The following is a 71,318-nucleotide window of genomic DNA, read 5'->3' as shown; positions in this document are numbered from 1 at the left end:
CATAAATCCTCATTTTTCATCCATAAACTGGTATTTCTATTACTGAACATCAGCTAATAGCAGTTTCAGAAAGCAGATGGTTCAGAGCTGCGTTGTGCTGCAGTAGAAGAAGATGGGACAGTTTTATTAGTGAGACATTATTCAGTTGATGTTTCTAGATTTGGATCATCAGCTGTCCTCATCGGGTCAACACGAGGACAAGAAGCTGGACATTGTTGACATGTTGACTCTCATGTTTAGGAACTCTTTATGTTCACTCACAGCTGAATATGAATCAACGTTTGAAGGGTTTTCTTTTAGTTATTGTCAGTAAAGTTTTGGGGCGGCTGTGGCTCAGTGGTAGAGCGGTTGCCTGCCTGCCAATTGGAAGGTTGGTGGTTCAATCCCTGGCCCTCCAGTCCCATGTCAAAGTGTCCTTGGGCAAGACACTGAACCTCGAGTTGCCCCGGTGCTGCGCATTGGAGTGTGAATGTGAGTGTATATCTGATGAGGCTTGTACGGCAGCCTCGGCCACAGTGTGTGAATGGTGATTGTCTCTTGTAGATGTAAAAGCGCTTTGAGTAGTCGTTAAGACTAGAAAAGTGCTATATAAATACAGCACATTTACATTTAAAGTTATTAAATGATCAGATGATAACCTGCAGCTGTATTGTGTCTTGTTCTCTCCATCAGATATCTGTGAACTGGAACTGGACACAAACACAGTACACAAAGAACTCAAACTGTCTGACAACAACAGGAAGGTGACAGATGTGGAGGAGGATCAGTCATATCCTGATCATCCAGACAGATTTAACTACTGGCGTCAGCTGCTGTGTAGAGATGGTCTGACTGGTCGCTGTTACTGGGAGGTCGAGAGGAGAGGAGAGGTTGAGATATCAGTGAGTTACAGAGGAATCAGAAGGAAAGGAGACAGTGATGACTGTTTGTTTGGATGTAATGATCATTCCTGGAGACTGTTCTGCTCTGATGAACGTGGTTACTCTATCTTGCACAATAACAGAGAAACAGCCCTCACTTCCTGCTCTGTCTCTAACAGAGTAGCAGTGTATGTGGACGTTCCTGCTGGCTCTCTGTCCTTCTACACAGTCTCCTCTGACTCACTGATCCACCTCATCACCTTCAACACCACATTCACTCAGCCTCTCTATCCTGGGTTTGGGTTCTGGCCTGGTTCCTCAGTGTCTCTGTGTCCTCTGCAGGACTGAGAGTCTCTCCTGTGGACAGAAACACTGACTGAAGACCAGCTGCTGAAATCAAAGTTCAGTCTGTTCACCATCACACACACTCTGCACTGTGAAGCAGATCTGAGACTCAAACACAAAAACATTCATCTGATTTCATCTCTGGGTATCAACATTTGAATTGTTTGACTAAAACACTTCATGATATGTCACATCTAAAAAATAATCAACTGGTATTGGTCACTGTTATGTCATTTATATTTTAAATCATATTGCAGTATATTTAAAATGTGGAAAACAAACGTTTCTATAAACAATCATCATATAGTCTAATGTTTCAAATGCTTTTAAAAAATGCTTTTATAAAATCTATATGTTTTCATCATTTGTTCATTTGATCATATCATGATTTCATTCATCAGTTGTCTCTCTTTTCATGTTATTTTGCCTCACAAAGTCATAATTAAAGCCAGAAAGGCAAAGGTATAACTACGGGGGGGGGGGGGGGGGGGGGGGGCAGTAGCTCAGTCCGTAGGGAGTTGGGTTGGGTGAATTATTCATCTGACTTGTAGAATAACGTCAATGATCGACTTGTTTAAATGTCGGGGAATGTGTTTCCACTTAATGCAAAATGAGTTCAATAAAACAAACTACATGCTGATTATTTGGTGGGTGTATTCTTCCTGTTGTGTCTGTGTTTACACTCTAATTAAAAGGTAAAGTTTCCGTCCACTAAAGGTTCTGTTGTTGTCTCTGACAGACTCAGATTATTATTCTAAGAGTCTGACAACATTAGGATGGATCCCTACAGAGATAGACCTTTAGTTAAAGAGTAAATCCTTTAGTTTAACATGAAACAGCATCATAATCACCATCACCAAACCCACCAGACTCCATGTAAATAATCACTACTTTTAGCATGTATAGAGCAGCATATCTCCACCAGACTCCATGTAAATAATCACTACTTTTAGCGTGTATAGAGCAGCATATCTCCACATTTATTTCAGCTTGAATGTGTGATACACCCTTAAGGGATAACATAATAACCAGCGTAGCGTTAGTATGAATTTCAAATTTCATTGGTAGGCAATATTAACGTAGCGGGGAAAACAAAGAAAGCGGAACCAATGTGCGGGTATCGGTACACCACGGTGCCCAGGTGACGGACACTTTCCTCCTCTTTGGAGACGAGGATGGCGGTTTGTTTTCTCTCCCTGATGCCGTAATTCTGCTTTCCAGTTGGTACTCGGTAAAAATGACAACAGACGGTTTCCTTCTGCCGTGTGTATGGTGGACTGAAGCTGTGGGGGGTTAGTTATGGAGTTTATGATGTGTAAAGGCGAGCTAAAGAGCCGCGTTTGTAACCGGAAACGGGTTTCGTAAACAATAGAGCTCGCGGCTAGCTAACAGGTGTGTGGGATCATTGACAGTTAAAGGAATGGACCAACAGGTCCCGTTGGACAGTGGACGGAGACCAGTGAAGTCTATTAGAAGCTCTTTCCCGGTGATGCTGAGCGTTACTGCGCAGCCTCCAACTGAGCTTGAAGACGTAGATGTGACGTGAGAAACCTGTCTGAAAGCTGTAAGTTTCTGGTAGCTGTGCAAGACAAATCTCAATCATTCCCAATCAGCAGAGACGGAGAGGTAGGTATATGTTAGTAGATAACATAGGCACAGGCTAATTACTGCTTACTAACATGCTAGTTACAAATTAACATAGACACAGGCTAATTAACATTCTAGTTAACATTAACATTAACATAGACACAGGCCAATTACTGCTGACTAACATGCTAGCTAACATTAACATAGACACAGGGTAATTACTGCTAACTAACATGCTAGTTAACATTAACATAGACACAGGCTAATTACTGCTGACTAACATGCTAGCTAACATTAACATAGGCACAGGCTAATTACTGCTAACTAACATGCCAGTTAACATAAACATAGACACAGGCTAATTACTGCTAACTAACATGCTAGTTAACATTAGTATAGGCACAGGCTAATTACTGCTTACTAACATGCTAGTTAACATAGGTTTGTGTGTGTGATTCTGGGTGGTGGTGCTTCCATTCCCTGGTAATTCCCTGGTAATAGTTATTTGTGGTTTTTAACGTATCCAGACAGGATTGTAATGTTAAAATGTTGTTTAACTCTTAAAGGGGAGTCCTCCTAAAAGTTCTACAGAGTATTAGAAAAATATGTATTATAAGTTGAACTATTATCCCCAGGTGTATGATGGTTCATATTTTGACTCTGAAGTTGTTTGAATATTATTTACAGCCAAAGAGGGTTTATGATTTCCATGATGACATTAGTATAATGGAGACGTTTTGGAGGTAGAAAAAACAGATATATATATTATTGAAACTGTACAGTAAGGGTGATATTTATTTGGTTAGGACGAGACTATTTCTGGGAATTTGAGTGTGGAAGATTTTACCCACTGAAAAATGGGGAGTAAAGAAAATTGTGTTGGTTCTTAAATTGAAGTGAAACATGTTTCCACGAGGGGAATGTTGTTGTTGAGGACTGTTTTATGCTTTTGTGTTTGGGAGAATTTGTAAGAAACAGAGATTTGGAGACGAGGACGGCGGTTCGTTCTCTCACTCACTGACTCCGTGATTCTGCTTTCCAGGGTTTCTCCTATGAGAGTTAAGTAGTGAACCCCAATCAAGAAAAATCATTTGTTACCCCGGTTACTCGATTTGAAACCACCCCCTTGGGGCAAACGTTAAGCTGGCAACCGGAGCAGGAAAGGTGGAGGAAGAGGAGGAGCTTGCAGCAGTGAAGGAGGAAGAGGAGGAGGAGGAGGAGGAGCAGCCTGCAGCAGTGAAGGAGGAAGAGGAGGAGTATGTGGTGGAGAAGGTTTTGGACCGCAGAGTGGTGAAGGGAAGAGTAGAGTTTCTGCTGAAATGGAAGGGGTTCTCAGAGTAAGTATGAGTCTAGAATATTAATAATTGGTGATCTTGGTCCTGAGATACATATTACATATTGTAAGTAAGTGTCAGCATGGTATCATCCCCTCAGAGTTGAAGGTTTGGTATTTTGACACTATGTTGCAGACCCACAAATAACCTTACAAGATGGAAATAGAAAAAATGAATAATAGGAATGCTAATTAGCGTGAGAATGGATTGTCTAAAAACAAAGTGTGAGGAGATGTTCTTCTTTCTGCACTCACCTTTCCAGTGAGGAGAACACATGGGAGCCACAAGACAACCTGGACCTGGACCTTATCACCAAGTACCTGCAGAAACACGAGGAGACGGAGGAGAAGAAGAAGGAGGGCAAGAGGACAGGTGTCAGGGAGGAGGAGGTGAGTGAAGGAAAGAGGTAGGGCTGCACAATTAATCAAATTTTAATCGCAATCACGAGTTTGGCTTCCCACGAGTGATTTTTTTTTTTCTTTTTTCTTTTAAAGCGTCATTTCATAGAACGCTCCAGGATTTTTTTTTGCAAAGCCCATCTACCGCTACTACATGATCAGTTGTTCCCTGCACCCTGTGCAGCTTAGTTTCTAGATGGAGACAGTCACAGAGGACAGAGTAGCGTGAGGTTGTAAAACATGTTCTCGCGTTGTGAACAAGGGTTTGAAATTAAGGCTGAATCCCATTTCTCTGTCTAACCTCTACCCCTTGGCCCTTACCCCTACCCCTCACCCCTTGAAACCAAGGGGTAAGTGGTAGGGGTGAAAACATACCCCTATGAAATGGGACACCACTTGGTTACATCACCATACAGTATTGATCACAATCTTCCAAGATGCCGTCTCTTTCTGTTGACTGTGTGGGTTTGGACAACAGTGTCATATGTATTTATATATTTTATAGTTATTTTATGTAGGTCTGTTTGCGTTACATATGTGTATACACATGTATCATGTATACATACATATACACCATGTATACATGGTGTGTTGTAGATCTTTTTCAGTTATCACCGTTTTGAATGTCATTGATGTTCACAAAAACATTTTAACAAAAATCTGTCTTTATTGTCGATAAATGAAAGATAACAGGCAAAAACATTACATAAAATTATGTTACAGAACCATTTTCAACTATTAGAACCATAACTAACGTCACACACTTAAAAAGGCACTCATATATCTAATATAAGTGCCCCACCTCCCCCCTCCTATTTCATCAGTGTCCCGTATCAAAACCAACAACAATATACAACTGCATGAACAGGAATTAATTAAAAATTATTACAATAATACAGTACCAATGCAATAATGAATGGGTACAACATGAACATATTATTTAGGAAACGTCTGCGTTTTCAGCCCTAAAGTGGACCAGCTGCTGTGTCCTCCTGTGCGATACAGGACGGTATATGTAAAGCACGTAACAATGTATCATAGACCGTTAATATTTTTTTTTTATATATATATATATATATAGAAATGTGGGACTGTTGTGCTAATCAACGTTAGCGTTAGCATTGCAAGCTAGCGATTTTTAAAAGGTTTCCGTTAAGAACATGGTTGCAAGTATATATGTACAGGACTGCATAGACCACAAAACAAGACTGTTGTAATTTTTAAATCAATTATTTAAGACTAAAATACTTATTTTATGCGTCTCTCTGGTCGATGCGGCAGCCATTGTTTCCTGTTGCACCATGTCTATCCTACCCCCTCGGTTTGAAGTATGCTCGCGTTCTCCCTAGATTTTTTTCTTTAACTGTCTAGGGCCATGCACCCCTTAGCCCTCGATCACAAAACGTATTGGGACACCACTAGGTCCAGCGTGAACGCGCAAAAATGAGGGGAAGGGGTAAGGGTAAGACAGAGAAATGAGATTCAGCCTAACCCTTGTATCATTATCCCCCCCCCCCCCCGGGTCTACCAAAGGAGTCCTCAGCAGACGTCAAGCTGGCGACTGGAGCAGTGAAGGAGGAAGAGGAGGAGCCTGCAGCAGTGAAGGAGGAAGAGGAGGAGTATGTGGTGGAGAAGGTTTTGGACCGCAGAGTGGTGAAGGGAAGAGTAGAGTTTCTGCTGAAATGGAAGGGGTTCTCAGAGTAAGTATGAGTCTAGAATATTAAAAATTGGTGTTTTTAGTCCTGAATACACACACACACACACACACACACATTCTACAGCATAATTTTTCGGTATTGTACCATACCCTCAAAGTTGAAGGTTTGGTATTTTGACACTAAGGTGCAGACCTGCAAATAAGTTTACAACATGGCAACAGATAAAAGGAATAATCCAAATTAGCAGCTAGGGTGAGATGTATTTCCTAAAAAACAAAAGTGTGAGGAGATGTTCTTCTGTCTGCACTCACCTTTCCAGTGAGGAGAACACATGGGAGCCACAAGACAACCTGGACCTGGACCTTATCACCGAGTACATGCAGAAACACAAGGAGACGGAGGAGAAGAAGAAGGAGGAGGAGGGCAAGAGGAAAGGTGTCAGGGAGGAGGTGAGTGAAGGAAAGAGGGTACTCCAGACTGAAGAGTCCCAGAAATCTAATCTCAATATTAATGAATGCACACACAGGGTTTCACAAATGTCTTTTAGGATTTATATATTATACCGTAATTCCTCAAAGAAAAACTGGTAGTCAATTAAACTGCGGCCCTCTGATAGTGGTCGGGGGGGCAACAAGGATAAATAAATCAGTGTGGATAATCTTCTCGGTGCCTTTCATATAATGTGCAGTCAGGTTTATCGTAATGTACATTTCTACCAATTTAACTCCACAGATCCAACAATATATTCATGCTTTGTTTTTCTGGATTATGGTTCTCATGTAAAGTATTTTTTGTGACCAAATTTAGATTTTTGATCTAATTAAGAAACAAAGAGTGCCAACCAATCCCTTGAGTCGGAGAGGCTGATGACCCCTACAGATACTAGATCAAGTTCAACTGGGAGTCAAAGACTCCCACAAAGAACTGTAACCATGGTAATGCAGCAGTGGAACTTGGACACAGACATGCTGTGAACGATGCTTCTGGTTTTACTTAGCTCGCTCCACCATGGCACCTTACTAACTCACTCGCTCACTCTGTTGATCTACAAACGGAGATCAATGGACATGATGTATTGTTGGGGGGGTGTATGAGGCCACCCCCATTTCCACCAATCATTACACCGTTGAATGCAAAACCTTTACATACAGTTGTGTTCAGAATAACAGCTGTGTTTTTAAAGAAGTGAATAATGCTCAAAATCCTTAGAATAGCTTTTAATTCCACACTGCCTACAAGACCAACATTGATCAAGTCTGTGTCCTACCTTTACAGGAAGTGAAGAACTAGGAATATTAGCAGTATTTGCATTTTTCTTTTCAAACTCAAATGTTTACTGTATAAACTGAAAAATGTGTCAGGATTTGAATCCCAGCACTGATATTTAGTTGCATAACCATTATTTCTGAGAACTGCTTCATATCTGTGTTGCATGGAGTGACCTGTGAACAGGTTTTCCAGCCCAGGACCATTGAACTACATCCCATAATTCCTCTGCATTACTGGGTTTGGACTCAGAAACCGCATTCATGATGTCACCCTACAAGTGTTCTCTGGGATTGAGGTCCGGGGATCGGGCTGGCCGCTCCATAAAATCCATCTGGTTAATCTGGAACCAAGACTTTGCTCCTTCCGGGTGTGTTTGGGTCCTTGTCTTGTTGAAAGACCCGTTTCAAAGGCATTTCCTCTTCAGCATAAGGCAACATGACCTCTTCAAGTATTCTGATGTATTGGAACTGATCCATGATCCCTGGTATGTGATAAACAGGCCCAACCCCACAGTATGAGAAACATCCCATAACCACCATGCTTTACTGTCTTCACAGTGGACTGGGGCTTGATTTCAGTGCGGGGGGGTCGGAGGACAAACTGTCTGCGGCTCCTAGACCCAAAAAGAACAGTTTCCCTCTCATCAGTCCCCACAATGTTGCTCCATTTCTCTGTTGGCCAGTCAATGTGTCCTTAGGTTGTTTCCCACGTCGGTCAGGCTTTGGATGCCATATCAAGACATTTGAAATCATTTTGGCAGAACAGCTTATAATTTTCTGCACTTCTTTATATGTTTTCCCCTCTTATATCAACTTTTTAATCAAAGTCCTCCGTTCCTCAGAGCAGTGTCTGGAACGAGCCATTTTGCTGAGTATTTCAGTGTGAAATGCACTTTAACCAGCATACACAACATGTTCTTCCTTCCTTCCTTAAATATGTACAGTGGTGTGAAAAAGTGTTTGCCCCCCTTCCTCATTTCCTGTTCATTTGCATGTTTGTCACACTTATGTGTTTCGGAACATCAAACCAATTTAAACAATAGTCAAGGACAACACAAGTAAACACAAAATGCAATTTGTAAATGAAGGTGTTTATTATTAAAAGGTGAAAAAAAATCCAAACCATCATGGCCCTGTGTGAAAAAGTGATTGCCCCCCTTGTTAAAACATACTATAACTGTGGTTGTCCACACCTGAGTTCAATTTCTCTAGCCACACCCAGGCCTTAGTTTAGTTCATGTTTATTGTCCCCATAGGGAAATTAGGTTGCAGATCACATCACATGGTATTCAACATTAACACAGATAAGGCAAGGAGGAAAAACAAAACATATGTACACCACCACTCGTACCATAAACCAGAATAATATGAAGGGGGGGGGGGGGGTAGAGTTCCAGACCAGCTGGGAGAAAGAAGAGAATAAAATAGATACACAAAATATATATATCATTGGACGGGACCTTCATTATTAAGGAGTTTAATGGCCTGTGGAACAAAGGAGAGCTTGGATCTGTTTTTTTTAAACAAAGGAGCACAGTATCGTCGTCCTGAGGGCAGCAGTTCAAATGAGGAGGAAAGTGGGTGCTTCTGGTTGCCCACAATGCTATTTGCCTTTCTCCGTATCCTGTTTTTGTATAAACTTTCCATACTTGGAAATGGAATACCCGAAAGTTTGCTGGAAGTTATTATTATTTTCCTAATGTACTTTTTTTGTGCTTCAGTGGCGTTGCCAAACCAACAGATGATACCAAATGAAAGAACACTTTCAATGAAAGCACAGTAGAATATCTGAAGTACGTTGCTGCTGACATTAAAAGACAACAGTTTCCTTAAGAAGAACATTCTTTGTTGGGACTTAGTATTTAATCTGTCAGACCAACTGTCCCATTTAAGTTTGTGGTCAAGCACCATGCCAAGGTATTTATACTCTGTGACTGTTTCTAAAGGAATTCCATTTATACAGGTGGGTTTAAGGGACTGTGCTTTCCTAAAATCAATTAGCATCTCCTTTGTTTTAGAGGTATTCAAGATAAGGTTTGACTTCTCACACCAATCAGTAAAAAAGTTAAGAACTGGCCCATGCTCCTCTTCCTGGTCGTATAGGAGACTAACCAGGGCGGTATCATCCGCATACTTGATAAAATGCCTGTTAGGGAAAGTGCTGGTGCAGGAGTTTGTATACAGGATGAACAACAGGGAAGATAAAACACATCCCTGAGGGGAGCCTGTGCAGGTTGTCATATTGTCAGAGAATGACGTACCAACTCTGACTCGCTGTACTCTACAGCTAAGAAAATCAACAATCCATGAGACCACATCATCTTCAATAAAAAATTCATCTGTTAAAATATTTGCTAAAATACTCGACTTAATAGTGTTGAAAGCAGAAGAAAAATCAGCAAAAATGATTTTGGCATGGGCCTTTGGCTTCTCTAAATGAACGTGCAGAAGATGCAATAGAGTTGCAACAGCATCTTCAACTCCTCTGGATGCTTGATACGCAAATTGCATAGAATCTAGAAGGTGCTGCGTTTTGGAGATGATGTAGCTCTTAACTAGGCGCTCAAAGCACTTCATTACCAGTGAAGTTAATGCTATGGGCCTGAAGTCGTTAGGCTCTTTAGGCCTGGGGATTTTTGGCACTGGTACAATTGTGGAAGTTTTCCATAGAGTGGGGACTTTTTTCAGGTTGAGAGAGGACTTAAAAATCCCTGTAAATACAGGTGTGAGCTGCTCCGCACAGTATTTAAGAACATCTCCTCCAATATTGTCAGGGCCAGGGCTTTTTCTAATATTACAGCCTTTAAATAATTGGAGTACTTCTGTCTCTTCTATGCTTATGCTGGAGGGAAGTGCAGTCATGGTAAAGGCCTCAGCACTTGTGCTGCTCTCAAAACGGCAGAAGAATGAATTCAATTGGTTTGCCATTTCCTTTCCATCAGAACCACCATTCAGGGTACAGGAGGGCTTACCCCTGCCCTTGTGTGGGATGGATGTCATGTTTTTAATTCCTTTCCAAGCCTCTCTGGAATTGCCAGAGCCCAGAGAGGCTTCTAACTTCTGTTTATAGCTGAACTTATCCAGCTGTATTTGCCTTTTTATTTCTCTCTGTATGTCCCTCCTTGCAGACTCATCCTGATTTTGATAAGCTTTTTTTTTTTTTAATGAGTTTTTTTAAGTTGCCAGATACCCAGGGCTTATCATTTGAATATACTTTGTATGTCTTTGTGGGTATTACAGAGTCTACGCAGAAGCAGATATAATCAGACACAGCCACAACCTGTTCATTAATGTCTTGAGCATCAAATACCTCCCATTGTGTGCACTCAAAACATCCTTGCAAGGCCAAAATGCTATCACTACTCCACAACTTAACAGTCCTTACTTGAGGATTTTCCCTCTCATAAAGTCTCTTATAAACTGGACGGAGATATACCACATTGTGGTCAGATGCTCCCAGTGGAGGAAGCAGGGAGGCAGTATATGCATCCTTAACAGTTCCATAGCACATATCTAGAGTCTGATTCTTCCTTGTGTGACAGTCAACATACTGGTAAAAGGTGCGTAGGGACTTTTTCATAGAGCACCTGTTAAAATCTCCAAGAATACATTTTGGAGCATCTGGAGATAGAGACTCAAGTTTCTGTGATATATTAAATATAATTTCAGTAGCTTTTTTTAAAATCAGCTTTGGGATGTATATAGACCACGGTGAAAAAGATTTGAGGAAACTCCCTCGGGAGATGGTAGGGTCGGAGAGAAAGACACAACATCTCTATGTCAGGGGTGCACAGCTGCTCCCTCACCGTCACTGCCCCACACCACTCGTCTCTGATCAGAAGGCAGACTCCGCCCCCCCGACTCTTCGCTGTGATGTCCGGGTCTCGGTCGGTTCTAAACGCAGAGAAACTCGTGGGCTCCATTGCACTTGACTCAATATTCTTGTCCAGCCAGGTCTCAGTGATCGCTAAGACACAGGCGCTCCTGTACTCGTGCAGGTATCGGGCGTTGGCTGACAGCTCGTCTGTCTTTGCTCTCAGGGACTGGGCGTTGATTAGCAGGACCGAAGGCAGAGGAAGTTTATTCTTCAGCTTCTTCAGCCGGTGACGAACGCCGCCTTTGGATCCACGTTTCCGCTTTTTCCGTACAGAATCCCTGCTAGAGTTCTTCTTAAGATAGTCAGGTATTAACTCATCAACATTTGAGAAATCCGTTGGTAGGTGATTCCGCAGTAGCAGCAGAGTTTCTCTGCTATAGTGAAACTCACGAGCAACGCCGCCAGCAGCGTTGTGGTTGAGTCCATAGCTCCAATAGCTGTTTAAGATCACAACAAACAGGCTGATTCTGTACCACAGGACGAGATCCATGATTACTACTTCAATGCAGTGATAAAACAGTCACAATCACTCAGACGTAAAGGAAACAAAACAGCAACAAACAAATACCAACGTGATGACACCGCAGGGCAGCCACTGTGCAGCGCCCCTAATCCGAGTGCACTCCAGCAGCCTCACACTCCCTCCCAAGGCCCAGTAAGTGGCTCTTAGTCTCATTATTGCCACACCTGTTCACAATCAAGGCATCACTTAAATAGGAGCTGCTTGACACAGTAAGGTCCACCAGAAGATCCTTAAAAGCTACACATCATGCCGAGACCTAAAGAAATTCAGGAACAATTGAGAAAGAATGTAATTGAGATCTATCAGTCTGGAAAGGGTTATAAAGCCATTTCCAAAGCTTTGGGAATCCAACGAACCACAGTGAGAGCCATTATCCACAAATAGCGAAGACATGGAACAGTGGTGAACCTTCCCAGGAGTGGCCGGCCGCCCAAAATTACCCCAAGAGCGCAGCGACGACTCATCCAAGAGGTCACAAAAGACCCCACAACAACGTCCAAAGAACTGCAGGCCTCACTTGCCTCAGTTAAGGTCAGCGTTCATGCCTCCACCATCAGGAAAAGACTGGGCAAAAATGGCCTGCATGGCAGAGTCCAAGGAGAAAACCACTGCTGAGCAAAAAGAACATCAAAGCTCGTCTCAATTTATCCACAACACATCTTGATGATCCCCAAGACTTTTGGGACAACATTCTGTGGACCGATGAGACAAAAGTGGAACTCTTTGGAAGGTGTGTGTCCAAATATCTGGCGTAGAAGGAACAGTGCATTTCATAAAAAGAAGATTATACCAACAGTAAAATATGGTGGTGGTAGTGTGATGGTCTGGGGCTGTTTTGCTGCTTCAGGACCTGGAAGACTTGCCGTGATAAAAGGAACTATGAATTCTGCTGTCTACCAAGAGATCCTGAAGGAGAATGTCCGACCATCTGTTCGTGTACTCAAGCTGAAACGAACTTGGGTTCTGCAGCAGGACAATGATCCTAAACACACCAGCAAGTCCACCACCGAATGGCTGAAGAAAAACAAAATGAAGACTTTGGAGTGGCCTAGCCAAAGTCCCGACCTGAATCCTATTGAGATGTTGTGGTATGACCTTAAAAAGGCCGTTCATGCTCGAAAACCCTCTAATGTAACTGAATTAGGACAATTCTGCAAAGATGAGTGGGCCAAAATTCCTCCAGGACGCTGTAAAAGCCTCATTGCACGTTATCGCAAACGCTTGGTTGCAGTTGTTGCTGCTAAGGGTGGCCCAACCAGTTATTAGGTTTAGGGGGGCAATCACTTTTTCACACAGGGCCATGATGGTTTGGATTTTTTTTCACCTTTTAATAATGAACACCTTCATTTACAAATTGCATTTTGTGTTTACTTGTGTTGTCCTTGACTATTGTTTAAATTGGTTTGATGGTCCGAAACACTTAAGTGTGACTAACATGCAAAGGAACAGGAAATGAGGAAGGGGGCAAACACTTTTTCACACCACTGTATATATACAGTATATAGATTGATTTTGGGCCATAACTGACACCTGTTTCTACACAGAATCAATCAGCTCACTAATTGAACACAACACTGCTATTAATTTGAACATCCATCCATCCATTTTCATCCGCTTATCCAGTATCGGGTTGCGGGCCACATCAACCAGCTCCGACTGGGGGATCCCGAGGCGTTCCCAGGCCAGGTTGGAGATATAATCTCTCCACCAAGTCCTGGGTCTTCCCCGAGGCCTCCTCCCAGCTGGACGTGCCTGGAACACCTCCCTAGGGAGGCGCCCTGGAGGCATCCTTACCAGATGCCCGAACCACCTCAACTGGCTCCTTTCGACGCGAAGGAGCAGCGGCTCTACTCCGAGCTCCTCTCGGATGACTGAGCTTCTCACCCTATCTCTAAGGGAGACGCCAGCCACCCTCCTGAGGAAACCCATTTTGGCCGCTTGTACCCTGGATCTCGTTCTTTCGGTCATGACCCAGCCTTCATGACCATAGGTGAGGGTAGGAACGAAAATTGCCCGGTAGATTGAGAGCTTTGCCTTCTGGCTCAGCTCTCTTTTCGTCACAACGGTGCGATAAACGGAATGTAATACCGCACCCGCTGCTCCGATTCTCCGACCAATCTCACGCTCCATAGTCCCCTCACTCGCGAACAAAACCCCAAGGTACTTAAACTCTTTCACTTGGGGTAAGGACTCACTCCCTACCTGAAGAAAGCACTCCATCGGTTTCCTGCTGAGAACCATGGCCTCAGATTTAGAGGTGCTGATCCTCATCCCAGCCGCTTCGCACTCGGCTGCGAACCGATCCAGTGAGTGCTGAAGGTCACAGACCGATGACGCCATCAGGACCACATCATCTGCAAAAAGCAGCGATGAGATCCTGAGCCCACCGAACTGCAACCCCTCCCCGCCCCGACTACGCCTCGATATCCTGTCCATAAATATTATAAACAGGATTGGTGACAAAGCGCAGCCCTGGCGGAGGCCAACCCTCACCTGGAACGAGTCCGACTTACTGCAGAGAACCCGGACACAGCTCTGGCTTTGGTCATACAGAGATTGGATGGCCCTGAGAAGGGACCCCCTCACCCCATACTCCCGCAGCACCTCCCACAATTTCTCCCGGGGGACCCGGTCATACGCCTTCTCCAGATCCACAAAACACATGTAGACTGGTTGGGCATACTCCCAGGCCCCCTCCAAGATCCTTGCGAGAGTGAAGATCTGGTCCGTTGTTCCACGGCCAGGACGGAATCCGCATTGTTCCTCTTCAATCCGAGGTTCGACTATCGGCCGAACCTTCCTTTCCAGCACCTTGGAGTAGACTTTACCAGGGAGATTGAGAAGTGTGATACCCCTGTAATTGGCACACACCCTCTGGTCCCCGTTTTTGAAGAGGGGAACCACCACCCCGGTCTTCCACTCCTTAGGCACCGTCCCAGACTTCCACGCAATGTTGAAGAGGCGTGCCAACCAAGACAGCCCCTCCACACCCAGAGCTTTCAGCATTTCTGGACGGATCTCATCAATCCCTGGGGCTTTGCCGCTGTGGAGTTGTTTGACTACCTCAGCGACTTCCACCAGGGAAATTGACGACAATCCCCCATCATCCTCTAGCTCTGCCTCTACCACAGAGGGTGTGTCAGCTGGATTTAGGAGTTCCTCAAAGTGCTCCTTCCACCGTTCTATTACCTCCCCATTTGAGGTCAACAAAGTCCCACCCTTACTGTAAACGGCTTGGATGATTCCTCGCTTCCCCCTCCTGAGGTGGCGAACGGTTTTCCAGAAGCACCTTGGTGCCGACCGAAAGTCCTTCTCCATGTCTTCTCCGAACTTCTCCCACACCCGCTGCTTTGCCTCTGTCACGGCAGAGGCTGCCGCCCTTCGGGCCCGTCGGTACCTTGCAACTGCCTCCGGAGTCCTCCGGGATAACATATCCCGGAAAGACTCCTTCAGTCGGACGGCTTTCCTGACCCTCGGTGTCCACCAGGGTGTTCGTGGGTTACCGCCCCTTGAGGCACCTAAGACCACAGCTTGCCGCCGCAGCTTCAGCAATGGAAACTTTGAACATTGTCCACTCAGGCTCAATGCCCCCAGCCTCCACAGGGATGCCCGAAAAGCTCCGCCGGAGGTGTGAATTGAAAGTCCGTCGGACAGGGGCCTCCTCCAGACGATCCCGATTTACCCGCACCACGCGTTTGGGCTTACCAGGTCTGTCTAGAGTCCTCCCCCATCCCCTGACCCAACTCACCACCAGATGGTGATCAGTTGACAGCTCTGCCCCTCTCTTCACCCGAGTGTCCAAAACATACGGCCTCAGATCAGATGAAATCGATCATTGACCTTTGGCCTAGGGTGCTCTGGTACCACGTACACTTATGAGCATCCCTATGTTCGAACATGGTGTTTGTTATGGACAATCCATGACTAGCACAGAAGTCCAACAACAGACAACCACTCTGGTTCAGATCAGGGAGGCCGTTCCTCCCAATCACGCCTTTCCAAGTATCTCCGTCATCACCCACGTGTGCGTTGAAGTCCCCCAGCAGAACTATGGAGCCCCATACAGGACTCCATTCAGGGTCTCCAAGAAGGCCGAATACTCCGAACTCTTGTTTGGTGCATATGCACAAAAAACAGTCAGAGTTTTCCCCCCCATCACCCGCAGGCGTAGGGAGGCGACCCTCTCGGCCACCGGGGTAAACTCCAACGCAGCGGCGCTCAGCCGGGGGCTTGTGAGTATCCCCACACCCGCCCGGCGCCTCACACCCTGGGCAACTCCGGAGTAGGACAGAGTCCAACCCCTATCCAGGAGTACGCTTCCAGAACCGAGACTGTGCGTAGAGGTAAGCCCCACCAGAACTAACTGGTAGCGCTCCACCTCCCGCACAAGTTCCGGCTCTTTCCCCCACAGAGAGGTGACATTCCACGTCCCCAGAGCAAGCCTCTGCCGGTCTGGTTCGTCGAAGCCCCTGACCTTCGCCGCCACCCATGTGACAGCGCACCCAACCCCACTGGTTCCTCCCACAGGTGGTGGGCCCATGAGATGGAGAGAGAGGTGCCATGTAGATTTTTCGGGCTGTGCCCGACCGGGCTCCGTGGCAAACCCGGCCACCAGGCGCTCGCTGACGAGCCCACCGTCTGGGCCTGGCTCCAGACGAGGGCCCCGGGCTTCCTCCGGGCGGGGTCCCTCGATCTCTTCCTCGTTTTTCCATAGGATTTTTGAACCATTCTTTGTCTGGCCCCTCCCTGAGACCACTTTGCCATGGGAGACCCTACCAGGAGCACAAAGCTCCAGACAACACAGCCCTCAGGTTCATAGGGACACACAAACCTCTCCACCACGATAAGGTGATGGTTCCCGGAGAGGTAATTTGAACATGCTCCTTTCAATTACAGATTCAATTCCACAGAATGAGCAGCATGCAGGTTATGACTGTTGGTTTTCTTGGACTCTACAACACTTACTAGTAAATGGTTTGCCATGTAGAAATATCACTTTCACCAAAAAATAATTTGAGTTTAGTGATGCTATTATTGTGAACACAACTGTACATCAAAGCTAGTTGTATTCCAGAGCACAGTAGAAAGCTCTGCTGAGCTTCAGAAATGCCTGAGGAAATGGAGCTTGTGTGGACAATACCACATTACACCACCAAATTACTTACTCACACAATAGTGCTGGCTATACAAGTTTGATTTAGCAAAAACGACAACCTAAAACAAAAGGTCAAAGGTAAACTGGTGCCCCTCATTGCCAATGCTTATCAGGGACAATGGTTCCAATTTACTTTACTGGAGTAGAGCTGTTCCAGCAACATGAAGACAACACGGTAACCCCTACAGATACCAGTGAGAGCTAAAAATCTGTGGGAAAATGATACATTTACAACTTTCCCGGCACTAAAAATCCTGTATGATCCCTCATTTGTTACTAAACAGCTGGAGACCACACATAAATTGATCAAAAGTAGTTTATTTATCACAAACTAACCAACACTGGATGTTACATTTCCTATAATGCAACTCCATAATATGTTGGCAGATAATTAAGAAAAGTAATGCATCAGTCAAACAATGTTCCATAGACATGCTCTAAATGTTGTTACTAGTTTAAGATAGAGCTCTACAGCATGGCACCTCACTAACTCACTCTCTTGGTTTTTCTCTGTTGATAGAAACGGAGAGGAAGAGGAGTCAAACGTCACCGCTGTCAGCACAGTGACAAATCCTTCACATCAGGATATTTAAAGATTCATCAGAGAGCTCACACTGGAGAGAAGCCGTACAGCTGTGATCAATGTGGGGCAGCTTTCACACTACAGAGTACCCTGAAAAGACATCAACGCATTCACACTGTAGAGAAGCCGTACAGCTGTGAACAATGTGGGGAAACCTTTTCTCATAGTGGTAACCTTAAAACTCACCAACGTATTCACACTGGAGAGAAGCCGTTCAGCTGTGAGCAATGTGGGGAAACCTTTTCTCAGAGTAGTAGCCTTAAAACTCACCAACGTATTCACACTGGAGAGAAGCCGTTCAGCTGTGAGCAATGTGGGAAAACCTTTTCTCAGAGTGGTAACCTTAAATCTCACCAGCGCACTCACACTGGAGAGAAGCCGTACTGGTGTGAACAATGTGGGGAAAACTTTTCTCATCGTGCTAGCCTTAAAACTCACCAGCGCATTCACACTGGAGAGAAGCCTTACAGCTGTGAACAATGTGGGGAAACCTTTTCTTGTAGTGGTAGCCTTAAAACTCACCAGCGCATTCACACTGGAGAGAAGCCGTACAGCTGTGAGCAATGTGGGGAAACCTTTTCTCATAGTGATAGCCTTAAAAAACACCAGCGCATTCACACTGGAGAGAAGCCTTACAGCTGTGAGCAATGTGGGAAAACCTTTTCTCAGAGTGGTAACCTTAAAACTCACCAGCGCACTCACACTGGAGAGAAGCCGTACAGCTGTGAACAATGTGGGGAAACCTTTTCTCAGAGTGGTAGCCTTAAAAGACACCAGCGCATTCACACTGCCTCGTTGTGAACATGTTTCAGAGCCAAGCTGTTTCCTCCTCCTCATGCCCTGACAGCTGTGTTGTTATATTCTGATCTTCTTTCCACATTGAAGTTACTGACCAGCAGTAACTTTATCTTCTGATCAACATGTATGTTATTGTGGATCAGCTGGACTGTTTTTCTGCCTTTTCTCAGAACCCTTTGCTATTTAGGCACCAGAGTCGGTGCCTGAACCCATCCTCTTAAAAATATTTTTTGTATATATATGTATATATTGAAAAAAAAAAAAGGAGCACAAAAAGACAGTTGGCAACATTTAAGAACGGCTTGTTTATTGCTATATGGTCCAAATTAAATGTAAAAATAAATAAATAAATATTTCTCCAGTAAATTGCTGCTTAATGATAAAAACAACTACTAGATGGAAAAAGGCAGCGCTGGTGTTTCAGTAGCACCGAAATCCCCGTTACTATTCGGTCCGATAGATACCGAGTGTTAAGGCACCGGTGCCGTACTAGCACCGGGTTTCAGTACCCAACCCTAACCACAATGTACCCACCGTGGGAAGGAGAAGGCCCAAAGGAGAAACTTTAAGACGTTTAAAGATGTTTTGGTTGGAAAACGTAGACATGTTTGAAACTTTTATTTTGTAAAAACTTTCTTCTCATCTCTAGAAACGTACAACTTTTTTTTTGGCTGACAGGAAGTCAGTCTAATTTTATTTTAGGAATACATTTTTGCCACCCTTATATATTTCTAAACTCTCAAAAGTTGGCAAAAACTCTAACCTTTGAGCATTGGGAGTTTAAAAAGCGCAAATTCAATATTTGTGTAAATTGGTCCAAACAGTCCTCTCATCATTAGAACATACTAGAAGTCGGCCATTTTTAATTGTACGCTCTCAAGTTATTGTTGTTTTGTAGTTTAACATTATGTTTTCCTACCTTGTGGAATTTCATATTTTCTGTGACTGAATGTGGTTGCCTAAATGTAAAATTGCCTAAATGTTTAATAAGGCCAATAAAGTGCAATTTGTGTACCTTGTTATGAGTGAAAGGCTTTTTCCCAGTTAAAAGAAAACAAGGTGCTCTTCTGAAAATGCAAAATCTAAATCGGTTCAGCCGTGACTCTAAGTCGTTATGTGGTTGTGTTTGCAAAATTTAAAGTGATTTCCTCTAGGAGTTCAGAGATATTGCATTCACAAGAATCGGATGGACAGACATGAGGACACAGTCACCTTAAACCTTTGACCTCCAAAATCTCATCAATTGATCTGCAAGTTCCAGTGAAAGGTTTTGCAAAATTTGAAGAAATTCCTTCCTCCCTCGTGTGTTGTCACGTTCACAAGAATGGGAAGTGTATACGTATGTAGAGATGGACGACCCACCCAAAAGCAGAATACTTCTTTGCAAAACACGTCATTTTCACATTACATGGTCTACACAGTTCTCGGCATCATGGACTCTAGACGTCACGGGCGGGGCTTCCAGTACCTGGTGGACTGGGAGGCTGACGGTCCTGAGGAGAGGTGCTGGATACCTCGGCATCAGATCCTGGGTGCGGACCTACTCTGGGACTTCTGTAGGCTCCATCCTGGTGCTCCTGGCAGTCCGCCCGGTTGCATTCGTCGGAGGGGAGGTACTATCATGACTCCAGCGTAATGACTTGGTGTTGCCGGTGTTGTGGGTATCACAGCTGATTCTCTACTACACACACCTGCTGTCACCTGCAGTCTGCACACCTGGTCCTGATCACCACCTCTGCTCCATTTAAGCCATGACTTGACATCCATTCCCTGCCAGATCGTAAGCGTAATCATTTCATCCGTCAACTTCAACTACAGTGGTGTGAAAAAGTGTTTGCCCCCTTCCTCATTTCCTGTTCCTTTGCATGTTTGTCACACTTAAGTGTTTCGGAACATCAAACCAATTTAAACAATTGTCAAGGACAACACAAGTAAACACAAAATGCAATTTGTAAATGAAGGTGTTTATTATTAAAGGTGAAAAAAAATCCTAACCATCATGGCCCTGTGTGAAAAAGTGATTGCCCCCCTTGTTAAAACATACTATAACTGTGGTTGTCCACACCTGAGTTAAATTTCTCTAGCCACACCCAGGCCTGATTATTGCCACACCTGTTCACAATCAAGGCATCACTTTAATAGGAGCTGCTTGACACAGTAAGGTCCACCAGAAGATCCTTAAAAGCTACACATCATGCAGAGACCCAAAGAAATTCAGGAACAATTGAGAAAGAAAGTAATTGAGTAATCTATCAGTCTGGAAAGGGCTTTAAAGCCATTTCCAAAGCTTTGGGAATCCAGCAAACCACAGTGAGAGCAATTATCCACAAATGGTGAAGACATGGAACAGTGGTGAACCTTCCCAGGAGTGGCCGGCCGCCCAAAATTACCCCAAGAGCGCAGCGACGACTCATCCAAGAGGTCACAAAAGACCCCACAACAGCGTCCAAAGAACTGCAGGCCTCACTTGCCTCAGTTAAGGTCAGCGTTCATACCTCCACCATCAGGAAAAGACTGGGCAAAAATGGCCTGCATGGCAGAGTTCCAAGGAGAAAACCACTGCTGAGCAAAAAGAACATAAAAGCTCATCTCAATTTCTCCACAACACATCTTGATGATCCCCAAGACTTTTGGGACAACATTCTGTGGACCGATGAGACAAAAGTGGAACTCTTTGGAAGGTGTGTGTCCAAGTATATCTGGCGTAGAAGGAACACTGCATTTCATAAAAAGAACATTATACCAACAGTAAAATATGGTGGTGGTAGTGTGATGGTCTGGGGCTGTTTTGCTGCTTCAGGACCTGGAAGACTTGCCGTGATAAAAGGAACTATGAATTCTGCTGTCTACCAAGAGATCCTGAAGGAGAATGTCCGACCATCTGTTTGTGTACTCAAGCTGAAACAAACTTGGTTTCTGCAGCAGGACAACAATCCTAAACACACCAGCAAGTCCACCACCGAATGGCTGAAGAAAAACAAAATGAAGACTTTGGAGTGGCCTAGCCAAAGTCCTGACCTGAATCCTATTGAGATGTTGTGGTATGACCTTAAAAAGGCCGTTCATGCTCGAAAACCCTCTAATGTAACTGAATTAGGACAATTCTGCAAAGATGAGTGGGCCAAAATTCCTCCAGGACGCTGTAAAAGCCTCATTGCACGTTATTGCAAACTCTTGGTTGCAGTTGTTGCTGCTAAGGGTGGCCCAACCAGTTATTAGGTTTAGGGGGCCATCACTTTTTCACACAGGGCCATGATGGTTTGGATTTTTTTTCACCTTTTAATAATAAACACCTTCATTTACAAATTGCATTTCGTGTTTACTTGTGTTGTCCTTGACTATTGTTTAAATTGGTTTGATGTTCCGAAACACTTAAGTGTGACAAACATGCAAAGGAACAGGAAATGAGGAAGGGGGCAAACACTTTTTCACACCACTGTACATTCCTGGACCTGCACTGTCCTCCTACCACCCATTCTATCCACTGCCTACCTTCCGGACTGACCCGTTGCTACACTGCTTTTTTTCAATAAATACTCACCTTATTATTCATAAACACCTTGTCCTGATCTGCTTCTGGGTTCCTGTTTTGACTTTTCGTGAAAGCATCAATGATCTCTTTCCATTCCACATTCTTCCAACGGCCTAATGCAGGTTTTTAGGCTGCCAAATAGGACACAAGTTACTGCAAATTTGTTTGTAGTTGTAGTTTATTTGAACATGTAAAATATTAAAATAAAAAAATATATATGCATACATTCATGCATACATATATATATAATTAAAATGACAGATAAATAAAGCTATGTACTTCTCAGCACAATCTTCCAAAATTGAAAGTCATTCAAACAAAAAAATTCCCATGTTCAAAAAGAAGTAGGAAGAAGTTCATAAACAACTTATCAGATCTGACCCCCTTTCTCTACGTTTATCCTTTAGTAAATACAAAATCTTATGCTTTACTTATTTACACACCATATAAACAGATGCATACATACATACCTTCACACATTTACACGGTTTGCGTTTCTTTTCTTCCCTTCGTCCTTCTTTCTATACCCTCTATCTATAGCAGATTAAATAATAACAATTTCAATCTCCACCTCTGAAAAGTGCCGCTTCTTAACCGCGTTACGTCTGGCCTTGTCATTAATTGTAGGGGCGAGGCCTCGAAACCGAGAATATATTGGGACGTGATATTTAAATTACGATCGTTTCCAGCCGCTGCATTTCTTAATGTAGATCATTCTTACCCTCTGATTGGTGTGATATAAACGGGAAGCCTGTTGTAAGAGGATTTCTGCGCTCATATCTGCTCTGGTTTCTACGTTAGGTTGATAAATGAGGGCCATTAGCTCTAAGGATGTGCTTCAATACATAACTGAAGTGGACACACTAATGAGGAGCACAATGGTGCAATTTGTTTGCCTTGTCATAAACTAAAGCCTTTTCCAAGACAGAAGAAAACAAGGCGCTCAACTGCAAATGCACAGCTGGGAGTGCTTGAGAGCGCTTTTGAGGTGCAGTGTGATTTTCGGCGGAGATTCTTCGGGTGTGTTTAGGGGTGAGCCCAAATAGTCGTTGAACGACAAAGACAAGACAGCGATCAGGTGGTAGAACCGGGGTATTGAAGTCACATCCATGCAACCGATGGATATGATCAAAACCTGTAAACAGCCCAACCACTTACCAATCACATCACTGGAAAGTCAGCATTACTACAGGGTCCTGACCGGGTAGTGGATGTGGATTCTTCAAAATGGACAGTTAACTGCCAGAACATGATTTCCTCGAGAACATTACTTTTCATGGGCTGTCAACAACTTTTCCAGCAGTTATATTGTGATTTATCTCACCATGGAAATCAGGTTGATGGTCGTAATCTCTTGATGCATCACCCATTTAAAGTGTTGTGTCAGCAGCAATATAGAGCTAGCAGAGGATGGTTTAAATCCATCAACCTCTGGGTCATGGGCCCAGGACCCACTGCACCACTCTGCTGATATTCACCCCAGATGGGACTTGAACCCACAATCCCTGGCTTAGGAGGCCAGTGCCTTATCCATTAGGCCACAGGGGCTTCACATGCACCAATTCCACCAGTTCAGAAGAAATACATATACAGTTCTCGAGCCATAATGAAACAGTAACCTTGACCTTTGCTCTCCAAAAACAAAATCAGTTTATCTGCAAAATGGTTATTTGTGCCAAATTTAAAGTGCTTCCCTTTAGACGTTCAGAGATATTGCATTCACAAGAATCGGATGGACAGACATGAGGACAAAGTCACCTTGGCATTGAACCTTTGATCTCCAAAATCTCATGCGAGTTCATGTGAATGTTTTTGCAAAATTATAAGAAATTCCCTCCAGGGGGTCCTGTGTTATCACATTCACAAGAATGGGAGTTGCATACGTATGTAGAGATAGACGGACGACCCAAAAGCATAATACTTCTAGCAACAGCTGGTGCCGAGACGTAAGAATAGACAAAAAAAGAGGTGGGGGAGACAGAGTTAATCCATGACAGAATAGAAAACTACAGACAAAAGACGTGATGGTATTTATACAAATATGTAGTAAACCTAAATATATCTATATCTGATGTACCAAAAGTTGAGCCTGGGCGATCCTTGTTAGTATAATGGACAGTCTCACTCTCCCATTCTACTTTTGGAGACTCTAGGAACCACCAGTAACCCTGCATTCTGGGAGTGCAGTGGTAATAAGGTAATCAGGTACCATGAGCTCTTTAAGATAAGATGGTGCCTGAACATGAAGAGCTTTGTAGGTGAGAAAAGGGATTTTAAACTATATTCTGGATTTCACAGGAAGCCAATGCAGAGAAGCTAAAACAGGAGAGAAGTGATCTCTTTTCCTGGTTCCTGTCAGAACACGTGCCGCAGCATTCTGGATCAGCTGAAGAGTCTTTATGGACTCTTTTGAGTTGCCTGACAATAAAGAATTGCAGTAATCCATTTTAGAAGTAACAAATGCATGGACTAGTTATTCTGCATCAATTTCAAACAGGATTTTCCTGAATTCCTTAATGTGATCACTATGGAAACTGCAGTAGGTCTGGCCACGATTTCACGTCAGGAATATTTTTCCTTGCAGGTTATTTAGAGTTCAACTCAGCAGAGTGTAAATGTGCGAAATCAACATTAACAAGGAAATGTGTTTCTGCCCTGTTTCAAACAGGGGACCTTTTGCGTGTGAGGCAAGTGTGATAACCACTACACTACAGAAATTGATGAAAAATGATTTGTGGGGAAATGCACCATTCATATTTTACTGTAAATGTTTAAAATGCTCTTAGACATGTTAATTTTTGACACAAAGAGATTTTAAACTGGATTCAGTCACAGATGCTTTGTCATGGATTTGAGTGACAGCGAATATGTAGTAAACCTAAATATATGTTCATGTATTTACTGTGGCATAAATGCTGGAATAGCGCCACCTATCAATTGATGTGCCAAAAATAGAGATTGGGCATTCCTCGTTACTATAATGGACAGTATCTCCGCCTGTCACGCGGAAGATTGGTCCTTGGCTCAGGCTGTGATAATGTATGTAAAACTACATCTTTTTTTACAGTGTGTTAAGTCTTGACCATTCCCTGACCGGGAATCGAACCCGGGCCGCGGCGGTGAGAGCGCCAAATCCTAGCCACTAGACCATCAGGGAGTCACATGTGTCAATTTTATCTTTGTAGATGTGAGTTTCCTTTTCACTTACTGGACTGACTCATTGTTTTAGGCGAGGAATGGCGCCTGGCTAGAGCTTCAGAAGGCAGGACATGACAGATTACACATCTGTCACATAGTCAGTTTGTATTCTTAAAACAGAACGAGAAGACGCCGGTGAAACAAAGCTGATATGACAAATGTTTAACCTGTGTTACACTTTGAAACTAAATAAACAGACACATAGTTAACAGAGATCTGAGTGTTGCGTGGTTATTGTAAATAGGTAATGTTTGTGAAGTCTGGTATGGTTTTACACAGAATGACGGATTGATGAATGCAGCAGTAGCATGTGGTGAAATGGAGAATGGCTAGGTTAACTGGCTAGGTTAACTGGCTAGGTTAACTGAAGATTTTAAACAGTGTGAAAATTAACGAAACATATGAACACGTTAAACATATACGGGCATTTAACATATACCTACAGTCTCAGTCTTTGGATGGTATAGGTAGTGTATCGCTACCGTGCTAGCCAACATGCGCCCCGTAACAGTTACCGACAATTTTGGCAATGAATGAGTATTTCACATTGAACACCTACAATTGGGTAGTCATTATAGCCAGGGCCTTGCGAGTACACATATAAACAGAAGAGTCAAAAAGGAGTCTACCAAGTTGCCTCTTATGACTTTAGGTACTTCACCAAGCTATGTCATAAGAGATGACCTCATCTGATACAACTTCAGGTCATCACATTGGCTGTCCATGTAAAATTTGCAAATGGCAGTGGTGGGATTTGAACCCACACCTCCAGAGAGACTGGAGTCTAACGCCAGCGCCTTAGACCGCTCAGCCACACTACCTTCACTCAGCTGTTCTCCACATCATGACACACACACGGACCTTAACTAACGGTATGCTTGTTTATGTTATTGGAATAACACTTATTGCAAGGCAAAAGCCAATACTTCATTGAAAAATGCCAATACTTTATCAAATTCCTTTATCACAATTTGTGAAAATCCTCTTTTACATATTCACTGTAAAGTGCCATTACGGTCTCCTGCATCCCACTCAAATATGCAGCAGAGAGACAGATCATGAAGGTGGGGTAGAGGGAATGAGCGTCAGTGGTACACCCGACAGCCAGCCTTCGCGTGAAGTTCCAGATGTCCAGCCGTATGTGGAGGTCTGGCCACTCCCCAAACCTTGTCTGCAGCTTGCTGGACCCCTCACTGATGCAGCAGCCACAGTCCACATACAGCAGCAGTGGGGGTGCAATGGCTAACTGATGATGTATCAGTCATTTTGCTGGTGGTTTCTTGGTCACAGCAACAAGCTTGATCATTGACATACAGTTACATGCCACGTATCACAAAACTGTTGGGTGGTGCCTTATGTATTTGCTTGTATTACATCAAGTGACCTGCATACCAATGACCATAAAGATTAATATGTCCATGGTTTGCAGAACTGTACTTTCTGATAGAGGTAAGGCCACTTGGGTTATATCTGGGCTGCTCTATGGTCTTCTGCAGAAGGATAAATTGGTTCTTGGACCCCTGGTCTTATCCACATAGGGTGGGGTCTTCAGGTCACAGTGATGTGATGTGTTTGTGTGCTTATTCGTTATCTTTCAGTTGGAATGTGACTGAATGTTTATGACCCTCAGTTCAGGACTTGCAAAGCAAAAGATAAGTGGACATAAGAGTAGGACTGAAACCAGATTCAGGAAGCATCCCTAACAATCACTTCTGCTTCTGACACATTTAGGAGAGCTGGATTCTAACAGAATGTACCATAACATCTTATGTTATAGAACAGAGTATTGCAAAACAACTTAATGCAACAAACAACCAACAACAAACTATATACTTATAACAACAAACTTAAAGCATGACCAACATATCTACATTTATGTTAAGTAATGCTTTTGCCTTTTAGCTTAAATGTATAATACAAATCACACATAATGTTTAAGCACATGTAACATTTTAAATTCCAACACATGTCAATTGGATTCTGACTTTGAATTTAAATATTTGTTATCCAAGAAAATTTCGTAACTGATGATGTATCAGTCATTTTGCTGGTGGTTTCTTGGTCACCGCAACAAGCTTGATCATTGACATACAGTTACACGCCACGTATCACAAAACTGTTGGGTGGGGCCTTACGTATTTGCTTGTATTACATCAAGTGACCTGCATACCAATGACCGTCAGAGATGGTAAAAGTACTCACTGTCCGTACTCAAGTAGAAGTACAGATAATTGTGTTAATACATACTCTGGTAAAAGTAGAAGTACTGATTTAACTTCTTTGCTCAAGTAAAAGTAACAAAGTACAGGCTTAGCAATTTACTTAAAAAGAGTAAGAAGACTCGCACGAATGGTACTATTAAAAACCTCCTTCGACATTCTAGCGGGGAGAATGTCTAAGGGACAGTTGGTAGGTTTCATGTGTTGTGCAACCTCACTAAGTAACATCAGAGAAACGGGCTTAAATTCCTCAAACACAGCTGAGTGTGTAGGAGAAGCAGGTAAAAATACCTTAAAACACTAGGTTATTTTCCTGATAAATGCTACTTTGTCAATAAAATAAGCGAGAAATTTCTCCAATGTACTAATTGACACATCTGTCGGAGCAGAGCTGCATGGATTTATGACGTTAAAAGTATTAAATAACAATCTAGGTTCATGGCAATTGCTAGCTATGACAGAAGAGAGATGCTGCATCTTCACCACCTTCACAGCATTCTGGTATGTGATAGACTGTCACTTAATACACCCGGTGACACGTGTAGATTGTCCTTCCATCTTTGTTCAGCCTGTCTGCAGTGTTGCCTAAGGGCCCTTGTGAATGTTATCTGGGGAAGAGGGAGAGACCAGACCATTCTTGGCATAAAACTGTGAGCTCACAAACGCAGATGCAAACTCTCCAGCTGAAGGTGATGAAGCGGTACCTAAAAGTGAGGAGACAGGCTTAGTTGCAGGTGGTGGAACATGTCTATGTCTGTGGACCCTCATGGAGGCAGCTTGATTGATTGTTATGCTCCCTTATTTGTGCAATATTACAGGGATCTAATGTTTTATCAAACCGGGTTGGGAGAGAAACCTTTCTGGTTTCTTTTTGACAAATAAAGCAAGTATCATCACTCTTGTCAGCAGGATTTGAACCTGCGACGGGAGACCCCAATGGATTTTAAATCCATCAGCTTAACCACTCGGCCACAACAACCTGAAAAGCCTTGCAATACTGATTTGCACTAATATTTGCACTGACTCACGAAAAAAACAAGAGTAAAATTAGAAAACACTGCATAAACTTCGCTACCGTGTGTTTATTTAAATATGGGTGCATTTTACATGTAGGTGTATACATTACTGCAAATTAAACTGAGATGTCAGGGTTTCAATCTCCACCTCTAAAAAGTGCTTGCAATTATGTCTGGCCAAAGGACATAAGTTGGCCAATAATTGTTGCTTTTTCATCTTTGTTGTGATTTTTGTGTGCCTTCAATAGCACACATGTGTATATTATGACAGAAACTGCCTAGCAAACCCTTAAAACACTTTTAAAGGTTCCATGGTGTAACGGTTAGTACTCTGGCCTCTGAATCCAGCGATCCGAGTTCAAATCTCAGTAGAACCAGTTTTTAAGCCACAGCACAAGTGAAAAAAAATTCAACTTTCCACATCTAGTATAAAGTAAGCTTACAGGTTTAACGTCCTGTTATATTTGGGCTGACAGTTGAGAAACCTTCCCTTGTTAACTATGATATGGATGACTGAGAACCTACTATATCATGACATGTTTAATTTACTATATTATAATTTTTTAAACAGGTCCTACTATAAATCTGTTGTATCAGTCAGGATGGCCGAGCGGTCCAAGGCGCTGCGTTCAGGTCGCAGTCTCCACTGGAGGCGTGGGTTCAAATCCCATTTCTGACAACAATTGTTCTCATTTGAAACTAATGTCTGAGACATGATATTGGGAATAAAGAACTTAGCAGTTCATTGTATTTAAGGACAGCAGACTTGTTTTTCAAGTGCAAAAGGCTTGCCAAAAAAGGAAGCCAAACAAAAGTCTCAGGTAAAGTCACTGTAAGACAACCTTGAGCTATTGAGCCACGCTCACACACAAAAATTTAAAAATTTGGCAATAGCCTACTATGTCTACAAAAAATGTATAGTCCAGGAAAAGCAAGATTATAAGCAAAAAAATGCAAACAGAGGCAGAAGAAAGCAGCAAAGCGTCTGCACTGTTAGAAACAAGAAGCAAGTCAACAGTCAACAGGATCAGTAATACCAGACACGGGCGAAGTGCAAATTGTAGTGGACTGCCTGTGTCTGTGGATCCTCGTGGAGGCAGCTTGATTGATTGATATGCCGCCTTATTTGTACCATAACAGAGATCTAATATTGGTTTAAATCAGGTTGGGCAAGCAACCTTTCTGGTTACATCTTGAAAAATAAAGCAAGTAACATCACTCAAAGAAAACTAATGCAAAGACTGGGAATCAAACCCAGATCAACTGCGAGTACAAGGCAAGGCAAGGCAGCTTTATTTGTAGAGCACATTTCAGCAACAGGGCAATTCAAAGTGCTTTACACAAAATCAGTTAAACAGATAAAACAGAAGTACAAACAGTTAAAAGTCATAAGCATTAAAAACCAATAAAACACATGAATAGACAGTTAAAAACAAAATAGAAACATTAGGACACATAAAACACAAGAATAAAAGTTACAGTGCAGCATAAGAAATTTAAAGAAATGAGCATTCATTTAAAGAAAGGCAGCATCAAAAAGGAAGGTCTTCAGCCTTGATTTAAAAGAACTGAGAGTAGCAGCGGATCTACAGGTTTCTGGGAGTTTATTCCAGATATGAGGAGCATAGAAACTGAAAGCTGCTTCACCCTGTTTAGTTCTGACTCTGGGGACAGAAAGTAGACCTGTCCCAGATGGCCTGAGAGGTCTGGGGGTGTCATAGTGTAGTAGCAGATCAGAAATGTATTTTGGACCTAAACCGTAAGGGATTTATAAACTAGCAAGAGTACTTTGAAATCAATTCTTGAGACACAGGAAGCCAGTGTAAAGACTTCAGAACTGGAGTGATGTGATCCAGTCTCTTGGTCTTAGTGAGGACTCGAGCAGCAGCGTTCTGAATCAGCTGTAGCTGTCTGATTGATTTTTTAGGGAGACCTGTAAAGACCCGTTACAGTAGTCAAGTCTACTGAAGATGAAAGCATGGACCAGTTTTTCCAAGTCCTGTTGACACATAAGTCCTTTAACCCTTGATATGTTCTTTAGGTGATAGTAGGCTGACTTTGTAATTGTCTTAATGTGGCTGTTAAAGTTCAGGTCTGAGTCCATGACTACACCAAGATTCTGGCTTTGTCTGTTGTTTTTAACATTGTTGTTTGAAGCTGAGCGCAGACTTTTAATCGTTCCTCTTTTTTTCCAAAAACAACTACCTCAGTTTTTCCTTCATTTAATTTCAGAAAGTTCTGGCACATCCAGTCGTTAATTTGTTTGATGCAGTTAGTCAGTTTTTGTATTTGACTATAGTCCCCTGGCGATAAGGTTATGTACATTTGTGTGTCATCCGCATAACTATGGTAACTTATTTTGTTTTTCTCCATAATCTGAGCCAATCTTAGCAGAGAGCTGAGACGTTAACATTAGCAGTTAGCCACGAAGCTAACAGCGGAGCTAGTAGTTAGCTTCGTGGCTAACAGCGGAGCTAGCCCGGTGTATTAACGCATGCGCCGCTCGGCCTTCTATTCGCTTATTGTTCGCACGCACTCTGGCTGGTGTAACAAAGCAGTTATTAAGATATTTACCTGAACACGTGCGGGTTCACCTGAAGCTCTGTCTCCGAAAAAACTCATCTAGAAGCTCGGCAGCAAACAAAACACACAGCTATCCCGCCGCCTGTCCTACACTTCCGGTTTCCTTTGAGCCAGGGCTTTTCAGATTGAAAGTCTAAAAGACAGAAGGCCGCCGCCTGCAGGTCATGTAAATATATGAATCAGCCTCTTATCCCTCCCTGTACACGCCCATTTTTTATTTAAATAATATGTTGATATTTAAAGTATAACTTGTGTATATTTCAAACTGGACCCCGTGGTTGTGTGTATGCAGTAGCATTTTGAAATACATTCTTTGAGGGGCAGGAAAACAGTGTAAAGACCTCCAAACTGGAGTGATGTGAACACTGAGTTAATATATACATTTATCATTACTTAAACCATAATTTCATACAATCATAACTCAAGAAATGTACTCACAATATTAACACATATACAAACACACACACACATACACACACTTACTTTCTACATTTTCAGGATTTTAAATATTTAAATAATATTTAAGAAAGAAAAGTTCTGTTATTGTTATTACTACACATGTCAGGTTGATTTAATTATGTATACTCTATATTACATATTATTTTGTAGTTTTCCGTTGTTGTTTTTTTGTAACCGTTAAATAATTTATTTTGAATGTGTTCAGTGTTACAGTAAAAATACATTTTTTTTTAAATCTGTTGACCTACTTTAATTCTAATTCAAATCAATTCAATTTTATTTATAGTATCAATTCACAACAAGAGTTATCTCAAGACACTATACAGAGAGAGCAGGTCTAGACCACACTCCAGAATTTACAAGGACCCAACAGTTCTAGTAGTCTCCTCCAGAGCAAGCAACAGTGCGACAGTGGCGAGGAAAAACTTCCTTTTAGGCAGAAACCTCGTTCAGACCCAGGGCGTTTCTCAATACCAAGTAAGCAAAGAACGGACTTGTGTTCTTGGGGAGACCGTACTTGCTAGCTGTACCTGGGAGACTAAACTCGCAAGTTCAGAAGCACACAACACGCTGTTGTCAGTTTTGAGACGGAGCGTTCTTCCTGTTATTGCGCAACACCCCCAGCAAAGAGGGCGCTACTACTTTATAGTTTGCTTTGATGTGTGTAGTCATAATAAAACATGGACGGTCACCTTTCACACCGCCTTTGATGTTTTATGTTTTCATTTAAAGTGCTTTTAAGTTTCACGGGCCAATAACTGTATAAATAACGACACAACGGCGGGAAAAAAAAACTTGTAACATTGTTCGTGATTCACTTTTCATTGAAAGCAGAAACGAAACGTCAAAATAGGTATTACAAGTATAGATGGACCGGATAAAGTTAGCCATTGCCGTCGGTATACTTTATCGACAAGCAGAAGAGGAGGCTGCTGAGCTGAGGAGGAGCCTGCGAGTGAGGAGAGACAGGATGAGGAGGAGGATGAAACGGCGTCTGGCTATTTCAGCTTTTGTCTCTGGCTATGTAAGTATCATATACATTGTTATATATATATATATCCTACCTAAAGCAGTGTTGCCCATCACGACAATGATGGGCAAAAATGTGATGATAAAAGCTATTATAATAGCCTTCTCCCATACAGTCAGGCTTAATTTCTAGAAAAAACATATCCTGGAATGAATAGAGTTGGTTACCACAGCTTCCTAATCCATTCAGTGGTGAGTAGGTAATGTAATGGCATAGATTTAATAATGTGTACTTTATTTATTGTAGTAATTTGCACAACTACCTCTATACACATTTACCTAAACTTATATTAAGAGATACAGGTTCATTTTGCAGATTAAATAAATTAGATAATCTTTGTACCATGAATTAAGTAACCTTAATGTTTCTGTATAGCCCACATTCTGAAATGGACTATAGGAAAACATAAGCAAAGAAATGTTTTAAAAAAATCTTTAATTCTAAGGATGGCAATAAGTCCTTGGAGGAACAGCTGATGATTGCAACAGTACATTGTATTAACAGTTGAAACTGAATGAAACGGTTTTCTATGACAAATTAATTACCAGAATAGAATAATGGAATGCACAGAAGTGACATTTTAGTAATTTAATAATGTTGTAAATTTGACAGCCTGATAAACAAACATAGTAAATATTACATTTAACTTCACATAATTAAATACATGACATGTATGTTGACCATTTATGAAAAAACAGACATTGAAAGATAATGAATCAATTAATACTATAAAAATGATGAACAGTTGATATTATACATATATATATATATATATATATATATATATATATATATATATTTTTTTTTACAGGATCAAACTCCTTCTCAAAGATATGCACAAGTGAATGACTGCGTGCCTATCCTGCAAACATTTTTCTCTGAGGCTGACCTAAGGCCAGCCTTTAGGCTCTCCAGGGACACCATCAACGTGCTGGTCCAGATGTTACCACGGCAAAAGTCACACGGATGGAGCCATGACATCGAGGTAGCCGTTTGCCTGTACTGGCTCGCATGTGGCACCTCGTACAGAGTCACAGCAGACATCTTTGCCATTCCGAGAGCCACTGTTGGACGAATTGTTCACAGTGTGGTGGAACACATGATGGCCATCCTGCACAATATAATTCATTTCCCCAAGCCAGATGAGATGGAGGAGGTGGGAGCAGGCTTTGCTCACATGGCTGGTCATGAGGCCTTCCGCTATGTGGCTGGTGCAATAGATGGATGCCACATCCGAATTGTCCCACCTGCTGAACCACAAAAGAGGTGCTACATTAATCGCAAGCTCTTCCCTTCAGTTATCCTTCAGGGGGTGTGTGACAGCAGAGGAAAATTCCTGGATACATACGTTGGCAACACAGGGTCAGTCCATGACGCCCTTGTCCTCCGGAGGTCACCGATGTACAAGGAGTCTCTGTATCCACCACCTGGCTTCTTTCTCCTTGGAGATGGGGGGTACCCATGTCTGCAGCATCCGGTCACCATCATGACGCCATACCGGCAGCCTGTAGCCGGTGAGAATACACAATATTACAAATGTTTATTTGCAATTGAAACACTACATACATTTAATGTAACCTTTTTTATTCATAAGGCCAAGTTCAAGCACGCTTTAACAAGCACCATGCCAAGGCCAGGAGCATCATCGAGCGCTGCTTTGGCATGCTTAAAACCCGCTGGCGAGCAATATTCCTGAGGGCTTTGGAGATCCGGCCTCTATTTGCCCCAAAAGTCATCTCAGCATGCTGCATCCTCCACAACCTTTGTCTGTTGACCGGGGATATTCTGGAGGAGGACGAGGAAGAGGAGGATGAAGAACATCAGGGTAACGTTCCTGATCAAGGTGATCAGGAACTCTCCGGCATTCATCTTCGTGCAAGACTTGCTGCACAGGTGTCTGCCCCTGGAGAGCTGCCTGCATTTCTAAGGGAGCATGACTATGAGCAATAAATGATTATGTCATGTGAAATGCAAGTGTCGTCGTTGCAATCAAAGTTACATTCTTCCTTTAATAAGTTAAATCCTTTTGTTATAAGGGAAAATTACTGTGTTTCTATACAGACTTCATATAATGCCAATGGAAATAAACCCTTAATAAAAGCAAGTACTTCTACTTCTTAGAAAGAAGCAGCTCATTAGAAATTGTAAATTGTCCCCTTCCTTTAAATGACATGCCACAGCATGTTAACACAATGTAAAACTGTTAATATCTGTACCATAAAGACTCAATCTCAGTTTGTCAGTATTATGTATTTATTTATTTAATGTAAATAAAGCAAATTTGTAAACTACCAAAGAGAGGTATGAACTAAAATAATAAATTTCATTTTAACATTTTAGAATTTATTAACAAGTTTCTCAAAGAGAGACAGGTATCGCTCAGCCCTGTCCTCTTCCCTCGCCACTGCCTGCTGCTCTCTGGCCTCTTCCCTCTCTGCCTGCTCCTTCATGAACTCCAGGAGTGCCTCACTGACCCTGGCCCTCTTATTCGGTGGCGGGTTGGCCTGCTCACTGCGCGACGAGGAGGACGGGGAGGTGACAACCCCACCTGTAGTGGCTGAGAGATTTGCAGCAACTACCAGAGGCGGACTTATAGAGTGCTGCCCCTGGAGTGCTGCATCCATCAGACTGTACCACTGCCAGGTTGCAGCGGTCACCCCACCTGCCTCCACCCCTTTTCCTGTAGGAGGATCCCTAAGTTCCTAAACATAAACAAATTTACATTATTTAATTTGCATTATTAGTTTCTACACGAGTTCAAATAGTTGCATACCGGAATGATCTTTTTAATCCTATGTTAAATTAAAAGCATGCCCTACAACTTCACCACTGAAACAATGGTAGGTTACCTTATATTTCTCTTTTAAATTATTCCATTTCTTCATTGCCTGTTTCACAGTTATAGTCATGCCAGACTTGCTTATGAAGACACTGGACAAAAACAAAAACAGGACAACCTCACCGACATTAGTAATACTACTAGCACTAACAAGAAATATAACATTTGAGCGTGGTGTAATTTACTGAGTATCCCAAAAAAATAACGTACATTTCTACCTGTCACTTAAATACCTGCACGACCGACATGCATTGTCATAACACAACTACATCAAAAATGCCTGGTGCTTTTGTGGTTATTGTTCGCTTTAGTACTGATCTTATCTGATGTAAGCCCAAGTCCTGCAGAACTTCTGCAGGAATATTCATAATTATGCAGGATGTGATGGATTTTTACAATCTGAAATTCTTGCATGCATTTTTGTAAGGGAGGTGACGTTGAGTGCCATAAATGGCGTTTTTAATATTATTATTATTATTATTATTATGCAGACTCACTCCCATCCACTTTTACTTGAATTCCTCTTGCCAGTAAACAGGCGGTCATTGGCACTGCGCCATTCAATCAACGCTCTTGTTTCCTCAGTTGTCCCTTGATAAAAACAAAAACAATTCCAACCATACACAGAACAAAACGCAGACTGTAACGGCAGAATAACAGCGGTAAAAATTGTTTAAATATCTTACAATTGTGGACCTGGCTTTCTTCTGCCATCGTTGCTGCTGAGGTGGTCTGTCTAAATGAGGGGCCAGAGGGGTCTGTGAGCTGACTGATTGACCGGCTCGAGAGGGTTTGCGGAGCTTTCAAACTCCGAAGGCTTTTTTAATTCACCATACATTTACGTTAAACTGCCTATATTGTAAATCTACACAGCTGACTTCTCGCCTTAAAACGTCTAAAAAATGAATTTATGGATTTAATATTAAGTAGCCTAATTTGTGAAAAACTTACCACTTCTGTAGTATCTGGGTACCGGAAACCATAAGCGCTTTACACCCGAATTGAATGCTGGGATACCTGCCCGGCCAAGTTCACACAAGTCACCATCCGATGTATCCTTGGTAAAATGGGCGTGTCGAGATCACATCCGGGGATTTTAACTGTTCTTGGCGAATTGCTAACTTGTGTATTGGGTCAGTACTTTGGCCACCAAACATGACGTTTCACAAGAACACAAGGACACAAGTCCATAGAAGAACACATATTGAGAAACGCCCTTAGTCTCGCTCCAACCTCACATTTTCCCCGTGGTGAGGATAAGCTAGCTCTAATTACGACGTTCGGTAAAGCTAACACAACTCGTTCTACATGCGCTGTTCAGGACATCTTTTTTACTTTACTGTCAGACCATTGCTTGAAATACAATGTAACCCATATTCTGGAAGTTTAAGGATGGTTGCAGCTAGCTTATTAGCTAGCAGTTGACGCATTTTGGCTAACTTTACCTCCGGTTAATGCTAACGTTATGTTCCCCATTCTGTTGGTTGGTTTGTCAATGTTTTATAATGATTAAGCAAAACTTATTACAGCTATATTGTAGGCAGTAACTAACCCTGACCAACATTTTTTACCTGAAAACCAATGTATGTGATTGTCAAGTAATGTTATTGTTGGATTCAGGTCCAAATTTTGACATTTTAGTGCAATGCAAAGGTGCATAATTGCAGATTGTTTTCTACTTACCTGGAGCGATGCAGAGCAGGGGTGGCCAACTAGTCAAGGAACAGCAAGAGACTTGGTATTTAAGAATACAAACTGACTATGTGACAGATGTGTAATCTGTCATGTCCTGCCTTCTGAAGCTCTAGCCAGGCGCCATTCCTCGCCTAAAAATACATGAGTCATTCCAGTAAGTGAAAAGTAAACTCCCATCTACAAAGATAAATTTGATAGATGCAACTGCCTGATGGTCTAGTGGCTAGGATTGGATGCTCTCACTGCCGCGGCCCGGGTTCAATTCCCGGTCAAGGAATGGTCAGGACTTGACAAATTCAGGTGCAATATTTGAAAGAGTAAGACCTGAACTTGATTTAGATCTGTCAAATTCTTCTTCAATAGTTTAACGCTAAACCCCAAATCTTTTTAAAAGTAGCATTTCCTTTAAATCAGACCCCCGACAGCGGATGTATCCTTTTGTCATCATTGATGGGTCATAAACACTTCATCTGCCTCCATCTCAATAACAATTCTTTTCATCTTTTCAAATAGTAACTTGTAATGGAAATTTACATTTAACCAATGATTTTCATATTAATTATTCATGATAAGATTTCCAATGCCTCTCAGAGTATATGACTTCTCTATCTTTCCTCAGTGTCTTCTCCTTGTAGGAAACAACTGAATTTGTTATGTCTTTGCATTTTCCCACCAAGGAGGGCTCGCTGATTCCACTCGGAAATCCAAACGACAAGGAAGCAATTTCAAACAGCGGGGGTAAGTTAAAGTTTCAATTCTGTTGGATAAATTATTTAAATTGGACATTGAGATGGTTTGTGAGACAAATATTGACTGTGATTCAACTGAGGGATTTGGGGAAAGTTATATTTTGTTTTGTAAAACTTTGGGTTGCGTTCTGCATGTGCTTTCTTACCAGCAAGTTTCTGGAGGTTCAAATGGCATCTTTGATGGCGGCCAGGGTGAGCCACTGATTTGCAAAGTGTATAGCTGTAAATCTGCTTCCTAAAAACAATAACAGATCCCGCACTCCTTTCCATATTTTCTCTTTTGGCTTCTTCATCACTCTTTTGTGCCTTACCTCTATTAGAAAGTACAGTTCTGCAAACCATGTACATATTAATCTTTGCAGTCATTGGTATACAGGTCATTTGATGTAATACAAGCAAATACATAAGGCCCCACCCAACAGTTTTGTGATACGTGGTGGGTATCTGTATGTCAATGATCAAGCTTGTTGCTGTGACCAAGAAACCACCAAAAAAATGACTGATGCATCATCAGTTCCAACATTTTCTTGGATGCCAAATATTTGAATTCAAAGTCAGAATCCAATTGACATTTAAGAACAAGACAATGCACATCCAGCTTCTATCATCAGTCAGCCATTGCACCCACACTGCTACTGTATGTGGACTGTGGCTTCTGCGTCAGTGAGGGGTCCAGCAAGCTGCAGACAAGGTTTGGGGAGTGGCCAGACCAAAGGAGGCCACCATCAGCCTCATTGAGCGGCTGCTGCAGGAGCTAGGAGTGGCAAACGGGAGGGACCTCATGGGGTTGCCACTGCAGGACCAGGTGTGCATGGAGCAATCTGGCGTGTGCAGCAACAACACGTCAAGTGCATCCAGGACCTGCCTGGTGTGCAGCTTTATACAGAGACGGGTCCCATCAAGAAGGGGGGTGTTGTCCTGAACAAGTATCGTTGTGCCAGAGGGTCCACGTCTCTGGAATCATTTCATTGCCATCTGAACATTCATTCCAGGTTGGTGTCTCCCTTACAGTATTTTCTTAATTCCTTACAGTATATCATAAACACTCAGTATAGTCTTTTATTAAAAAATGCCACCACAATCCAAGGAAGTCTGAGAGGGGAGAAAGCACAAGGGCTTCTGGAAAGAAGCCACATTAGTTACATGCAAGCTTTTTTCAAGTATGGACAACTACTATCAGATGATAGCCTACACACATCCTTTCAGGGGGCACCCAGATTTGAACTGGGGACCTCTTGATCTGCAGTCAAATGCTCTACCACTGAGCTATACCCCCACACACTCCATCTTCTATCTATCTATAATCTATGTTGAATATGATTATGGTGCAGCAAAACAATGGCTGACCTTCACAGTCTGAGAAAGTATCCAAATCTTATCTACTGTATGGAAGGGAGTTAAAATAAAGAAAACAGTGTAATCTTCTATAAAGGCCCAGCTGAATTTATGTTAATTACAATAGATGTGAACACTAAGCACAGAAATGTGGTCCACACAAGGATCCTGCATTGCTCAAAGTGTCTACGTACGTGTAATTATGTGGACCATGCTTCTGCCCTAGTTCAATTTTGCTCAACTACACAAACTCCATACCAGAAATTTATACAGTGAAATCTTAACAGAAGTTATCTCAGGACAGTTTACATATAGTGAAGATCTAGACCACACTGTGTAAATGACAGAAACCCAACAATTCCCAAAAGAGCATGCATTTGTTGTTACATATATTAGGAAAAAATTATTTTTAATAGGCAGAAACCTCAGACTAAAACTGGCTCATGGAGGGCAGTCATCTGACACAACCAGTTGGGGGAGAGGGTGAGAGAGAGGGTGAGAGAGAGAGAGAATGGAATGAAAAGATGGCCGGTGGTAATTATGGCAGCAGTAAAGGTAATAGAACTATTAATAATATAAGTAGCAGTAATAGTGCAGGGCGTAACAGGGCGTCCAGCAGGACCACGGCAGCAGCTGCATCCACTACTCAGGTTCCTCCACAATCCAAGGAAGTCTGAGAGGGGAGAAAGCACAAGGGCTTCTGGAAAGAAGCAACATTAGTTACATGCATGCATTTTCAAGTATCAACAAGAATCACAGAGATGATAGCCTACACACATCATTGGAGGGGGCACCCAGATTTGAACTGGGGACCTCTTGATCTGCAGTCAAATGCTCTACCCCTGAGCTATACCTCCACATAATCCATGTTGAATAAGCTTATGGTGCAGCAAAACAATGTCTGGGCCTCCACCATGTGGTTACCTTCACAGTCTGAGAAAGTATCCAAATCTCATCTACTGTATGAAAGGGAGTTACAGTTTTTTACAATTGCTATGACAGTTTTTTTAATACTTTTAACAAATTTCCAAAATTATTAACACAGTTAGCACTGCATCTGCGTGTGTAAGCTATACTATTACAGTTTTTTACAATTGCTATGAAAGATTTTTCAATACATTTAACAAGTTTCCTGAACTCATCTTTTGGAAATTGATCTTAATTGCTTAATTTAATAAAAAAGAAAAATCCAACTTTTCAGGACACCAGCTTTATTGCCTAGCCGAATTAGCTGTTAGCTAAACTAACATTGTTAGCTTTCCGATGGAGGCTAACAGCTAATCCGCCAGGCAAGACGGATCGTGTTCCGACATACGTATTTCTACTGAACTGGTGAATTTGGGTAACGTAAAACCTCAGAGGCTTAATGGATAAGGCACTGGCCTCCTAAGCCAGGGATTGTGGGTTCAAGTCCCATCTGGGGTGATTTTCAGCAGAGTGGTGCAGTGGAAGCATGCTGTGCCCATAACCCAGAGGTCGATGGATCAAAACCATCCTCTGCTAATCTTTTTTGCCGGTGAACCTTTGAGAGGGTGATGCATCAAGAGATTATGACTATACTGTTCTCCCTATGTGTCATGCACTTCCAGTACGTTGACACAGTTTGACATCAAGCCAAACTCAAATTCACGAACCAGGACAACAAGCGTCTTGCTCCTTTTATTATCTTCAGGCAGGTGAAATTGACGAGTGAAAACTAAACAGAAAGAAAAAGACGGAAGCTTAGTCTCTTCTACTGCAAATAGCTATAGCATACTAAGCTATCTTTAACTATACAACTGATGAACAATGTGCTAACTACCCATTCACACACATAGCGCTAGCATAAACTTCAAAGTAAAGCTAATAGCGTCACGTAAATTCACACACATAGCGCTAGCATAAACATCGAGATAGCATTGCTAGCAGAGAAACGTGACAAACAATGTGAATTCAATGATTAATGATTGAAAGGTTTACTAAATTTACAGCTACAGGAATACTGCAAGTAGTACCGACAGAAATAAATACTAAACTTGCAGCCAATGCTGTCGTGGGAAAATCAATAAAAAATCCAACTTGGATACCATGTTTCCTCCGGCATAGTTCTTCTTCTACTATGTAAAACACGTGGCTTGTCATGCGTTTCAAAATAAAGGTCCTTGCTATCTATTCCTGTGTATACTTTCCTACATACGGCATTTGCACACGACTGTATAGACCACAAAACAAGACTGTAGTAATTTTTAAATCAATTATTTAAGATGAAAATATTTACATTTATGAGTCTCTCTGGTCGATGCGGCAGCCATTGTTGCTTGCAGTACAATAGCCCTTGTTTACAGGAAGCTTTCAAGGGATATCCCCCCCTCCTTGGTCTTAGCCCTGATTTTCATGACTGAAATCTAGAAGAAACCAGAAATGAGGTGTTTGCTTTCCACACAAATACGCCCGTTTCGTGCAAGGATAATTCCGAATATTAGTAAAGGAAAGCTGCATTAGCCAGGAATTGGACCCGGGTCTCCCGCATGGGACGCAAGAATTCTACCGCTGAACCACCAATGCTTGATGCAGTTTGCGTTGCATGGCCCCATTATGTTTTCACAAGTGTCAGCAAAAAGGTAATTTTATCCATTTTCCATCAAACACGGATCACAGTCTCTTGGGCTGCCTAGTGCACCAACAACCAAAATGAAGCAAACATGCATGACTGAAATCTAGAGGCTAATATTACCAGAAGTGATCTTTTTGCCTTCACACAAACATGCCCCTTTTGTGCAGAGGCTAATTCCGAATTGTAGTAAAGCAAACCTGCATTGGCGGGGAATCAGACCCGGGTGTCCCGTGTGGGACGCAAGAATTCTACCACTGAACCACCAACGCTTGATGCGGTTCAAATTCCACCACTGAAAAAAATCAACCTTCTCTTGTTAACTAGAGACCCTACCATACCATGACGTGTTTAATTTACTAGATTATAATTATTGAGACTTGCAACACCTTTTAAAGTTTCCATGGTGTAATGGTTAGCACTCGGGGCTCTGAGTTCAAATCTCGGTGAAACCTGGTTTTAAGCCACAGTATAGGTGAACAAAATCAACCTTTCAAATTTCCACATCTAGTTTAAAAAAAAGCGGACAAGTCTAATGTCCTTTAATGGTTTAATAGCCAGTAATTGTTGCTTTTTCATCTTCGTTGTGATTGTTGTGCATTCAATATCACACATGTGGATATTATGAAAGAAACTGCCTAGCAAACCCATGAAAAATATTTAAAGGTTCCATGGTGTAATGGTTAGCACTCTGGACTCTGAATCCAGCGATCTAAGTTCAAATCTCAGTGGAACTTGTTTTTAAGCCACAGTATAGGTGGAAAAGATCAACCTTTCAACTTTCCACATCTAGTTTAAAGTAAGCTTACAGGTTTAATGTCCTTGTTCACTGGGCACTGTGTCCAACCCTTTCTGTGTAAACAAAACAACTAAAGAAGTCTCTTGAATGAGATACAAAACTTCTGTGGAGGACCTTTTACCAAGTCCTGTTGCCCTCGGCCTAGTTGTGAACCTTTGGGGTAATAGCATGGATCAGGAACCAAAACGGACACATCTGGACTCAAGGTCTGCATTATACGACAATATTTGACACGTTTAGACGATGAAGACAGTTATCAGTTTATTTCCCATCTGGCAGGTATATTTGTGGACTCAGTTGGACATTTTGAAGACATTTGCACAATGTTGACCCAATTGTCAGTCTATTTCCCATCTGGCAGGGACATTTCTGGATTCAGGTGGACATTGTGGACTGAAACATCGGTGGATCTTGATTCCCAACAGAGGATTTGGCCTGTATTGCACATTCCCTTCATATCGCGTGCAATGTATAGCCATTGTAAAGCACATTGCCACCCTGGTGACGTTCTTCCATGTCTCTATGAACGCCCAGATATTTGGGCTGACAGTTGAGAAACCTTCCCTTGTTAACTATGACATGGATGACTGAGAACCTACTATATCATGACATGTTTAATTCACTATATTATATTTTTTTGAGACAGGTCCTACTGAACATCTGTAAGATCAGTCAGGATGGCCGAGCGGTCCAAGGCGCTGCGTTCAGGTTGCAATCTCCACTGGAGGCGTGGGTTCAAATCCCACTGCTGACAACAATTTTTTTCATTTGGAACTAATGTCTGAGACATGACATTGGGAATAAAGAACTTACCAGTTTTTTGTATTTAAGAGGAGATGAATGTGCATGAGAAACTAAATTACAAGTACAGCGTTTTGTGAGCATCTTTATTGTCAACACATGTAAAGTTACTGACTGTGATTTAACTGAGGGATTCGGTGAAAGTTATCTTTTGTTTTGTAAAACTTTGGGTTGTGTACAAAACAGGAGAAAAGGGTTCTTTGTTGCATCCAGGTTATGTATAACAGATAAAAAGTGCAAATTGACATCATTCCATCCAATACGGGCAAGACGGGGTTGACAGATAGATTTTAAAATCCACACAGATAAACAGTCATCGTAGCTGTAGCAGAGTTTTCCTATGGGTAACAAGAGTTCACAGTCACACGTTTCCTTAGGGGCCTGTAGTGGATGAAATGGTAAAACATTTGGCCCTGGATGCCTGCCCTATTGAGCGACAAAATTTGGGTGTCCTGAAAAAAGGTTTTTTAACTCACATCTTTTTTTTGTTTCTTGTTATGTCTCGGCAAGAAGTATTATGCTTTTGGGTCGTCTGTCCATCTCTACATCAGAATCACAAATACTTTATTGATCCCTAAAGGGAAACTCTGGAAAAGACTGTTCCTTCGAGCAGGATTTGAAACAGCGACCTAAGGATTTCAGCTTTACGCCTCTACAGTCCTCTGCTCTACCAACTGAGCTATCAAACGGAGCTAGCTCATACACACACACTTCCCATTATTGGAAATGTGATAACACAGGACCCCCTGGAGGAAATTTCTGAATCATCAGGGCCTGTAGCTCAATGATAGAGCGCATTTCCAGTCTCAATGCCCAGATGTATTACAAGATTTGAAGTGAACATTGTATTGCCCAGTGATGGTGGTATAGTGGTGAGCATAGCTGCCTTCCAAGCAGTTAACCTGGGTTTGATTCCCAGCCATCGCAGTAGCTTTCTTTGAGTGATGTTACTTGCTTTATTTTACAAGAAGTCAGCAGAAAGGTTACTTGACCAACCTGGTTTGATAAAACATTAGATCTCTTTGGGCTGCGTGATTATGACCAAAATGATTGATCAATATGGAGATCACGATTAATTATCACAATTATTTGTTGATTTTCTACTCTACGTCGTTTAGCTTTGGAACCCCCCTTTCTCCACAGCTTTCAACTGACAGATATGGATGGGGGAGTGGTCACTGTGTCCAACCCTTTCTGTGTGATTCAGGTGGACATTGTGGACAGAAACATTGGTGGATCTTGATTCCCACCAGAGGATTTGGCCTGTATTGCACATTGCCTTCACATCCCGTGCAATGTATTGCCATTGTCAAGCACATTGCCACCCTGGGGACTTTCTTCCATGTCTCCATGAACGCCCAGATATTTGGGCTGACAGTTGAGAAACCTTCCCTTGTTAACTATGACATGGATGACTGAGAACCTACTATATCATGACATGTTTGATTTACTATATTATAATTTTTGAGATGGGTCCTACGAAGCATTTGTTGTATCAGTCAGGATGGCCGAGCGGTCCAAGGTGCTGCGTTCAGGTCGCAGTCTCCACTGGAGGCGTGGGTTCAAATCCCACTTCTGACAACTATTCTTTTTCTGAGACCTGATATGACATGATATTCCCAATGATATTGGGAATAGAGAACTTAGCAGTTCTTTGTATTTAAGAGGACATGAATGTGCGCAAGAAACGCAATTGCAAGTACAGCGTTTTGTGAGCATCTTTATGGTCAACACATGTAAAGTTACCATGTGTTTGTACACAGTAGACATATCTACTGCTGTATTCACTGTCTGTGGCAAGTCCTTTAAAACCTGTTCTTGACTTGCTTTTTCCCACATCCTCTGAATGCTTAGCTAACTAAATGACTTAAGTTGGCCAGTAATTGTTGCTTTTTCATCTTCGTTGTGATTGATGTGTGCCTTAACATCACGCATGTGGATATTAGGAAAGAAACTGCCTAGCAAACCCTTGAAACACTTTTAAAGGTTCCATGGTGTAATGGTTAGCACTCTGGACTCTGAATCCAGTGATCTGAGTTCAAATCTCAGTGGAACCTGTTTTTAATCCACAGCACAGGTGAAAAAAATCAACCTATCAACTGTCCACATCTAGTTTAAAGTGAGCTTACAGGTTTAAGAACATACACTGCATTGTCCAGTGATGGTGGTATAGTGGTGAGCATAGCTGCCTTCTAAACAGTTGACCTGGGTTTGATTCCCAGCTATCGCAGTCGCTTTTGTTGTGTGTTTGCTTGCTTTATTTGTCAAGCAGTAACCAGAAAAGTTACTCGCCCAACCCAGATTTGATAAAATATTAAATTTCTGTTATGGTACAAATAAGTAAGCATATCAATCAATCAAGCTCCACGAGGATCCACAGACACAGGCAGTCCACTACAATTTGCAATTTGCCCGTGTCTGGTAACTACTACTAACCAATTAGAAAGTTTATGGACATTTGTGCAAATAGGTATAGCATTAAGTTTCAGGTTGTCGTGGCCGAGTGGTTAAGGCGATGGACTAGAAATCCATTGGGGTCTTCCCCGCATAGGTTCAAATCCTGATGACAACGAGAGGCATTCTTCAAGAATAGTAGAAAACTGATAAATCATTACAGTATACCAAACTACAGATGTGCCTTCACAAACAATATTGTGTTATCTCATAGGTACTGGAAGTCATCTGTCTCCACCAATGTATTTCTTTTCAGTCCAACATGCCATCCCATCCACCGAGACTTCAGTGTACCGTTCCACCCCTTTAATACATGTCAATCAAGCTTAGCCTGTGAAGGCCACACAGTCTGATTAGTCAAGTGGAAACACCTGTGGGAGTGGAACATGGATGTGTAGAGATGGACTTTCAAACAACGCACCTTTTTGACATGTCAAAGTAGGAAAAGCAAAGGTAGAAATAAAAATGAATTATGGCTTAACTCGGTTTACGTTTTTACACGGGACATAAGGCATTACAAAGTAGGTGTTAACCCTTTCAAGTAACCATGTCCACCATGGACTAAACATACTTCAAGACTGACTATAACTTCAGTTAATCAGAAAGCTTAGCATGTTTTATTACCTTCACTGATGTTAGTTTTTCACATATTTACTACTATCACCACTCTGATCATATTCCCTTCCTCAGTGCTCCATAAAGAAACAAAGAACAATCATCAATGACAGAGAGCATATGAAGTGAATCATTACTCTCTGTCAGCTTCACGCTCAGAAAGGAATATCACAACTCATCATTGTGGTCAGCGAGACCAAACACTTTAGAAACACATTCCTCAAGTCAGAAACTCTAGAAATGATCCCTGGAAGTATAGTCTTGGTTAGACTGGGGGGGGGGAAACTGCATCTGATTCACTGCAGAGTGATTGTCACTCAGGGTTCAGAGGGACAGAAGCTAATCGTTACGTGCTCCAGATGACTCTGAGGTGAGAAAAACTATTTAGATCTTTAAGACCGATATGTAGATTGAATTAGATTTTCAGTCACTGTTGTCTCAATACGTCAATGTCAGCCTACTTATTCTCTCCAATAAATGCTCCAGTTCTTTCTTTGCATGAATACTGGTTCTTAACAACGACCAAGCTCTTCGTTCCCAGACCAAAGGATGGTTGAACCTGCTGCATTTAGACTTCAGCTACTGTTCCAACCTCCACACCTCAGTGAAGAGGAAAACACTTCAAGTAAAGGGGAGCAATGCAGTTCTGGCCATTTCTTGGCTGTTAGCTTGCAGGTTTTGTCTATCGAGCTCCACCTCCAGCTTCTGAATAAATATTAGGCAGCTCCTCTGTTTCCTTGTGTCTGACTCCTCCCTCGGTCAGTCTGCAGTTTCCTCTTTCTCTGTTCCTCCAACAATGCTTTCTTAAGTTTCTGTTTCCCTTTTACCGGCTCAGTCATGACGATACTGTGAAAAACACCAAAAGAAATCCATCGCTATCTTGTTAGCAAGACCTGATATCACGCTACACTTCCTGACGCTGAGTCGGCGACACGCTAACTGAAAGTCGCAAGGGGGGGGGGTTTCAGCTCACAGGCGCTAGGGGGGAGCGAGACGACCACCATTCAACTCATTCCAATGACTCCAAAGCTGTTCTGTTGGGTAAATTAAGCTAAAAATAAATGCATAGTTGTATATGTTCTAATGTTTATTTCTTCCCAGTGTGACTCCTAGGACATATGAGAAGTGTTTTAGAGGAGACTGGCTCAGCTCGTACTGCTCTGTGTGTGATATCAATACATAATTGGAAGATTCACGTTCCCTTTAAGGTCCTACAGCCATTTTTAAAATTCAAGTGACCTCAGTGCAGCACAAATATCCTAATAACCCAGTTTGTTCTGAAAGAAATGATGTTGATCTCTTGACTGGAGACACCAGGGTTGAGGTTTTACAAGCTTTTATAGAAAATAGAAGCAGACGGACAATGAGCTATAAAAATGACCTTAGGTCTCAGAGGGTTAAATAATAGGAAGTTGCTGAGCACACACAGTTACTGGAGTTAGAGAAAATGACGTCCCAAACGGTGCATACTTGTGTGTACTGCTCTTGTGCAAAGACATCCATCTTTTTTTTTTATTAGATTCAACTTTATTGTCATTGTGCAGAGTACAAGTACAAAGACAATGAAATGCAGTTTGTGTCTAACCAGAAAAGTGTAATATGATATGCAAAGTACAGACAGGTGGTGCATAGGCAGGACAAGACATATATTAGTGTTATTTAAAGTTTTTTTTACTGTTTATTAGCATTTTTTTCAAGAACAATTTTCAGTCCGATTGTGAGTTGGCCCGGCCGTTGGCTAGTTAGCTAACGGTAGCTTCCATACTACATCAATAAGCCAGACAGAGTTGTCCCTCATTTGGTGATAGAACCCTGATCCCCCCCCCGTCGTGTTGTCTCAGAGCTCCACAGACTCAGTCCACAGGTACAAATTAGTTTGAGAGGTTGTCATCACTGAGTTGTGGTTGTGATGGAAAATGAACCAAAATAAAAAACAGTACACAAGTAAATGTTGCACTACACGCTTGCAGCTGTCATTCTGTTCTGGAAACATCAATCTACACATTTGTGAGTGCTTTTTCTGTGACTTCACATTCAGATTCAGTTCAGATTTTTTTGTTCTGCAAGCTCTCACCTTTTGCCCCATATTTCCCTTCATATGAGTCCGAGCCAGCAGCACTAAGGAAGAGCAGCCTCTCCTACGGCGAGTGGTGGCGACCCACGGGGAAACTTTGGTTTCCCAGTCAGTTCCAGTAGTACAGGTGAGAAAGTGGTGGATAAAACGAGGACTGTGGGTCGGCGTTGTTGGTACGTGAGTGGAAATACATCCAACATGCTAACGCATATCCAACGCCATAACCCAGACATGCCAATCACTGGAACGAGACAAAAAGAACTGTCCAACGTCTCCTCCCTACAGTGGTTAACCAGCCTTTAGATCCAAATACAAACAGGGCCAAAAAATAACTGAATCAATCAGGATTTCCACGTCACCTTCAATGCCTCGTATCCACTCGTAGAGTAACCTGGCTTCAAGTATTTGCTGTATGGACTCAAACCTCGTTACAACACGCCATCCCGTCCACCGGGACTTCAGTGTACCGTTCCACCCCTTTAATACATGTCAATCAAGCTGAGCCTGTAAAGGCCACACAGTCTGATTAGTCAAGTGGAAACACCTGTGGGAGTGGAACATGGATGTGTAGAGATGGGCTTTCAAACAATGCACCTTTTTGACTTGTCAAAGTAGGAAAAGCAAAGGTAGAAATAAAATGAATTTTGGCTTAACTCAGTTTATATTTTTACACTGGACATATGGCATTACAAAGTCAAGATAGTAGGTGTTGACCCTTTCAAGTAACCTGGTTTACCATGGACCAAACGTACTTTGAGACTGATTATAACTTCAGTTAATTAGAAAGCTTAGTAGGTCTTGTTGGCTTCACTCATGTCGGGTTTCCACAGATCTGCTACTACCACTCTGATCATATTCCCTTCATCAATACTCCATTCAGAAGTAAAGAACGATCATCAATGACTGAGCGCATATGAAATGAATCATTACTCTCTGTCAGCTTCACGCTCAGAAAGGAATATCATGACTCATCATCGTGGTCAGCGACACCAAACACTTTAGAAACACATTCCTCAAGTCAGAAACTCTAGAAATGATCTCTGAAAGTATAGTCTTGGTTAGACTGCGGGGGGGAAACTGCATCTCATTCACTGCAGAGTGATTGTCACTCAGGGTCCAGAGGGACAGAAGCTAATCTTTACGTGCTCCAGATGACTCTGAGGTGAGAAAATCTATTTAGATCTTTAAGAAGACCGATATGTAGATTGAATTAGATTTTCAGTCACTGTTGTCTCAATACTTCAGTGTCAGCCTACTTATTCTCTTCAATAAATGCTCCAGCTCTTTCTTTGCATTAATACTGGTTCTTAACATGCTTCCACTGGCTCAGATTGTGGAAAACAACAAACTAATTTACTATAAATATGCGGACGACACACAAATTTACATAACCTTATAGCCAGGGGACTATAGTCCAATACAAAAACTGACTAAGTGCATTTAACAAATTAACGGCTGGTTGTGCCAGAACTTTCTGAAATTAAATGAAGGAAAAACTGAGGTTGTTGTTTATGGAGCAAAAGAGGAACGATTAAAAGTCTGTGCTCAGCTTCAAACAACAATGTTAAAAAAAACAGACAAAGCCAGAAATCTTGGTGTAGTCATCTTCAGTAGACTTGATTACTGTAACCGTGTCTTTACAGGTTTCACTAAAAAAATCCATCAGACAGCTGCAGCTGATTCAGAACGCTGCTGCTCGAGTCCTCACTAAGACCAAGAGACTGGATCACATCACTCCAGTTCTGAAGTCTTTATTGGCTTTCTGTGCCTCAAAGAATTGATACATACATAAAATACATTTCTGATCTGTTACTACACTATGACCCCCCCAGACCTCTCAGGTCATCTGGGACAGGTCTGCTTTCTGTCCCCAGAGTCAGAACTAAACAGGGTGAAGCAGCTTTCAGTTTCTATGCTCCTCATATCTGGAATAAACTCCCAGAAACCTGTAGATCCGCTGCTACTCTCAGTTCTTTTAAATCAAGGCTGAAGACCTTTCTTTTTGATGTTGCCTTTCTTTAAATGGTTGTTCATTTCTTTAATGATTAATTTTGTAAACTGCACTGTAACTTTTATTCTTGTGTTTTATCTATTTTTATTTTTTAACTGTTTTTTTAACTGTTTTTGTGTAAAGCACTTTGAATTTCCCTGTTGCTGAAAAGTGCTATGAAATAAAGCTGCCTTGCCTTGAATAGGTTATCAATGTTAGTGCAAATCGGCATTGCATTCCTTTTCAGGTTGTCGTGGCCGAGTGGTTAAGGCGATGGACTTGAAATCCATTGGGGTCTCCCCTTTGCAGGTTTGAGTCCTGCTGACAACGAAAGCCATGATTTAATTGTGGTCACACATCCCTTTATACCAAATGGCAGATGTGCCTTCATTGACAATCTTGTAATGTCTCATAGGTACTGGAAGCCACCGATGCATCTCTGAGCATTTATGTTTGAGTCTCAATAACCAGATGTTTTTCAAGATTTGCAGTGAAGGTTATTTTGTCCAGAGATGGTGGTACAGTGGTGAGCATAGCTGCCTGCCAAGCAGTTGATATGACTTTGATTCCCAGCCAGTAACTTTCTTCGAGTGATGTTACTTGCTTTATTTGTCAAAAAGTAACCAGAAAGGTTACTTTCCCAACCCGGTTTGATAAAACACTAGATCTCTGTTATATCGCACAAATAAGAGAACATGACAATCAATCAAGCTGCCTCCATGAGGATCCACAGACATAGACGTGTTCCACCATCCGCAATTAAGCCTGTCTCCTCAGCTTCTAGGCGCTGCTGCATCACTTCCTCTTCAGCTGGAGAGTTTGCATCTGCGTTTGTGAGCTCACAGTTTTATGCCAAGAATGGTCTGGTCTCTCCCTCTTCCCCAGATAACATTCTCTCTGAGTTCCATTCCACATGCACTGAAATCCTAGACTCTATTGCCCCTTATCAAATTAAAGCTGTTAAACCTAAGGCGGACCCCTGGCTAAATGACACCACAAGGGCCCTTAGGCAACACTGCAGACAAGCTGAACGAAGATGGAAAGACAATCTACATGTGTCACTGGGTGTATTAAGGGACAGTCTATCACATACCAGAATGCTGTGAAGGTGGCGAAGATGCAGCATTTCTCTTCTGTCATAGCTAGCAATTGCTACGAACCTAGATTGTTCTTTAATTCTATTAACTCTGTCATAAATCCATGCACCTCTGCTCCGACAGATGGGTCAATTAGTACATGTGAGAAATGTCTCGCTTATTTTATTGACAAAGTAGCATCTATCAGGAAAATAACCTAATGCTAATTTTAAGGTCTTTTTTTTTAGATTATTTTTTGGGCATTTTAGGCCTTTAATTGACAGGACAGTTTGAGATATGAAAGGGGAGAGAGAGGGGGAGTGCCATGCAGCAAAGGGCCACAGGCTGGATTCGAACCCGAGCCGGCTGCGTCGAGGAGTAAACCTCTATATATGGGCACCCGCTCTACCAACTGAGCTATCGCCAATTTTAAGGTCTTTTTATCTGCTTCTCCTACACACTCAGCTGTGTTTGAGGAATTTAAGCCAGTTTCTCTGATGTTACTTAGTGAGGTTGCCAGAGATGGGAAGTAACAAAGTACAAGTACTTCGTTACTGTACTCAAGTAGATTTTTCTGATATTTTTACTTTACTTTACTATTTATTTTTGTGGTGACTTTTTACTTCTACTCCTTACATTTTAACACAAATATCGGTACTTTCTACTCCTTACATTTTAAAAATTGGCTCGTTACTTTCGTTTTGTACAAGAGGTTATGTCGGAAAATAGCGCGGACACGCGCCTCACACCGCGAGCGGGTGCGCGCTACGCGGAGAGAAAAGTGAGAGAAATGAAAAGGAGACTAGCTGTCCGGAGGGTAATCAGCTGATATTGTGTGTGTGCGTCTTTGAGAACTGTAAGTCGTATAACTCATGTTGTCAGTTCACTTAAGCCTGTTGTATTGGTCTATAGTTCTTCACATTTAAAGTAAGTTAGCTAGTGGTTTTGGTGTGTTCTTCACCTGTTAGCTGGGTTGCACGTTGATATTAATCAACACTTTCACCAGCTTTATTCGCATGAGTTTTTTTTTTTTTGACCAAACTTCAGATACTGTAATTCAATTGACAAGTGGATAGAAACTTAGCTAGAGAGAAGTTGTCTCTGTCTGTGTTTTAACAAACACACCTGGGGTGAAGTTGGAAACCAGAATCAGCTTTAATCCAGTCCTCATCTAGTCCTCAACTTTCACATCATTTCACTGGAGTTATACTTATTATTGTTTACGTCATACATCTACTGTACGTTGCATTTGACGCACGACTAAGACAACTCAACAGATTCTGCATTCTGCATTCATTCACAGAAAATCATTGAGGCTTGATGGATCTAACGTTAACGAATCAATAGATTCATAACAAATTAAACAACTTTTCTTACAACGAAAGGTTTATTTCTACTGACAGTCTGCCGTTGCGCCACAAGGTCTACTTACTAATGCATATACACATCAACTTTCTTTTTGATTAATGCATATACAAATCAAATTTATTTTAAACTGCAGTTCTGGAATGTTAAGTTGCAGTTCTAGAACAATAGGTTGAAGTTCTGGAATGTTCTAGAACAATAGGTTGAAGTTTTAGAATTTGAACCTGCATTGTCACCAGACTTTAGTTTGATCTGAGGAACAGGAGGTCAGCACAGGCCATGATCGTAAAATGCTGGCACATTTTAGTCTGGTAATTTACAGGGGTTTTTACACTGGGATGGAACTGCTAATCTTGCGGTTAACACTCTGGGCCCTGAGGCCATTTTTACAGTTTAATTTCCGTCTGGATTTATTTTATAAAAAAGCTTGTAAAACATCAACCCTGTTGTCTACAGTCAAGATATGAACATCATTTTTTTTCAGGAAAAACTGGGTTATTAGAATATTTGGGTTGCAGTGAGGTCACTTGCATGTTAAAAATGGTTGTAGGGCCTTAAAGATAAATAAATAAATAAATAAATAAATAAATGAATCTTCCAGATATGTATTGATATCACAGACAGATACTTAATGAATAAGCCATTTTCCATTCTAAAACACTTCTCATATGTCTTGGGAGTCACACTGTGAAGAAATAATCATTATAACTTATACAGTTGACAAAATACATGCATTTTTTCCAAAAAAGTCAAGACGTTTTGCTCTCATGACATTTACTTATGCCAATAATCAACATAATAATGTCATGTTTATTGATATTACACCCACAGCAATGTTATACAAGCAAATATGTGTCTAAATAGTGCACCATTTGGCCTTCCATAGAGTATATAGGCATTTTTGTCCCCTCTGGCCTTCCATACAAGAGTTTGCCTTTATCTCCCATATATGGGCATGCACTTCCTGAAACAACAGACGGGACAGACAGGGCAGACGCTGAGGAACGATCTAGCGGCGGAAAATGAGCCAAAACGCGATGAATTATGGATATAAAGTGGACCAATCTTGGATATAACAGTATGGATTTAAAGCCCAAAGAGGCTGAAGTTCCAGGCTGGATAGAAAATCCCCTGTAGAGGCTAGAAAGACCCGGAAAAGACCGCCGTAAAGCCGAAAGCGTCAGGATTCAAACAAAACCGAAAGTGAGTAAATCACTTGTATGGTTCAAAAGTTATTAAACTATGAATCAGAGGTACTTTTTTACTCGTGGGCGAGTGTCTCGGGCTCAGAGGGTTAATTAGGCATTACGTTCCTCACTACAGTGTGTACAAGAGCTCAAAACATAGACCTACTTACCTACTTGACATTTAAGTTTAACATTCAAAAACAAAAGTAGATACTGCAGTCATCCTGATCACAGCCACGGGGGGGGGTCTGCATGTGCTTTCTTACCAGCAAGTTTCTGGAGGTCCAAATGGCATCTTTGATGGCGGCCAGGGTGAGCCACTGATTTGCAAAGTCACATTCTGGTATCTGTTTCTTTGGTCTCGCCCTATATAGCACTAGCTGTGCTGTAAGGACCTCCCTTGCTGGTAAGTAAAGGAATTGCAAGGAGCCGGGCGTTGCCTACAGGTCTACGGCAGCGCTGCACTCCCAGAGCAAATGCCTCACCAACTTCTTTAGCTCCTTCGTCACTCTTCTTTGCACTCATTCCCACAGGAAATAAAAAATGTCTCGTTCCAGGTCTAAAATCTTTTTTCTGGGTGGAATACGCGTCAATTAATCTGCGAGTTCATGTGAATGTTTTTGCAAAATCTGAACAAACACCCCTCCAGGGGATCCTGTGTCATCACATTCACAAGAATGGGAAGTGCGCTCATATGAAATTAAATTAATTAAATAAAATATAAAGAACTGCTAAGTTCTTATTTCCCAATATAATGTCTCATGAAAGTAGTTTCAGATGAAAACACTAGCTGTCAGAAGTGGGATTTGAACCCACGCCTCCAGTGGAGACTGCAACCTGAACGCAGCGCCTTGGACCGCTCGGCCATCCTGACTGATCCAACAGAGGATCAGAAGGATAATATAGTAAATTAAACATGTCATGATATAGCAGGTTCTCAGTCATCCATGTCATAGTTAACAAGGGAAAGTTTCTCAACTGTCAGCCCAAATATATGGGCGTTCATGGAGACATGGTCACCAGGGTGGCAATGTGCTTGACAATGGCAATACATTGCGCGGGATGTGAAGGCAATGTGCAATACAGGCCAAATCCTATGGTGGGAATCAAGATCCACCGATGTTTCTGACCACAATGTCCACCTGAATCCAGAAATGTCCCTGCCAGATGGGAAATAGACTGACAATTGGGTCAAAATTGTGCAATTATCTTCAAAATGTCCAACTGAGTCCACAAATATACCTGCCAGATGGGAAATAAAACTGATAGCTGTCTTCATGGTCTAAACGTGTCAAATATAAGTACAATGCCCACATTGAGTCCAGATGTGTCAGTTTTGGTTCCTGATCCATGCATCACTCATACCTGGCGAATAAAGCTGATTCTGATTCTGATCTATGCTCACCACTATACCACCAACGCTGGTCAACACAATTTTCACTTCAAATCTTTAATACATCTGGGCATTGAGACTGAAGGTGCGCTCTATCACTGGGCTACAGCCCCTGATGATTCAGAAAATCCCTCCAGGGGGGTACTGTGTTATTACATCAACAAGAATGGGAAGTGTGTTCATATACATTGTTGCCCTTTGATACCTCAGTTTGTAGAATGGAGGACTGTAGAAGTGTAAATCTGAAATCCTTAGGTCGCTGGTTCAAATCCGGCTCGAAGGAGCACTCATTTCAATGAAGTCTTTCTGATTCTGATGTAGAGATGGACAGACGACCCAAAAGCATAATACTTCTTGCCAAGACAGAACAAGAAAAAAAAGAAGAGGTGAGGGAGATAGAGTTAAGTCCTGACAGAATAGAGAACTACAGATAAAAGATGTGAAATAGTGCCAAGTGTGAACAGAAGAATTGGAAAAAAAAACTAGCTTCTCTTCTTTCCTGTTTTGTACACAACCCAAAGTTTTACAAAACAAAATATAACTTTCCCCGAATCCCTCAGTTGAATCACAGTCAATATTTGTCTCACAAACCGTCTCAATGTCCAATTTAAATAATTTATCCAACAGAATTGAATCTTTAACTTACCCCTGCTGTTTGAAATTGCTTCCTTGTCGTTTGGATTTCAGAGTGGTATCAGCGAGCCCTCCGCGGTTTCTGAGCCTCTCTCTCTCAAAGATGTTTGGCGAGGTTTCGAGGCAGGTGATCATCAGATCCCTGGATGCATGGAATCAGCAGTTGTCTCCTACAAGGAGAACACACAGAGGACAGATACAAAAGTCATATACTCTGAGAGGCACTGGAGATCTTATCATGAATAATTGATATGAAAATCATTGGTTAAACGTAATTTTGTGTTGGGGTTCTAGCGTTAAATTAATAAGGAAGAATTTGACAAATCTAAACCAACCAACCACAAACTTATTCTTTCAAATCTTACACCTGAATCTGTCAAGTCCTGACGATTCCCTGACCGGGAATTGAACCCGGGCCGCAGCGGTGAGAGTGCCGAATCCTAGTCACTAGACCATCAGGGAGTCACATCTGTTAAATTTATCTTTGTAGATGTGAGTTTCCTTTTCACTTACTGGAATGACTCATATTGTTTTAGGCGAGGAATGGCGCCTGGCTAGAGCTTCAGAAGGTAGGACATGACAGATTACACATCTGTCACATAGTCAGTTTGTATTCTTAAATACCAAGTCTCTTGCTGTTCCTTGACCAGTTGCCCCCCCCTGCTTTGCAGTTTCTATCAACGTAAAATGAAGCAGAGGATGGAACAATTTGGAGGCATAACAGAGAACTAGCTTTTCAAAGCTGCCGTGACCCGGATTCTAACCGGAGTTGCTGCAGCCACAACTCAGAGTACTAACCACTATACGATCACGGCCACTTGGTAGCAGTAGGGCCTTGTTGTTGTGAAAGCATAGTGGGAACTCTGAATATCAACTCTACTGATGTTTTCCCGCTTTCACAGATTGTTGACTAATAAATGAAAATTTTATGAATGGTTTATCCAGCATGCTGATTCTGTCCTTCAGGGACACATTTTTCCTTTTCAAGGAAAGATGATTAGCAAGCCAAAATAGAAAAACAACAGCAAAAGCTTGATTATTGCTGTAGTTGACTGACACCAAGAGGCTTAGATTACTTTAATTACTCATCATTTGGCTCTTTATAGATGTACATTTTCTTTGTAGAGTTTGTACTGGGGGGTAAAGTTGGAAATGACGAACAAGGGATTTAGTCACTAAAGACAGTACGAGCTAGCCAGGAGTCGAACCTAGAGTCCAAAGTCAGACTCTTTATCCATTGCGCCAAAGCTGGGGATCAACAGTCTCATAGGGGGGTGGAAGAAGAGGAAAAAGGGGAAGAGAGAGGGACGAAGGAAAAAGAAGAAAAGGAAGAGGAAAAAGGAGGAAAAAAAGAGGAAATGAGAGAAAAGATGAGAAAGATGCTAAATTACACACAAAGGAAAATCACATCTACAAAAATAAATCTGACAGTCGGACTCCCTGATGGTCTAGTGGCTAGGATTAGGCGCTCTCACCGCCGCAGCCCGGGTTCAATTCCCGGTCAGGGAATGGTCAGGACTTGACAGATACAGGTGTTACATTTAAAAGAGAAAGTTCCTGGACTAGTTTTGGTTGATTTAGATTTGTCAAATTCTTCCTCATTAGTTTAAAGCTAACCCCAACACTTTTAAAGAGTACCATTTCCTTTAAATCAGACCCCCGACAGCAGATGTATCCTTTTGTCATCATTGATGGGTCATAAACACTTCATCCGCCTCCATCTCAATGACAATTATTTTCATTTTTTCAAGCAGTAACTAAACCCCTAACCAACATTTTTAACTGAAAACAATGTACTTGAGTGTCAAATAATGTTATTGTTGGATTCACGTCCAAATTTTGACATTTTAGTGCAATGCAAAGGTGCATAACAGATTGCTTTCTGCTTACCTGGAGCGACACAAAGCAGGGGGGGCCAACTAGTCAAGGAACAGCAAGAGACTTGGTATTTAAGACTACAAACTGACTATGTGACAGATGGGTAATCTGTCATGTCCTGCCTTCTGAAGCTCTAGCCAGGAGCCATTCCTCGCCTAAAACAATATGAGTCATTCCAGTAAGAGAAAGGAAACTCACATATACAAAGATAAATTTAATAAACGTGATTCACTGATGGTCTAGTGACTAGGATTCGGCGCTCTCAACGCCGTGGCCCGGGTTCAATTCCCGGTCAGGGAATAGTCAGTACTTGACACACTGTACAAAAAAACTGTTATTTTACATACATTTTCCTGTTAACTTTACAGATTATTTCTATTTTTTTTTAAATACAGAAAAACACCAATAAATTACAAAAATAAACTGTGAATTTAAGGGACAACTAGCACGTGTAAAACCACCTTTGGGAGTGGAACATGGATGTGTAGAGATGGGCTTTCAAACAATGCACCTTTTGACATTTTGACATGTCACAGTGGGAAAAGCAAAGGTGTAAATAAAAATGAATTATGGCTTAACTCAAGTTACGTTTTTACAGTAGACATAAGGCATTACAAAGTCAAGAAACTAGGTGCTGATAGTGAAGGGCAAATGAAGCTTTGGTGAAGCACTGAACCACTTAGAGGAATTGGTTTGAAAATGGGTTCATTACTAGAAGCTTCAGTAACAGGGACCTCGCCTGGTGAAGGGCCAAGGCTGCATCCAAATGATCCCGACAAGATAGTGGACAGGAGGCTTTAGACTAGTGACACTCACGTGTACTAACAATGGAATAGCATTCTTTTTAAAATAAAGATTGACGGATTTGTGTATTGTATTATTGGGTATTAGGTAAAGAGTGGTTGGGGAAACAGAGGATGTGCTGGGAAAGTATGGCACAAGTTGGGTGTGCTTGTGTAACTATGGCCGGGGGGTATGTGGGACAGGACTGTGGGTCGGCGTTGGTACCTGAGTGGTAATACATCCAACATGCTAACGCATATCCAACGCCATCACCCAGACATGCCAATCACTGGAACGAGACAAAAAAACTGTCCAACGTCTCCTCCCTACAGTGGTTAACCAGCCTTTAGATACAAATAGGGCCAAAAAATCACTGAATCAATAAGGATTTCCACATCACCTTCAACGCCCCGTATCCACTCGTAGAGTAACCTGGCTTCAAGTATTTGCTGTATGTACTCAAACCTCGTTACAACATGCCATCCCGTCCACCGGGACTTCAGTGGACCGTTCCACCCCTTTAATACATGTCAATCAAGCTGAGCCTGTAAAGGCCACACAGTCTGATTAGTCAAGCGGAAACACCTGTGGGAGTGGAACATGGATGTGTAGAGATGGGCTTTCAAACAATGCACCTTTTTGACATGTCAAAGTAGGAAACACAAGGTAGAAATCAAGAGAAATTATGGCTTAACTGTTCACATTTTTTCACTGGACATAAGGCATTACGCAGTCAAAAAAGTAGGTGTTAACCCTTTCAAGTAACCTCGTCCACCATGGACAAAACATACTTCAAGACTGACTATAATTTAACATGTTTATTACCTTCACACATGTAAGCTTTTCATATATCTGCTACTACCACTCTGATCATATTCCTTCCTCAATACTCCATTAAGAAGTAAAGAACAATCATCAATCACAGAGAGCATATGAAGTGAATCATTACTCTCTGTCAGCTTCACGTTCAGAAACGAATATCACGATTCATCATCATGGTCAGCAAGACCACACACTTTAGAAACACATTCCTCAAGTCAGAAACTCTAGAAATGATCCCTGAAAGTATAGTCTTGGTTAGACTGGGGGGGAAACTGCATCTCATTCACTGCAGAGTGATTGTCACTCAGGGTTCAGAGGGACAGAAGCTAATCGTTACGTGCTCCAGATGACTCTGAGGTGAGAAAATCTCTTTAGATCTTTAAGAAGACCGATATGTAGATTGAATTAGATTTTCAGTCACTGTTGTCTCAATACTTCAGTGTCAGCCTACTTATTCTCTACAATAAATGCTCCAGTCCTTTCTTTGCATTAATACTGGTTCTTAACAGGCTTCCACTGGCTCAGATTATAGAAAACCACAATATAAATTACCATTATTATGCGGACGACACACAAATTTACATAACCTTATCGCCAGGGGACTATAGTCCAATACATAAACTGACTAAGTGCATTGAACAAATTAACAGCTGGATGTGCCAGAACTTTCTGAAATTAATTTAAGGAAAAACTGAGGTGGTTGTTTTTGGAGCAAAAGAGGAACGATTAAAAGTCTGCGCTCAGCTTCAAACAACAATGTTAAAAACAACAGACAAAGCCAGAAATCTTGGTGTAGTCATGGACTCAGACCTGAATTTTAACAGCCACATTAAGACAATTACAAAGTCAGCCTACTATCACCTAAAGAACATATCAAGGGTTAAAGGATTTATGTGTCAACAGGATTTGGAAAAACTTGTCCATGCATTCATCTTCAGTAGACTTGACTACTGTAACGGGGTCTTTACAGGTCTCCCTAAAAAATCAATCAGACAGCTGCAGCTGATTCAGAATGCTGCTGCTCGAGTCCTCACTAAGACCAAGAGACTGGATCACATCACTCCAGTTCTGAAGTCTTTACACTGGCTTCCTGGGCCTTAAAGAATTGATTTCAAAGTACTTTTGCTAGTTTATAAATCCCTAAATGGTTTAGGGCCAAAATACATTTCTAATCTGCTACTACAATATGACCCCCCCAGACAAATCGGTATTGCACTACTTGTTAGGTTGTCGTGGCCGAGTGGTTAAGGCGATGGTCTTGAAATCCATTGGGGTCTCCCTTCGCAGGTTCGAATTCTGCCGTCAACGAAAGCCATAATTTAAAGGTGGTCACACATCCCTTTATAACAAATGGCAGATGTGCTTTCATGATCAATTTTGTAATATCTCATAGGTACTGGAACCTACCAATGCATCTCTGAGCATTTATTTACAGTCTCAATACCCAGATGTGTTGCAGAATTTGCAGTGAACATTATATGACGGTGGTATAGTGGTGAGCATATCTGCCTGTCAAGCAGTTGATATGGCTTTGATGCCCAGCCAGTAACTTACTTTGAGTGACATTATTGGCTTTATTAGTCAAAAAGTAACCAGAAAGGTTTGATAAAACATTAGATCTCTGTTATATCGCACAAATAAGGGAGCATAACAATCAATCAAGCTGCCTCCATGAGGGTCCACAGACATAGACATGTTCCACCACCCGCAATTAAGCCTGTCTCCTCAGCTTCTAGGCGCTGCTGCTAGCAATAGCTAGCAATTGCTACGAACCTAGATTGTTATTTAATACGATTAACTCTGTCATAAATCCATGCATAATTTTATTTATTTGATTAGGACAATGCACATTAATGAACATTTCTGTAAATGCGCCAGTGTTAGCCAATTGGCTAATTTTCAACTGTAGTCCTACCTAGGATGCATGTTTTTTATGGTGGGAAGAAACCAGAGCACCCGGAGGAAACCCACGCAAACACGGGGAGAACATACAAACTCCCCACAGAAAGGCCCGGAACGCCCTGGATTCGAACCAAGAACCTTCTTGCTGTGAGACAGAAGTGCTAACCACTTAGCCACCGTGTTGCCATGCACCTCTGCTCCGACAGATGTGACAGTTAGTACATGTAAGAAATGTCTTGGTTATTTTATTGACAAAGTAGCATCTATCAGGAAAATAACCTAGTGCTAATTTTAAGGTCTTTTTATCTGCTTCTCCTACACACTCAGCTGTGTTTGAGGAATTTAAGCCTGTTTCTCTGACGTTACTTAGTGAGGTTGTACAACACATAAAACCTACCAACTGTCCAATTGTCCAATACCAATTGTCCCCGACAGAATGGTGAAGGAGGTTTTTAATAGCACCATTGGGGCGAGTCTTCTTACTTATTTTAAGTTAATTGCTAAGCCTGTACTTTGTTACTTTTACTTGAGTAAAGAAGTTAAACCCATACTTCTACTTTTACCAGAGTATTTGTTAACACAATTATCTGTACTTCTACTTGCGTACAGGCAGTGAGTAGTTTTGCCATCTCTGACGGTCATTGGTATGCAGGTCACTTGATGTAATACAAGCAAATACATAAGGCCCCACCCAACAGTTTTGTGATACGTGGCGAGCAACTGTATGTCAATGATCAAGCTTGTTGCTGTGACCAAGAAACCACCAGCAAAACGACTGATATACCATCAGCTCCGAAATTTTCTTGGATGCCAAACATTTGAATTCAAATTATGAATCCAATCGACACGTAAGAACAATACAATGCACGTCCAGCTTCTACATTTCTGCATGAGTCAGCTTTCCCAATTTCTGAGTAACAGGAAAATAGCCTGATAAGCATACATGTGCAGCTCAACCTCAAAAAGCCATAAAGCAAATGCTTGTGGTTTAAAGATCGAGCTCCCGCTCAAAGAATATCAGACCGGTGCAGTCTCTGTGGCGCAATAGGTCCGCGCAGTCGGCTATTAACCAAAAAGATGGTGGTTCAAGTCCACCCAGGGATATTTGTTGCTTAAATAACCTGGAGTGAGCCAACTTGGGGATTTATACTTCCGCAGAAGACCATAGAGCAGCCCAAAGACAACCCAAGTGGCCTTATGTCTATCAGAAGTTACAGTTGTGCAAACCATGTGCATATTAATCTTTACGGTCATCAGAGATGGGAAGTAACAAAGTACAAATACTTTTTTAATGTTACTGTTTTACTTTTACTCTTTACACTTTAACACGAATATCGGTACTTTTTACTCCTTTCTTTTTACAAAATTGGCTCGTTACTTTAGTTTTGTACTAAAGGTCCTATATCAGGAGTGTTTGTGAATAGCGGAGAATAGCGCGAACACGCGCCTCACACCGCCATTTCCCATCTGGCAGGGACATTTCTGGATTCAGGTGGACATTGTGGACAGAAACATTGGTGGATCTTGATTCCCACGATAGGATTTGGCCTGTATTGCACATTGCCTTCACCTCCCACGCAATGTATTGCCATTGTCAAGCACATTGCCACCCTGGTGACTTTCTTCCATGTCTCCATGAACGCCCATATATTTGGGCTGACAGTTGAGAAACCTTCCCTTGTTAACTATGACCTGGATGACTGAGAACCTACTATATCATGACATGTTTAATTTACTATGTTATAATTTTGAGACATGTCCTACTGAACAACTGTAACAGCTGTCAGGATGGCCGAGCGGTCCAAGGCGCTGCGTTCAGGTCGCAGTCTCCACTGGAGGCGTGGGTTCAAATCCCACTTCTGACAACTAGTGTTTTCATCTGGAACTAATGTCTGAGACATGATATTGGAAATAAAGAACTTAGCAGTTCTTTGTATGTAAGAGGACATGAATGTGCGCAAGAAATGCAATAGTAAGTACAACATTATGTGAGTATCTTTATTGTCAACAGATGTAAAGTGACCATGTGTTTGTACACAGTAGACATATCTACTGCTGTATTCACTGTCTGTGGCAAGTCCTTTAAAATCTGTTCTTGACTTGCTTTTTCCCTCATCCTCTTAACGCTTAGCTAACTAAATGACTTAAGTTGGCCAATAATTGTGCAAAGCTTCATTGTGATTGTTGTGTGCCTTCAATATCATACATGTGGATATTGAGAAAAGAAACTGCCTAGCAAACACTTACATCAGATTTACAGGGTTCATGGTGTAATGGTTAGCACTTGGGACTCTGAATCCAGCGATCTGAGTTCAAATTTTGGTGGAACCTGTTTTTAAGATGCTTAAGTTAAGTGTAATATCTTGTTTGTGTTGTAGTATCTCTAGATATTTGTGGTGTAGTATGGAACCATTGTCCTGTCTTTTATGTATTATGAACTCATTGCCGCCTGTCTTGGCAGGACTCCCTGGAAGAAGAGTTACTGTAGCTCTATGGGATTGTTCCTGGTTAAATAAAGGTTAAATAAAAATAAAATGAATCTTTAACATGTCCGATGATTCTCTCTTCATTACCGACATACTGGAAGTCGGCCATGTTTAATTGGATGCTCTCCAGTTATTGTTGTTTGGTAGATTAACATTATATTTTCCTACTTTGGGGACTTTTCATTTCATATTCTTTGTCTGACATTTTCTACTCCCTGTTTGTATTTTCTGTGACTGCATGTGGTTTTAAATCTGTTGGAGTTTCTTCAGACTAAAGCAAAGACACTGATGATGTCATCCAAAAGAAACATAAAGGACAGCAACCTGTTCCAGAGGACACTAAAGAATGACGGAGCAGCAGGAAACAGAGCAGCTCAAATAGCAAACAGCTGATTTATTCATCTGACTCGTAGAGTAACGCCAATGATTGACTTGTTTTAAATGTCTGGAATGTGGAACAGCTCCATGCTGACTACCTGAAATAAAACACGGCCACATGCTGATTATTGGGGACTTGATTTGATGGATTTATTCTTCCTGTTGTGTCTCTGTTTAAACTTCTAATTTAAAGGTAAAGTCAGCGTCCACTAAAGGTTGTCTTGTTGCTGCTGACAGACTCAGATCATTATTCTATGTGTGTGACAACATTATGGGATGGATCCCTACAGAGATAGACCTTTTAGTTAAAGAGGAACATCCTTTTAGTTTAGATCCTTTAGTTTCCAACCAGACCAGAGTGGTGATTGGAGGAACAGTGGAAAGATGAACCAAGACGGCTTTTCATATCTATATTTTCAGTATAGTTCAAAGTCAAAGTCAAGTCTGCTTTATTGTCAATTTCTTTACATGTCATGACATACAAAGAGATCAAAATTGTGTTTCCTTCTTTCCCACGGTGAAAACAAGACATATTTTAACCATTAGGTCACAGACAAACATAATATTCAAGTAAAAATATAAAAGTAAAAGTGAAAATAAGAAGGAACATACAATGAAGAAAATAAGAGCAGCAAAATTTGAGTTGAAATGTGCAGTTGTGCATACAGTAGACAGTCAATATAATAAAATAGTTCAAAATCAGGCCAATAAATGGCTGAGGTAGTTCTGTTTTACCTAAGTATGCAAGTGGCATAATGGTGCAAGTTATGTAAGAGCATAGTTGTTTGTTATTAACAGAAATCAACCTGTCAACATTTCTTAATTTTTTTACTGCCAGTTCAAAATGGAGCTGAACACGGAGGAGGATTCCTCCCTAACGGCCGCTCTGCTCTGCTCCGTGCCCCCGCTGTCCGGTAATAGTTAAAGCAGATAAAAACCTAAACAACACTCAAAAGCTTCAAGATAAAACTTACTTAAGAAGCTTCTTCATTCAGGTTCATGAGAAGGCCTGTTTCCAGCCAGACTATGAATTGATTCATGAAATCCCAGTCCCATGTGGTCTAGCGGTTAGGATTTATGGTTTTCACCCAGGTGGCCCGGGTTCAACTCTTGGTATGGGAATCGGTATTTAGCTGGTGAAGGTCTGCAGAAAGATCTGTTACAATCTCCAAAATTGATCTTGTATTAAATCAGAGCTGTAGTTGCATACGTACCCTACACTGTTGGACTTTGCTGTAATTTCTACATTTAATTACCACAAAATGCCCAGTAAAATACCATGACTTTCTTTTTCATTCATTACTGTAATAAACATTGCATTATGGGTATTACCATTTCATTTACAGTGATTTACTCTATATTTTGAGTTTGCGGTACACTGTTAGACTTTACTGTATTTCTACAGCTACTTACCACAAAATAACCAGTAAAATACCATAATTTTCTTTTGCGGTTCATTACTGTAATATGCATTGCATTATGGGTAGTAACATTTAATTTACAGTGATTTACTGTATTTTTTTGAATTTGCGGTAGTCTGCTGTAAAACAACAGCAGTAGTGCTACTGTAGTTGAATAAGACAGACTTAATAAAATATTTAGTTTATGTTATAGAATCATTAAAAATGAAATGGAAAAATAAAATATCTCTATAAATTAAATTATTTCATTTTATAGAGATATTTTACATTTTATTTATTATGCTTTTAGCAGTAAATGTAATTTAAAAAATGTGACATGCTTTCAGCAGTGTAAATAACTTATTGAGAGTTGTAGAGACAAACAAGAAAGGGATTATGGATATAAATGCTTGACCGCCATATTTGACCTCTGACCTCACGACTTCAAAGAATAGCGGGTAGATACTTCAAGGTGTTGAAAGAAGTAGCGGCTCGAGACATCAAAGGAGGACCGGTTTGGTCCGTGTGCAGCAGAGTCCGGTCACACACACTACTCAGAGAGAGCTGGAGCAGCGTTAAGGTAAGATCAACCTTTAATAATTCTGTGACATTAAAATCTCTGCTGATAGCCTTAGCAAGCGGCGACGTTAGCTTACCGACCTGTGTCATAGCTAGGCTAGAGCTAGCTGTTAACTAGCTTCCCCCCCCCCAGGGGAAAATTTAGGATTAGCTAGCTATAATTACGACGTTCGGTAAAGCTAACACAACTCGTTCTATATGCGCTGTTCAGGACACCTTTTTTACTTTACTGTCAGACCATTGCCTGAAATACAATGTAACCCATATTCTGGAAGTTTAAGGTCGGTTGCTGCTAGCTTTTGAGCTAGCTGTTGCTGCATTTTGGCTAACATTACCTCCGGTTGATGCTAACGTTATGTTCTCGATTCTGTTGGTTGGTTTGTCAGTGTTTTAGAATGATTAAGCAAAACTTATTACAGCTAAATTATAGACCTAGTATAGGGTACGCAGTTATATTAGTGGAGGTAAAGTTAACATTAAACCGTATCTTTACATTGTCCATCTAGTTAACATTTAAGCTATGTCTTTAAAAAACACACACAAAAAAAACACCTTTCTATATGTTGGGTGACAGTAAAGCGTCTTTAAGTAACGTTAATGTGGTGGATGGAAAGGGAAAAAAATAATCTTTGTAGTTTTTTTAGCTAAAAAGACGTGTGGTAAATTTAATTCAACGTTAACCACATTTAGCTCTAGTTCTGGTGGAAAATTCAGTGTCTCCAGCATTTATGGAGAGCAGTTTTTTGCCTTGGCTTCAGGGTTTGGCCACTTAAAACCATCGGGATGTCCAGCAAAGATTTGCCTCAGGCCTTACTTTGCAGTAGTATTATGCTTTCTGTAATGTGACATTTCATTGAATTCATCCTATTTAGTGTATGAGACCTTAGCAAAAGAGTGTGTAACTCAAAGAAAGTTAGGAGTTGAGTCAATAGCTACCATCATACAACACAGAATTAGGAATATTCTGTAGACATGTGAAAAAACCATCAGCACTCGGCAAACTATAAATTTGCCATGAGCTTGTCAATCTGTGACAGTCACAGATTAAAGGCAGACTCAAAGGGTAGCACTTTAAAGAAAAAGTGTGAATGTGTTGTGTCGCTGCTCTATGGTCTCCTGCAGGATAAATCCCAGAGTTGGCTCTCTCCAAGATATTTAAGCAACAAACGTCCCTGGGTGGACTTGAACCACCATCCTTTCGGTTAACAGCCGACTGCGCTGACCTATTGCGCCACAGAGACTACACCTGTGTGATGTTTTTTGAGCTGGAGCTCGATCTTTAAGCCACAAGCATTTGCTTTATGGCTTTTTGAGGTTGAGCTGCACATGTCTGCTTATCAGGCTATTTTCCTGTTACTCAGAATTGGGGAAGCTGACTCATGCGGAAATGTAGAAGCTGGACGTGCATTTTATGTTTCTTACATGTCAATTGGATTCTGACTTTGAATTTAAATATTTGGCATCCAAGAAAATTTCGGAACTGATGATGTATCAGTCATTTTGCTGGTGGTCTCTTGGTCACAGCAACAAGCTTGATCATTGACATACAGTGCATGCAACATATCACTAAACTGTTGGGTGGGGCCTTATGTATTTGCTTGTATTACATCAAGTGACCTGCATACCAATGACCGCAAAGATTAATATGTACATGGTTTGCAGAACTGTACCTTCTAATAGACATAAGACCTCTTGGGTTATCTTTGGGCTGCTCTATGGTCTTCTGCAGGAAGATAAATCCCAGAGTTGGCTCACTCCAGGTTATTTAAGCAACAAACATCCCTGGGTGGACTTGAACCACCATCCTTTCGGTTAGCAGTTGACTACGCTGACCTATTGCGCCACAGAGACTGCGCCTGTCTGATGTTAAGCTAAAGAATGTGTAACTCAAAGAATATGGTGTTAGGAGTTGAGTCTATAGCTACCATGGTTTATGGGGAAAATAAAAGTTAAATTAAAAAATGTATTTTCCTACCACTTAAACCGGTGTGGGTATCTCAAGGCTATTAGCTGCCATTTAAGGAGATTAAGAACAATTAAACGATGGAGATGAAGCAGAAGCATCAGTGCGGGAACATAAAAGCAAAAATCCCGCATTTGACGGAGCAGCTATAGGCCAAGCCTACAGCATATAGTCCATCCATCTGAGGCTGGGAGCTATTTTACTGGGAGCTATTTGTGTCCCTTAAAACCAAATCATTGGAGCAGGTAGCTATAAACTACTGATAGTGTTTGAAAAGATGTTTCAGAAAGATAAAAAAGAGATGAAGACTTTATTAGGCAGGCTACTGCTAAATAGAGAAGAAGTGAACACCAATAGCAACTTGAAAGGTCCTGTAGTGTAAGGAGTCCTAGTTTGGAACGACCGAGGTCTGTGACAGTGTTTCTTCAACTCTGGCCATCAGGGTGGGACACCCTGTCGCAGCCTGGTCATTGGCAATCACACAAATAATACACTTACACACAATACTCTGGACATAGGATGTTTTTGTTATTATTATAATCTAATATACATGACATATAACCTAGCAATGCTGTGGTAATTTAGTATTTAAAGGGAATACGGGATATTGTTTTACAGGGATACAAATAATATACATTTCTTTTTTTATAGAACAAACATCAGGTGGAAGTGAGCCTGTGGAGGGATGCAGCGATGGTTCCCATTCAGTTGAGTCAGCAGGCAAAGCTGAGGATTTAATTGTTAATTTAAATATGCAAAATATTGACAATATATGTAGCAAGTATTGATGTAAGTATGACAAATAAGAAATGTAAAATATTTAAAACACCCTCTATAAATATTTCAATAAAGTGATTATACATGCAATCCCTTATTTTGTATTTCTAGCCATATCAATTCATGACAGAATTTGGCTCATTATGTCAAAACTCTACACACGAGGCAATCAGACATAGCACTTGGAAATGAACAACTCACATCTATGCCAAAATGAAACCAAAAATCAAAGTTAACACTCCTTTCTAAAAATGAAGTTCTTCCCATAAAACCATACACACACACGCACCGTTTGAATGACTCTTTCATATCACCAGCAACACAGTGATATAAAACACTGCAGTCTTTGTGTTTCTATTTTTAGTGTCGTTTTCTCAGACTCAGTCTTTAGTAAAACTCAAAGGTAGAGTTTCTGCAGTAGCTTATCAAAGAAGAGTTTTTAGAAAAAATAAACATTCTGACAGAAATAAATAAAAATAGAATCACAAATCATCAAATTTAGCAAGAAAACAAAAGCTAAAAAAATTACTGGGTACAGTAAATTGCTATTGCTTAATAAAGGAGAATATTTCAATAAAGGGAAGCAGTGTTGGATACCTCCTCTCTGAAAGATTACGATGCATGAGTTCAGTACATTTAAGAATGTTAAAATTCTGAGGCATTGCACTAAAGAAGAAAATAACAAAAACAGAAAACTATTGTCAATCACCAGTGCAGTTTAGATTATGAGGCAACACAATTGTTTATTAACTTCGGTGGACTCCTCCAGAGGATGGATGTTTTATTTCAAACATTGTGATTACAGGAACTTGAAATCAGTTCTAAGAAATGTTGATTTCCTCCGTCCAGGACCCGGTCTCCACGGCTGTGGTCAGCGCTCTGGGAGCCACTGGGTTTAGGAAGCCGGGCTACCTGCAGCTCTCGGTGGAGGATGGGGACGCTGTGTACGAGATCGAGGAAGCCCTGTGGGCACCATCAGAAAAATGTTGACAAAGCTGCCTTTTTATTTAAAAATTAAAACCTCAGGCAAGAGGCAGAGGCCTGTGATAAGGAAAAATAAGTTTGGTAGTTCTGTTTAGTTTATTATAGATTTGTTGTTTGATAATAATGTTATATTTTTGTTGTTTAAAATGTTCAGTTGAAATGTTTAATTAAAGGTTACATGTTTTGCAATTTTGGTTGTCATTCATTTCTTCAGGAAATACTCAAATATTGACACACTTTTGACATTATAGTAGCATCTACTGTTGCTTCTGTACAAGTTTCATGAAAAGGTTTTACGCTACGTTACATTAGGAAAAGCAAAAGGCAGCTAGTATATCTTATTCACCAGTTCACACACTCAGTAACAAAAAAGTAATTTACTTAACACCAATGGGATTATTGAAGTTTTAAAGTTTTGATCATAAGCAGAAAACACATATACATTATAATAAATTGCATATTTAAAGATGTTATTTCCCCTAACAAGACACAAAGGAGAAGAGATATCATCATACAGTCTTTAACTTAGCAGGAATAATAATACTTGATGGCAATACAGAATGCCAGAGTTCATTACTGCATTATATTCCAATGTATTAGTTTTATTTTAAGTTGCCAGCTGCCGCCTAAATTTTGTTTTAAGGCTCAAACGCTATAATTACACCACATCTTCTCTCTCAATGACGCTGGTACTACCCAATCGTTGGTAGAGATGACTCTTTATATTATTATTATTATTATTATTATAATAATTGGGTGGATTGCATATTATATACATTGTAATGATGTGAGAATCTACTTTGGTATAAAAAAGCATGAACACATTAAAGTGAGACACTACAGGTGAATAGACTAACAACAATTAACTTAAAGATATCACCATGAAACTTTAACCGTTGATTACTCACATAAATGAGAGAAAAAAATGTATTGAAGGTTTTCTGTAATTTGATGTTTAAATATGCGAATCAGGTTATATCTAATTAAATATCTGCTAATTTGCATATTGAAGCGAAGAATCTGACCATTGAAAAAAAATAAGGTTCAAAATTATTTTTGCGTTTTCTTGATATATTCAATGACAAGATATTTACAGAAGGGATTATGAATATCTCCTTTTGTTACCCAGTTAATGAGAAAATACTGCCAAGAGCCTTGAAAAATGGATTTGTAGGCATAACATGTCATAAAAATCAGGCCAAAAATGACTTCTCAACAAATCCCTCTGTAAACACCTTCAAAATATGGTTAGGTATACGACTGTACAGTTTGGTGAATGTAGGTGCTACAGAAGTGGGAAACCTTTGCTTGGAGTGTGAGAAAAAACGGCCTTTAAAGACTTTTATGG

General features: G+C 41.4%; 1 protein-coding gene, 17 non-coding genes and 1 pseudogene across 18 annotated transcripts; 9 read left to right on the top strand and 10 right to left on the bottom strand.

The window, feature by feature from the left end:
- LOC116677667 (NACHT, LRR and PYD domains-containing protein 3-like) overlaps nt 1–1,208 on the top strand; it is a 10,672-nt pseudogene extending 9,464 nt beyond the window's left edge.
- A 22,185-nt stretch (nt 1,209–23,393) lies between these two features.
- Nucleotides 23,394–23,466, bottom strand: trnar-ccu (transfer RNA arginine (anticodon CCU)). The gene has a single exon. It is a non-coding gene; the product is annotated as a tRNA-Arg (tRNA).
- A 1,097-nt stretch (nt 23,467–24,563) lies between these two features.
- trnav-cac (transfer RNA valine (anticodon CAC)) lies at nt 24,564–24,636 on the bottom strand. Its single transcript has one exon. It is a non-coding gene; the product is annotated as a tRNA-Val (tRNA).
- A 367-nt stretch (nt 24,637–25,003) lies between these two features.
- trnae-cuc (transfer RNA glutamic acid (anticodon CUC)) lies at nt 25,004–25,075 on the bottom strand. Its single transcript has one exon. It is a non-coding gene; the product is annotated as a tRNA-Glu (tRNA).
- Nucleotides 25,076–28,232: 3,157 nt separating this feature from the next.
- Nucleotides 28,233–28,314, bottom strand: trnal-uaa (transfer RNA leucine (anticodon UAA)). Its single transcript has one exon. It is a non-coding gene; the product is annotated as a tRNA-Leu (tRNA).
- Nucleotides 28,315–28,947: 633 nt separating this feature from the next.
- Nucleotides 28,948–29,030, top strand: trnal-cag (transfer RNA leucine (anticodon CAG)). The gene has a single exon. It is a non-coding gene; the product is annotated as a tRNA-Leu (tRNA).
- A 3,231-nt stretch (nt 29,031–32,261) lies between these two features.
- Nucleotides 32,262–34,373, top strand: LOC116677666 (putative nuclease HARBI1). The gene is made up of 3 exons (XM_032508005.1): nt 32,262–32,417; nt 33,307–33,937; nt 34,018–34,373. The coding sequence occupies exons 1-3, from the start codon at nt 32,262–32,264 to the stop codon at nt 34,371–34,373; spliced, it is 1,143 nt and encodes a 380-aa protein (XP_032363896.1).
- A 4,537-nt stretch (nt 34,374–38,910) lies between these two features.
- On the bottom strand, nt 38,911–38,982 carry trnac-gca (transfer RNA cysteine (anticodon GCA)). The gene has a single exon. It is a non-coding gene; the product is annotated as a tRNA-Cys (tRNA).
- Nucleotides 38,983–39,826: 844 nt separating this feature from the next.
- trnac-gca (transfer RNA cysteine (anticodon GCA)) lies at nt 39,827–39,898 on the bottom strand. The gene has a single exon. It is a non-coding gene; the product is annotated as a tRNA-Cys (tRNA).
- A 495-nt stretch (nt 39,899–40,393) lies between these two features.
- trnar-ccu (transfer RNA arginine (anticodon CCU)) lies at nt 40,394–40,466 on the top strand. Its single transcript has one exon. It is a non-coding gene; the product is annotated as a tRNA-Arg (tRNA).
- Nucleotides 40,467–44,729: 4,263 nt separating this feature from the next.
- On the top strand, nt 44,730–44,812 carry trnal-cag (transfer RNA leucine (anticodon CAG)). Its single transcript has one exon. It is a non-coding gene; the product is annotated as a tRNA-Leu (tRNA).
- Nucleotides 44,813–45,216: 404 nt separating this feature from the next.
- On the top strand, nt 45,217–45,288 carry trnaq-cug (transfer RNA glutamine (anticodon CUG)). Its single transcript has one exon. It is a non-coding gene; the product is annotated as a tRNA-Gln (tRNA).
- A 1,059-nt stretch (nt 45,289–46,347) lies between these two features.
- Nucleotides 46,348–46,563, bottom strand: LOC116677669 (small nucleolar RNA U3). Its single transcript, XR_004329039.1, has one exon. It is a non-coding gene; the product is annotated as a small nucleolar RNA U3 (small nucleolar RNA).
- Nucleotides 46,564–49,214: 2,651 nt separating this feature from the next.
- On the bottom strand, nt 49,215–49,430 carry LOC116677670 (small nucleolar RNA U3). Its single transcript, XR_004329040.1, has one exon. It is a non-coding gene; the product is annotated as a small nucleolar RNA U3 (small nucleolar RNA).
- Nucleotides 49,431–50,611: 1,181 nt separating this feature from the next.
- trnas-uga (transfer RNA serine (anticodon UGA)) lies at nt 50,612–50,694 on the top strand. Its single transcript has one exon. It is a non-coding gene; the product is annotated as a tRNA-Ser (tRNA).
- Nucleotides 50,695–59,539: 8,845 nt separating this feature from the next.
- Nucleotides 59,540–59,754, bottom strand: LOC116677671 (small nucleolar RNA U3). The gene has a single exon (XR_004329041.1). It is a non-coding gene; the product is annotated as a small nucleolar RNA U3 (small nucleolar RNA).
- A 973-nt stretch (nt 59,755–60,727) lies between these two features.
- trnas-uga (transfer RNA serine (anticodon UGA)) lies at nt 60,728–60,809 on the top strand. Its single transcript has one exon. It is a non-coding gene; the product is annotated as a tRNA-Ser (tRNA).
- Nucleotides 60,810–63,185: 2,376 nt separating this feature from the next.
- Nucleotides 63,186–63,268, top strand: trnal-cag (transfer RNA leucine (anticodon CAG)). Its single transcript has one exon. It is a non-coding gene; the product is annotated as a tRNA-Leu (tRNA).
- Nucleotides 63,269–67,413: 4,145 nt separating this feature from the next.
- On the bottom strand, nt 67,414–67,487 carry trnan-guu (transfer RNA asparagine (anticodon GUU)). The gene has a single exon. It is a non-coding gene; the product is annotated as a tRNA-Asn (tRNA).
- Between the last annotated feature and the right edge of the window lie 3,831 nt (nt 67,488–71,318).

This window comes from Etheostoma spectabile, unplaced genomic scaffold, assembly GCF_008692095.1.
Source record: "Etheostoma spectabile isolate EspeVRDwgs_2016 unplaced genomic scaffold, UIUC_Espe_1.0 scaffold00005615, whole genome shotgun sequence".
NCBI classification, from domain to species: Eukaryota; Metazoa; Chordata; class Actinopteri; order Perciformes; family Percidae; genus Etheostoma; species Etheostoma spectabile.
The sequence above is the reverse complement of the archived record's forward strand: the minus strand, read 5'-3'. Positions and strand labels throughout refer to the sequence as shown.

Bases quoted from the DNA above. Each gene is read 5' to 3' on its own strand.
- LOC116677666 (XM_032508005.1), top strand. From the start codon at position 32,262: ATGGACCGGATAAAGTTAGCCATTGCCGTCGGTATACTTTATCGACAA. The intron at 32,418-33,306 runs GTAAGTATCATA...TTTTTCTCTGAG, and splicing joins CAGCTTTTGTCTCTGGCTAT to GCTGACCTAAGGCCAGCCTT. The intron at 33,938-34,017 runs GTGAGAATACAC...TTTATTCATAAG, and splicing joins ATACCGGCAGCCTGTAGCCG to GCCAAGTTCAAGCACGCTTT.